The 57,687-nt window shown below is 39.7% G+C and overlaps 1 protein-coding gene across 1 annotated transcript; it reads right to left on the bottom strand.

Annotated features, from left to right (window-relative positions):
- Positions 1-4,975: 4,975 nt before the first annotated feature.
- wars2 (tryptophanyl tRNA synthetase 2, mitochondrial) lies at positions 4,976-34,288 on the bottom strand. The gene is given in 7 exon segments (XM_037790623.1): positions 4,976-5,716; positions 5,719-5,982; positions 11,660-11,778; positions 12,539-12,621; positions 14,147-14,227; positions 17,503-17,763; positions 34,139-34,288. Coding segments are annotated over 7 exon segments (1,104 nt in total). The 5' UTR covers positions 34,253-34,288; the 3' UTR covers positions 4,976-5,534.
- Positions 34,289-57,687: the final 23,399 nt, after the last annotated feature.

Raw genomic sequence — 57,687 nt, 5'->3', positions numbered from 1 at the left:
TACTCCAACTTGTACTACTACTACTATTAATAATTTTAGTGTAATAAATAATAATAATACTGGCAGGTAATATTGTTGCAGCAGCTTTCAAAGATAATCGGTTCCCAAAGATCAAACTCTTTAAAAACAGACTCTTTGCTGAGACTTTATTAGTTCTGGGCTGCAGAAAGAGACGAGCTGATCATTCTCACCTCCAGACAGACAACAGCTCTTATATTCTTATTTAACAGCAAAACGAAAAAGAAGCTTCATCTGCAAAACAAACAGATATATCCGATTTTATTTCTCCTCCTAAACCACGTTTTTATTTTTGTGTTTTTTGTGTGAACTCAGTGGAATATCATCGACCACACTGCTGTAAAGTTATTAATCTTAAAGAATGGTGTTTATCTGTTTTTGAGGCCTGAAGTTCAACATGAGGAACCTCCAGAAAACCTCCAGAAAACCTCCAGAGCACGAAGCTCTCCAAAGGTCACCGCTAAGCATTTAATCATCTTAATAGGACATATTAAAGTGTGCAAAATATGCATAAACTGTGATATTAAAGTAAAAAAAAAAAAGTCTCAATAAATTTAGAGACAGCGAACAAAAATAGAATTAAGTGTGCTGTGCATGGCTGCATATTGTTGCATATTTCACCACTGCACAACACTATGCAGCCATGCACAGCACACCTGCATATTGTTGCATATTGTTGCATATTGTTGTACAGTGGCATAATATACAACAACATGCAACAATATGCAACAATATGCAACAATATGCCAGTGTGCTGCGCATGGCTGCATAGTGTTGTGCAGTATGCAGCCATGCGAACGAAACAAATTATCACGGAAATAACGTCGGAATATTTTACTTAACGTCATTACGGGAATATTAACCTGTACTGTAATATTTCACCAGCTTCTGCAGGTTGACTAAACTGACGTAACCTGACGTTATTCTGCAGAAATCGACGGAGTAAAATGCGCATTTCTGACGCTTTAATAGAAAATACGCGCGCTAAGAATATTTGATTTGTGCGTAAAACTAATTATTAAAAACCCAATCAGATAATCAGAGAGGAATAATGAGATTGAAATTATATGAATATAATTCTGACTCCTTTACACAACTATTAACTTCGGATACTTATTTATGTTTTTATGATTTTGTGCGTAAACAAGTAAATATTGTGTGTGCCACACGTTGGTGTGTTTGGATCTCTGTTGGAGGAAACTCGTTAAACTCGAGCAGTAAAAACTCAAACCAACTGTTTGCTGTTTGGATCCCAATTATAACCTCGATGGCATCTCACCCAAGCAGAGAGACTCGACTCATTTAAACCAGATAAATATGTGGGATACATATTTATCCGGGACGTTTTTATGAGCTTCGATTCTTTCAAAGATTTTCTCTCAAACACATTATTTATTTATTTATTGCTCAAAGTCTTTTTATTGGTATTCTGTACAAAATCCAATAAATAATTGTATAAACAAATGACATCCCTATAACAATATTATTGCACCATTAAATAAGCAGAGTTATTTAATAAACAATTACATTTATACATATAAATGAATTAAATCCGATAGCAACATAAATGAAACATATACCAAACAAATAAAAAAAAGAATAAAAAAAAAGGAAAGGACCAAAAAAACCCCAGAAAAATAAGTAAATTAAAAATAATAATAATAATAAATACACTTTCGAACACTTTCTAATTTATCTTGCGATCATTTTTTACATTATGAGCCTCTAAAACACGCTATTCTTGTGTTTGTTTTCACTAAACTGGTTCCTTTACGCACAGACAGACACGTTGTTTTCTGTCTTCATCCAGACGGACACGTGGAAGGTTCGGCGGAAACACACCGTTAATATTCAATTAGTGGAAGAAAGCGTTTTGACCTTGGCTGACCTTGAGGATAAAGACTGCAGTAAAGCTCCAAAGTGACAGCAGCTCTCCAGCCAGAGCCAAGGACTAAGAATCAACCATGCAGGACTCTAAATATAGTGAATGTGGAGAGAAACAACATGCAGGAGGAGCTGAGGAGATGAAGATGAGTGGCCTTTGCGCGCAAACAGCTTTACATTTACCTGACGCTCATTTTTTTACGCGTAAAATCCTAAATCAGCAGCAGCCGGTTGCTCCATAAGTTGATGGTTAAATAGTGCATTTACAACCCAGAGGTCAGAGTTCACTCTCTGAAGCCTCACACAAGAGGATGCATGACAGATACAGCTTTGTTTTAAAGGTTTAAGTGACTGAGACAACGACAAAACATCAGAGCAGGAAATATAAACAGTGTGATGATGATTTTTTTAATGAAGTCAAATACCATAATAAATCTTAAATGGATGTTTTGCAGAAGTAATAATAAAATGAAAAATATAAAGCTGCAGCTAATATGGGTCCACTTTAATATTATTAGTATTATTTTAGAAATTGTTTTAGTATTATTAGAATTTATAATTTTTTAATTCTTCCGACAGAAAACTACCTGAATAAATAAATAAAATAATATTATTTGACACTGGGATCATAGATCATATAAAGTACTTTATGAATATTACAGATTATCACAGAGACATTATAGGCACGAATAGCAGAAAATGGTTTATATATAAAATAATATTATTATATTAAATTAGATTGATATAATGCCATTTGGTACAGGAATACCTCACCTTCAGTCACCTTAGTAAAAAATAAATAAATATTTCTTTTGTCGGATTGGTGTTCTTGTTTTTAATTCTTTATTTACTTAATTTTTATTTATTTATTTTGTGTGTGTATGTGCATATTGTACGTGTTATATTATTTCATGTGCGTAATTTTGATGTCACTGCTCCTTTAAGTCTTGCTGTAACTGTTTCCATTAGTGTGATATTGGTTATTTCCTTTATTTTCCTTACTGTTGCAGGTGGGAGGGAAAAATTAATAAAAAAATAGAATTTGCTCTGTGATTTATATGCCTTGCAATTAAAAAAAAATATACTATTTATTCATGAAAATGCGTATAATTACATCTTAAATTAGGATGTAAAATTACACTATAAAAACACTGACATGCTTTTAGATTAATTAGTAATAATAGTGATGAATGTGCCTTTATTGATGAGTGAATAGTGAAGGTTAAGAGTCTTTAGCTCTCTGCATGGACACAGTTCAACATGTCGGTTTTTATGTGTATTTGTTCTCTATATATCCGGACTGACTTGTCGCTGTTTCCATTTACCAGCATCTCTTTAAAACAAGTTATACATTTATTAGGACTCTATTAAAGTTTTTACCTCTGCGCATAAAACGGGTCAGTTACTGGTGTCGCTTTCATATTAAAGCTCCATATTACAGCACACTGATATCACCACATGTCTCACATGGATTAGTCATAATGCTGCAGCTCCTAACAGCTCTGCAGTGATTTACAGCCTGCTGCTGTGTCTATATGTACTCTATATATTCTTATTTATACTCTGTCAGCTGCACATGCCAACAGGAAGAAAAAAAAGAGGACCAAAGGGAAATAAACTGCTCTGTTCCAGGTAAACACACCAGGATGGAAAAACCACAGCAGCAGCAGCAGCAGCAGCAGCAGCAGCAGCAGCAGCAGCAGCAGCAGCAGCAGCAGCAGCAGCAGTACAGTCCACATCCACAGTGTGTGAGTGAGTCCCTGCAGGAATATTAAAGACTACAGAAGTGCATTTTCAATTAGAGAAAGTGTGATGGCAGAGAGAAGGAGGAGGAGCTGTGGGGAGAAGGATGGAGGGATGAGAGGGAGGAAGAGGGGGAGACATGGTATAAAATAAAGCTAGGAAAGAAGAGGAAATAGTCAGAGAAAGAAGAGAAAAACAAAGAAAGAAAATGGAGAAAGAATCACAACAAAGAAGAAGAAATGAAAGAAGAAAGAGGGGAAGACACAAGACATTCAAAAATACCATAAAGTCACTTGTGTATTTTTACTTTTAACTGTGCATGACCTTAACTTGTTTGCTTTTTCTTGAGTTTTGTTTATTTTTATTTTCATAGTTCTCTCCTTTCATCCATTTCTTTCTGCTTTGTAAACACTTGTGATGAATTGTGTTTTGTTTACAGAAATCTGGATCGAGTGGTCACGCTAACAAAAAAATGATGTTCAAATTAGATGTTAACCCACCAATGAATCTGGTTTCAATCTTATTTACACAAATATGTTTTAATTATTTCTCTTGTTGTCTTTTCTTCTTTGTCGGTCCAGATCTCATGAATCTAATCTCATTCCAATCTAGATTTACAACAGAACCATGAAAATGTGCTACAACATCAGAGCTCAATACCTGGGACCCAAATTCAAATTACACTTAAACACTGTATAATCCAACAAGTAAATGTTACCTCTTTGAATAAGAGAAGTTTTCCTTATTTTGTTTGCATGGCAGTCTGGCTGAGAACTGTTACTACTGAGGACACGAAGACAACATAATGGAAAGAATATCAAAAAGATCACTTTGGAGAACACATACAGCTAAAACTCAAAGGCAAGATAAAGATAAATAAGATGCAATGTCTTCAGAACGAGTGTGTAGTAGATGTACTTGTTTGGCTGCGTTCAGACCAACATTACTGCATCAAAAGTGGCTCCCCCTCCTCATTCATTTCAATGAGACGAACGTAGAGGGCAACGAAAAGGTCGTCAGCCAATCAGTTTATAGTCTGAACACGACGTTACTCTGCAGCAACGGAGTCTTTTGCTTTCAACACATTTTGCTGTCACATGAGTTACATCCTGGAGATGTAAACAGTCACTGGAATAACATTTGATACCAGCAGCTGAAGAGCAGGTCCATTATTTTCTTTTTTTATATCATCCTGTATCTTCAAAGTGTTGCTCCTTATGTATTCAAATTCAACATTCAAAGTATGTATGTTTTAGCGTCAAAATGCTATTTTCCCACGTGACCTGCTGAGGTTTCTGCATGATGACGCTGCTACATGTACAGTATATAAACATCCATATGGTCAGTGTATTAATACAGTAACTTAGATAGCGATCGGCGTGTTCCCAGTTTGGAGAAGCAGACAGGAGTAAAGGCAGGAAGCTGAGCAATGTACTGCTGTAGACGCTACGTTAGTTTGGATCCAAAAGGGCAGAGGTAAACCAGCAACTCCCGTGTTCTCAGAGGTAAAATTACTGTTTTTCTGAATGGAGTCTGGTGGCTTTGAAGAGAGCGATCTAACGGCTTCAGTTCCCCGTCAGAAAGGGCTGTCGGACGGCGAGGTAAAGCGGCTGGGGACGGGAGCAGCAGTCCCCAGCTTATATCGTTATATTGCTCTCTTCAAAGCCACCAGACTCCATTCACAAAAACAGTAATGTTACCTTGCAGAACATGGGAATATTCATACAACCCAATTTCAAAAAATCCAAACTAACTCTTTCAGTTATGTCCAGCACAGCTACCGTTGACTCAGCTAGTGCTAGCATTCACATTATTCATAACTTTATTGATTAGCTAACCTATGGACCCGCCCTTTAAGAGCTGAGGACAGCCTGTATGAATGTGTCCTCTCAGCAGAACCCCACTTTCTGTCGGACCTCTCTGAGGACCGGTGCTGCCAGCTCCCGGGCCCTGCAGGTCCCCCGGGCCAGCACCCCCTCCAGGTGACCGCGGTCCGCCCTCAGCCTCTCGATCTCCTCCCTGATGGGCGTCAACCTCTGGATCACAGCCTCGGTGACCAGCTGCTTATAGACTCCATGTCCATCCCTCGGGCCTGGGACACCGCCTCCTCCACGCTGATCATCGCCATGGCGGCGTGGATCGTCACCAGGTTGGACACGCCCGGCCGCTTCTCCGGGTCAAAAGTGACCTCGGAAGTGAAGTCAGTGATGGCGCGGCGGACCTTGAGGGCGATGTCATCGGGGGAGTCCGTGATGGTAATCGTCGCCATCGCTTGGGGGTCGGATTTGGACATTTTGGCGGAAGGGTCACGGAGGGATTTGACCTTTCGTGTAGAGCCTGAGGGAGGAAATCACATTGAGATACTTATTAGTATGATAAGAAAACAAAACCACTTAGTTAGGTTTAGTAAAGAAGTTGAGCTTCAAATTACTACGTCTGTACAGTGAAAATGACGCTGAACGTCGTGAACACGGGACACAAACGAAGAGCTGATTGTAACGTAAAAGGGAAACTTAACAGACGTGACATGAACGGCGTTCTCCTGATGAAAGCCTCGTGTTGTTGGACCCATCCACCTCCCCTCCCACCCGCCTGGTGTGTGTCTTTTTGCTCTTTAAACCACGTCACCACTCTCCCGGCGCACTTTCGCTAAGTGTTTATTGTTGCCACGGATGGATTTACATTTAAAAAATGATTTAAATATTGATATTTTTAAAGGTAAACTAAAAACCCATCTATTTAGTCTGGCTTTTATGTACTGTTTTATAGTTTTATAATCTTTTATTGTATCTGTTATTTATTTTTTATCTGTTATCTTTTATTTTATTTAATCAACATTTTATTGCTGGTACTTGGAAACACGGCTAATCTACACAAGGTACATGTGGGAGTAAAATGATGAAACGAGAGTCTTTGTGCGGCAATGAATGAAGTATTATAGTTTCATTACAGCTGCCTGGCGTGTGTGTGTGTGTGTGTGTGGGTGTGTGTGTGTGTGGGTGTGTGTGGGTGTGGGTGTGGGTGTGGGTGTGTGTGTGTGTGTGTGTGTGTGTGTGTGTCTAAACGTCAGTGTGAAGCAGACGTATCTCGGTGTGAAGTGATGAGCAGACTGCAGAAGCCGGGATTTCCTTTCCTTTCTTATTTATCATCCCCCGTCCTTCCGCCATCTTGCCATCTCCGACTCTTTCTCTCTCTCTCTCTCTCCCGTACTACGAGTCCACATCCGTCCCACGTGCCACATCCTGTCTCTCAGCCGCGAGACGTTCCTTATTTCAGGCAAATTAAAAGAAGTCTTTTGTTTCAAAGGGAAGGTGGTGACTGACAGAGACAAGAAACGAAGACGAGATCCGCCGGTCGGAGCCAAAAACTGCTCGCTGAAGTCATCCCGAGGACACCCCCGCCCCCCCCCCTAACCTATTATCACTCTATTATTCTGATACAAGAGGAGGAAGATATTTCTTTAATCAAAGCTGCGTTGCACACATGACTGACTCCATCTCGTGCTTTTATGAAACTGATAATCAAGGAGGATGAACCAGGGAGAGGGGAGGGACCTCTGAACATGTCAGCCATCTGGGAGAACACTGGAAATCACAGAGGCTGCGTCTAAATCACATCCTACGCCCTGCATACCTGCCCATATGTGGAATATCGTTCAACGTACTTCTGTGTGAATAAACAGTAGTACGTATCTTCTCAGACGCACTGAGCAGTAGTTCGTCGTCACTTGAGAGCCTACTTGCCGGCTGGAGACGTGTAATCATAAAAGTGTGGTTGGAAAGAACGGATTTTGCCACGAAGTGAAAGTCAATTGTTCGTTCCATTGCAACATTGGCGCCCAGCAGCAGAACTACGCTTCCGCCATTTTGGACTGAAAGCGTCTACCGGACGCCAGTAAAACGCCCGCCTACAAAGTAAAACAAACTTATCTCTCTTCTATTGTCATATTCTACCGAAACGGCCTGTTGAACAATAAAACAGAGTGTCGTCTCTTTGCTTCTACACTCTCTGGTGGAATCTCATACTTACAGTTAGATTGAAGCGTTATTGATGTTACAGAGCTGTCCGTCAATGTCTATTATGAACGTTGTCGTCACTTTCACGTTGCATTGTGGGATATTTATGCCGCTGTAATGTCCAGTGTTGCTTACTGTAATATTTCACCAGAAATAGTATGCAATTCCCGTACTGTTGGTTTCATACTAAGATTTTGGACATACTAAAATATCTCTGTTTTTAAATAGCATGTTAGTGTGGAATTACAGACGCAATAAGAGTAATTGTTTCAAAATAAAACTGTATTAATGTTATATTGAATGTTAAATCAGCCTGCTTGTCAATATTCTTTATAATTTCACCTGGAAGAAGACCTCTTTTGCAGGGAAACCGAAATGACAGCATACAAAGTTGAAGTCAAAACAATAAAAAAAACATCAAACACACAAAAAGACGAGGCCAGAAAGAGCCAATTACAAAATGAATCATTTAACACAGAACTTAAAATAGTCTTTGATCTGTCCAGCAATATCAGTTTCCTGCGTTTAATTTCCTTCTACAGATTATCTCCAGTGACTGCATCATAAAACATAAAGGCTTTCTGATTCATCACTATCCAAGAATTAGCGACGGACAGCAAACAGCAATAGCTACTCTGTTATTAAAACTCCATTTATACATTTCAGATATTCTTATTGAATTCTTATTTATACCATTCTGGCATTTACATTTAACACACTTAATAGATCCCACTTCTCAGTATTTTGCACTGTGGTTAGAGGTTATATATTGCACGTCTTAATGCAAATATTTGTACATATTTCATATTTCTTATATTCTTATTTCTTATTTTTATTTCTATTATTTATTTACTTATAGTTCTCTACATATATTGTGTTTACATTGTAGCATTATGTACATGTTACATGCTCCTTTATTTCTATTTTCTTACATTTCTTTATGTTTACAGTTGCTATTATAGTATAAGAGCAACTGATTCTGTTTGCATTCTTAAGTTTGCGAAGAGGCGTTTCTGTGGCTCGAGAGATAAAATGTCAACCGTGAACCGCCACGTCCCCGGTTCAACACTGTCAAATCTTTATTGCAATTCTCTCCCCTGTTTCCTGTCCTCTTTCTACTATTATCTCTATCTAATGAAGGCATAAAACAGAAATTCATCAGAATTGCTTTAACCTCTGAAAAAACACTTGTTGTTTTGCTCTTCGCTGTATTTTTCTCGTTCCAGTCATCTGCTGGACAACCGTTGATGACGTTACATCATCATCCAGATGTTTCCAGCAACTAAAACAGGGTTTGTTGAAAAATCAGTCTAAAATCAAAACACGGGGGCGTCTTTTGTTCGACAATCATTCAGGAAAAGAATCTACGGAGGGAACGACAAAGAGACGCACAGGAGCAGGAATATATGTTGTAATCTGCTCTGTAACAAAACTCTCATCAAGTTATTTCTGTCTGAAATTGAATTCTTAAAATGTTATTTCCAATGAAAATGAACAAATACTTTCTAAGTTTAGCAAAGCAAAGTGCTCAACTCTTTATTGATTCCAGATTCAGACACTGGTGGAAATATTCTGACTGCACTCACAGATTCTTTCACTGGTTTTGTTTTAAAGACTCAATACTGATAAACAAAAGATGGTTCAAATCATTTTGGGGAACGTTGTTGCATTTCTCTCCCTTGTTTCCTGTCGTCTCTCTACCATTATTGCTATCTAATAAAGGCATAAAATGTAAAAAAAAAAAAATAATAACTTTGCAAAGATAAAACAGAAGTTTATCAGAATTGATTTAAAAATGCACCTCTGAAAAAACACTTGTTGTTTTGCTCTTCGCTGTATTTTTCTCGTTCCAGTCGTCTGCTGGACAACCGTTGATGACGTTATATCATCATCCAGATGTTTCCAGCAACTAAAACAGGTTTGATATTAAAAATCACTCTAAAATCAAAACATGGGGGCTTCTTTTAAAGCTGCTGTTTTGTTCAACAGTCATTCAGGACAAAAGAATCCACGGAGGGAACGACAAAGAGAATTGAATTGAATTCTTAAAACGTTATTTCCAATGCAAATCAACGTGTTTCAAGCATTTTCTAATTATGTTTGGTTTTAATTCGAGCAAAGCAAAGTGCTCAACTCTTTATTGTTTCCAGATTCAGATACTCTGGTGGAAATATTCTGACTGCACTCACAGATTCCTTCACTTGTTTTGTTTTAAGGACTCAAAAATGATTAAGAAAAAGATGGTCAAATCCTTCTGGGGACGTTGTTTAATTTCTCTCCCTTGTTTCCTGTCATCTCTCTACTATTATTGCTATCTAATGAAGGCATAAATGTAAAAAAAGAAATAACTTTGCAAAGATTAAACAGACGTTTATCAGAATTGTTTTAAAAATGCACCTCTGACACTTGTTGTTTTGCTCTTCGCTGTATTTTTCTCGTTCCAGTCGTTTGCTGGACAACCGTTGATGACATTACATCATCATCCAGATGTTTCCAGCAACAAAAACAAGGTTTGATGATAGAAATCACTGGTGTTAGTCCCTTCGAAATCTAAACACGGGAGCTTCTTTTAAAGCTGTTGTTTTGTTCGACAATCATTCAGGAAAAAGAATCCACGGAGGGAACGACAAAGAGACGCAGAAATATACTGCATGTTGTAATCTGTTCTGCAAAAAGTCTCATCAAGTTATTTTTGTTTTGAATTGAACATTATCTAATGCAAATCAACTTGTTTCAAGTATTTTCTTAGTTTGTTTGGTTTTAAATCTAGCAAAGCAAAGTGCTCAACTCTTTATTGTTTCCAGATTCAGACACTGGTTGAAATATTCTGACTGTTCACTAAATGATAAAAATAAAAAGATGGTTCAAATCCTTCTGGGGAACGTTTGTTACATTTCTCTCCCTTGTTTCCTGACATCTCTCTACTACTCTCTCTATTTAATTAAGGCATGTAATGTCTTTTTAAAGCTGCCGTTTTGTTCAACAATCATTCAGGAAAAAGAATCCACAGAGGGAAAGACAAAGAGATGCACAGAAGCAGAAACTATAACCCGTTATGTTGCAATCCGCTCACCAAAAACTCTCATCAACAAGTTATTTTTGTCTGTAATTGAATTCTTAAAATGTTATTTTCTTAAAAACAAGTTCAGTAGGTACAATAGCCTCGTTTCTAATGCAAATCAACTTGTTTCAAGTATTTTCTATGTTTGTTAGGTTTTAATTCTAGCAAAGAAAAGCGCTCAACTGTTTATCGTTCCCAGATTCAGACGCTGGTTGAAATATTCTTACTGCATTAGCAGATTTTTTCACCTGTTTTAAGAAGTTTTAGGACTCTGTTACGGACAAAAAATATTTAAAAAAGAGGGTGATTTAATTCAGAAATCACAGCTTGAATGCAACAAGCTTTTGTCCCCGTATAAAAACAAAGTATTAGTTATGTATCTACAGTCTAAATGGGTTGATATCTCATTTAAACAGCTGCTAATACCAACACGATTTCTTTAGTGTGTTTTAAAGGAGTTTAATGAGCCGTGATGATTTACCGTAATGTTGTTTAAGAGGTTTTTCCACGTCTTCAAAAGGAGGAAACTGATGAAATCACTGATTATGAATAAGTGCAATATCAACATTTCATATTCATATGTGCAATAATGTGAACCCAACCACTCATTCAGTCTATTTGTATATCTTATTCTTTACCGTTTACTTATTTATTATATCTTTATTGTTTACTGGCTTATTTAGCATGTATTGTTTTGTTTTTTACTGATCCCTCTTGTTGTTGCACTCTCCTTTTTTGCTGCAAATTTCCCCGCTGCGGGACTAACAAAGGATTATCTTATCTTATCTTATCTTAATACATTTGGCAAATAAAAATAAAAACACAAAGCGACCAATCATTGGCTACCAGAGATCTATTTTATTACAGTTAACTTCCTTCAAAAGCTTGTATCTGATTAAAATCTAGTGTGTTTATGTGTGCCGGAGTGTGTTCTTACTGAGCAGGGCGGCGGGTTCAGGGAACAGGTCTCCGTAGCGGTTGTTGAAGACGCGAGCGAGATCCTGAGCCAGCTCCAAATGCTGGACCTGGTCCTCTCCGACGGGGACGTGAGTGGACCTGAGAGACGAACCGGGAACACAACGTGAAGCCTCCTCAACAACACAGGAGATAAAACACAAAAGGAAGACATCGGAGACACTGCTAGAGCTCTCATCAGGGTCGGTTTAGGATTTAACTTTGCAACTGTCACCCGGGAGGAAACGATCCATTAATTTCAACTTTTAATAAAATCCAGATTTGAAGAATTTTCTGCTTCGTCGCCCCTTTTTTTTTTTTTAAAACAGGAAATTGTCTGTTTGATGGTTCAAGTGGAAACTGCTGAGGAGATAACATCTTAATCTGTTCAGAAATATGAAGCTCTTCATTTTCACTGCAGACACACAGAGATACAATAATCCAACTACCGACGGATGTGATCACTGACTCATCTACTGACGCACCAGCAGCCAACATGTTGCATCAGACTGTTTCTCTGCACTAAAATATGATAATATGTCCTGTCAGAAACCCAAATAAAACAGCTTGATTTACTACATTTTAAATATATTAAGGAGCGTTAAAGGGCTGATTCACATAACTCATATAAAACATATTTTGGAGAGATAGTTTTGGTTTAATTTGTGCAGGTTTTGGTCATTTTGGTCTGGTTCACACTCAGATTTGGATGATTAAGAACATTTGATGCATCTGGATATAAGAGAAAATGAAGGGAATGTTGCTGCATGAGGCCCAGTGATTCTCAATCTTGCATTAAGAGATGTAATGGGAACATTTATCTGACAACACACACAACATCCTACATGGGTGGAGTTCTCACTTGTAGAGGAGAATATCGGCGGCCTGGAGGACGGGATACGTGTAGAGACCAACGCTGCCTTCATTCTTCAGTTTGCTCTTCATCTGAGGAGGGGACAATAAGCAAGTTGAGATGGAAGAAAAGCAAAGATAAAAGGTGGAAACACAGAGTCAAGTTTTTCTTTCCCTCAGAGAGCCATTTTCACTTTTACGACTCATCGATTCTCAGACAAACGTGGTGCGGATGAGTTCACGTCACATTTTCCAGCATGTTAGAGATCAACTCATCTGTTGGGTAAACAAAAGGTGTTTTCTATGAAGCAGCAGGGACCAACAACAGGGAGCAGCTGGGTCTCTCGCTCGGTCTCAGAGTGTATTAAAGCTGCATGAGGCCAGAAAATAACTGGAATTATAAGATAATAGAGAAACAAAACAATAAAAAAATCTGATTTTTAAACATTATACTCATAGTTTTATTCTATTGTTTTTTTAATCATCGTTTTATTGTTCCCTTAAGAAAATATGACAACAACAGCCTAAACCATAACAAATAAAGTAAGTATAAATGTACATATAATAGCAGATAGTAACTGTAAATTGAAAAACAAAGTATTGAAAAACAAGGGAGGAAAAAAAAAAATCATAATAAAATAAATAAATAATTAAATAAAAAAAAATATGTAAAAAAAAAAAAAAAATTATATATATATATAAAATAAATAAAAAGTAAAATAATATTAATAAAGAAATGTAAAAAAATACAAATAATTAAATTAATAAAATAAATTCAACCTACTTATATCCAGGTGGTTAATTCACCCACACAGGACCGATACACAGTACTAACTGTGTATTTAAGCACGTTTACAACGTTTTAGTGTTCAATAACTACATTTTTGGTCTTTTAACATCTTACTAAATAATATTGAATGGATATATTTATTTAAACATGCATTGAAGTGACTTTCTACTTTCTTTTTTTATTGATTATTTATTATCAATTTCTAAAGATATTTTTTATTATCTGGTGGATTATTGTGGTTAAAATAAAAATGCTACTGTAAGTATTGGCTGATCAACAACATGAACAATCAATTATTAAGTTTTAACAGATGTTTGCAGTGTGGCTTGTAAAACGTCAATAACCTGTTATTAGCCCACATATAAATAGTTAATACTATCGATCACATTTTAATACAGTCACAAATTAAGTCAGTGTGAACTTGTCATGCTCATATAATAACAAATAGACACAAATAATAATAATAAAAATAAATAATTGAATAAAAAAAATAAGAAATATGTAAAAAATAATAATAATCAATAAGTAAAATACAACAGCAATAATAATAATAATAATATTTCAGTTCAATAATATTTTAATCACATTTAAATACAGTCACAAATTAAGTCAGTGTGGACTTTAATAACTTGTCACACATGATTATAAAACATAGATATTTCTCACTAATATCATAATAATTGAAAAAAAAAATGTAACTTCACTATTTACCAAGTCCTGCAGAACTGCTCCACTGATCATAATTTGAGTTATGTGCATGTGTGAGTGTCTGCAGCTGCAGGAAATGATCTATTAATAACTATTATACAATAATTATCAGAGTCTCACCTTCCACTGCGGCAGGTGTCGGAGGCGGGGCATGCTGGTCAGACAGCCGAGGATCCAGGAGAGCTCAGCGTGCTCGGACACCTGCAGGGTCGAGAGAGGAGGGAGGTGAGGTAAGGTGAGGACACAATAAATGTCACCGTCAGGGAAAAATGATCTGTTATAATCAGCATATCTCCATACATACACATGTATTCTATGTGTGTCTGTGTGTTCTTTATTCCAGTTAAAAAAATTAAATAAACACTGGCAGCCTCAGAGAAGCATTCAAGAGATAAATAGAGGAAATCAATTAAGCAGCCAGATTAAACGAACACAGGTGAATGGATGAGAGAGGTCTGATATGGGACAGGTGGAGGGTGACTCCATAACGCCTCCAAGTGGCAGAGAAGAGTACTGCCTCTCCCCATCTGTCCTCTACCTACACAGACAGGTGCACCTGGTCACACCTGTGTTTACTGTTAGACAAGTTTACACTACAAATCAGAGATGTGTGGTCAAATAAATGATTAATAATATCATGTTGTTGTGAAGCAATGAAGGGGTGAATGTTGACGTAGTGTAGCATCTGGCAGTGGTACATTGACTCCAACATATCAGCTTTCATGGAGGCTGTCCTGAATGTGTGTGGATGCAGGAAATATCCTACAAATTCAAGTTTATGGACGCCGGCTGTATCGCCATCCTGTCTTTCTCTTGTTGCTTGAAAAGCATTCTGGTCAGCGTGACGTCAACACCAGACAGCAGGGACATAAAGGAGGATTTCAGGCCAACATGTGGGGCGCTGGTGGTATTAGTTTCACACTGCAGACAGACAAGAGATGGGACAGATGTTGATGACGGCGCAGAGAGGGATGGAGATGGTTTGAAGTGCAATAAAACTGTGATATTTAAAAGCTCGGGTAGAACAAGGCCTCCATTCATGCTGCGTGGTTAGAATGCACTGAGATATGATAACGTTACGGATCATACACTGATAGTGATGTTATCATGCAGCGAAGGCAACAACTCCTGTAAAGATGGGATTCTAGAGAACAGTTGGTCCAGCACAGTAAATCTCTCCTTCTATAAAACCCAGAGGATGCATGGGTCTGCTGATTCAGGGGTTCCCAACCTGGGGTCTGGGCTCCTCTTAGGGGGCTTCAAAGACAACAGAGGGTGCGTAAGGATTTGTCTGCACTGAGGTTGTCAAAATTAGTTGCGCTGTCAATCGATTAAAATATTTAATTGTGATTAATCGCATAATTGTCCATAGTTAATCGCAAATTTTTTATCTATTCAAAATGTACCGTAAAGGGGGATTTGTCAAGTATTTAATACTCTTATCAACATGGGAGTGGGCAAATATGCTGCTTTATGCAAATGTATGTATATATTTATTATTGTAAATCAATTAACAACACAAAACAATGACAGATATTGTCCAGAAACCCTCACAGGTACTGCATTTAGCATAAAACAATATGCTCCCATCATAACATGGCAAACTGCAGCCCAACAGGCAACAACAGCTGTCAGTGTGTCAGTGTGCTGACTTGACTATGACTTGCCCCAAACTGCATGTGATTATCATAAAGTGGGCATGTCTGTAAAGGGGAGACTGGTGGGTACCCATAGAACCCATTTTCATTCACACATCTGGAGGTCAGAGGTCAAGGGACCCCTTTGGAAATGGCCATGACAGTTTTTCCTCGCCAAAATTCAGCGTAAGTTTGGAGCGTTATTTCAAGTTCTTCCTGACAAGCTAGTATGACGTAGTTGGTACCAATGGATTCTTTAGGTTTCTAGTTTCATATGATACCAGTATCTTCACTCTAGCTTTAAAACTGAGCCGCTACAACCTAAAAATCTTAAGTTGCATTAAAGAAAATTAGTGGCGTTAAAACAAATTTCAATCACGAAGATATTTTTGATTCTTGGTTGGCCACATTATGTTTAAATTTATGTTTTGTGCACAGTTGCAGATGAAGATCAGGATATTAGTATTATACTATTAGATTCCAGTGGTGGCTGCGTAGGATTGTTTCCAACTCGTGTGATCCAAACATTTCCAATAACTTGACATATTCTGCTTCAGTTCATATTTGTTGGCGTTCAGCCTTTAAAAAACAACATTTTCACTGCGGTCAAAATACTGTTTGCTCTCCCGCTCGCTGCACACAAAGGGAGGCATGATTTTGTTGGAGGATTTGTAGTTTTTTTAAGAGCTTCAAAGAAAATAGTTTGGGAACCACTGTGCTGATTCATTCACTTCCGTTTTGATACCGCTGACTTCAACTCGTCTCAAGATCTGTTCTCTTTTTTTCTTCAATGAAGTCGAGTATTTTCTTTGGGCAGTCGTCGTATTTTTACATGTGGAGCAGGCGTGTTCAACGGGAGGGTCGCCTCGCTGCCAAGTTATGTGGCATGAAGCTAAACGGGAATAAAAATAGGACTGTGTGTGTGTAGAGGAGGGGAGGGGGAGGGGGCAGAGAAACACAGATGGGCTGAACTCTCACACTCTTTCTCTCAAACACTTTACTTCAAACTTGTGAGTAAGAATAGAAAAGACAGAAACAAACAGCTGTTGTGATTCCTCTCCCAATCTTCACTGCAATCGTTATCTTAATGCTGCTTTATAGCTGCTTGTGTTTTTATAGTGAACTTGCAGAGCGTACAGCGAAGCCGGAGATAAGAAGCAGGAGCGATCAAATAAGTGTTTTGTGGGCCGGCCGGCCGGTCGGCGTGTCAGCAGGTAAACATTACAGCAGTAAAATAAACAGTCAAAGATGTCCGACTGGCTGGATGACAAACTAGAAAAGAGACTAAAAGCTGCCTTTTAAAAGCACATAAACATATATTCATAAGCAAAACGCAAGTCCTCTGCAGCATTGATCATGTTAAGGCTGCAACTAGCAATTATTTTTTACTGTCGATTAATCTGTTGATTATTTTCTCTATTAATCGATTAGTTGTTTGATCTATAAGATGTCAGAAAATGGTTAAAAAATGTTGATCTGTGTTTCCCAAAGCCCAAGATGACGTCCTCAAATGTCTCGTTTTGTCCACAACTCAAAGATATTCAGTTTACTGTCATAGAGGAGTAAAGAAACCAGAAAATATTCACATTTAAGAAGCTGGAATCAGAGAAATTAGACTTTTTTTTCTTAAAAATTACTCAAACCGACCGACAGTTGGCAATTAATTTAATAGTTGACAACAAATCGATTAATCGTTGCAGCTCTAGATCATGTTGATGTTTTGCACAGCAAACGTGTGAAATAAATGTGCAGACATGAGCTTAATATGTGCACAAGCTTGTAATGAAACACACCATCCATTCATCCATCCATCCATCCATCCATCCGTCTCCTGCCCACCTGAGACTGCTGGAAGAGGATGGCCCTCTCCGGGTCGATGCCGCAGGCCAGCAGGCTGGCTGCCATGTCCAGGATGTTGCTCCGGAGCTGCGCCGGGTCCTGAGGCTGTGTGATGGAGTGCAGGTCCACGATGCTGTAGAGCACTGAAGGATACTGGTTCTGCAGAGCCACCCAGTTCTCCAGGGCGCCCAGGTAGTTGCCCAGGTGGGGCACGCCGGTCGGCTGGATCCCCGAGAATACGCGTCCACCTCCTGGAGGCTCCTGGAGAACAAAAAGGAGAATATGATCAGGGTTGCTTCATCTGCACTTCGTAGGTTAAAGGAGAACTTTGGTATTTTTCAACCTGGACCATATCGTCCCAGGTTTTTGTGTCTAAGTGACTAACGGGGACAACAATTTATGAAATTGGGCCAGTATTGAGGGAGACGCCAGCCGCTAAATGAGTTGTAATGTCATCATCACCATCAGTGTGGGAGAGGAACCTCTGTAGGGTCCTTTCAATAATGTTGTCAGACACTTCTAATAACAATCTGAGCCTGCAGTGGGAAAAACAAGAACTTTTAGTGGACGTATATTGACGGTGAGGAGTTGCTCCGAGCGATTACATTACAGCTTGTTTAGAGGCGTTCTCCCTCAATACTGGACCAATTTCAATAATTATAGTCCCCATTAGTCACTTAGAAACACAAACATGGGATAATAAGGTCCAGGTGGAAAAATACCAAAGTTATTCTTTAAAGATGCTTTCTGATTTGCCGTACATAAACAAGATGATTCAAGATGTTTCACAGCCTCACATGCCTGTTATTAGTGCTAGTGTGACTGTACACAAGTAATGGTTTCCATGATATCAATGTCTCTAAATGAATGCAGTAACGATTTGTTGATTTAAAATTCTAAACTAAGAAGAAGGACAGAAGAGAAACTCGTGTTTGTAGAGAGAGAGGGTGAAGGTGAAAAGGTGAGAAGGCCTGCAGAGACTGAAGTGTCAGTGTTAAACTATTGGCAGGTTGGAGGCCAGCAGCGGTCATGCTTGTGTTACCGAGATGCTAACTCCATGGCTAGCACCTCTGTTCTCTCCCAAACACATCAGCACAAAGAATGCATCACCTCACCGGCCAACAATAATAATTAACATCCGTCCAAGCCGACTTCAAGGCCTCTGTTACCACAACGGGGAAGGACACTGGAGGAGGAGGAGAAGGGGGAGGCAGAACCACAGAAATACCTCACAACACGCAGCCCACCGTATCACCAACATCAGAACCTTATTCTACTGGAGCTGGAACAGCAGCGGGCTCTTCACTCGTTGTGTTTGTATCGCTGGGCAAACATTGTGTTTCTCTTTATGCACAGCCGGGTCGGGCCAGACCGCCTCGTTTCTCCTGGCAGCGGCCCGCTACCACTGAACCTTGGCTTTCAAATGGCCCTGCTGGAAGAGAGTCGTAACCGCCGCTTGTGGCACCGAGCACCACATGATGCAATTAGAGGGCAAGCAGAGCGGCACCTGTCATGAGACGTGAAACCGCGACGGCGTCCAAAATCTAGGGCTTCTTCACCACAGTAGATTAGAGCTTTGATGGAGCAGAAACACACAGAGACGCAGGCCGGGTCTGGGTGTTTATGTTGGGCAGTTTGAAAGACAAAGTGTTTGGGGTCGGGGTGACGCACGTTTTGCCTGCCCGCCGTGGAGGCCGGGGATTCGGTTCCCGGTAGAGGTGCGGCGCTGTGGCTTGGCCGGGTGCTCTGACTCACAGGTGAGGAGGTGGTGAGGGATCATGTCCGTGTTCGGGTGGGGAGGTGGAAGAGATATCACGAACCTCCATGTGCACAAGGGTTAAAATAACACAATGTTCCACATGAGGTTTAAAAAATCCAGGTTAACAGAGGTCAACAATGATAGAGACTCAAACAAACCTTGCACACTGAGTCTGATGTGTTTTATTATTCTATTCCAACCTGATCTCATGTGCAGGCGTATAAATAGAACGACATTATAAGGACACTCCGCGTGTCATGAGAACGCATTTTAGCCTTTTCACGTGTCATTTTTACGCCACAACAAAACCATCTAGTTTGGTTTAGGAAAAACGTCACGATTTGGCTTGAAATAAGTACATAAACTAAGTAAAATACATACAGAAACAACGTAACAGCAGTACGGAAAATATGTCACAAACATAACTTCTAAATAACTCAAAAACACTTTGGGACTTGTACACCGGTCTCCTGGTGGAAAGTCCTGTGTTTGTTGGACCCATCCACCTCCCTTCCCTCCCGCCCCGCCCATCATAAGCGTCTTTCTCACTTTTTATTCTACGTCACTAGCTCTGAGCGTACCATATTTACGTGGATAAGTTTACATTGCAGTCAGCACAGACTACATGACGTATACACGACATGCCAAAAGCAAGAACGGCATTCTTATTGCACGCAAAATTGACTTACACTTCTTAGCAATATACGTTCTTTGGCCATGCAAGCGGCTCTATGGGGCTATAGGCACAGCGGTGTTTGAGCTAACATCAGCATGCCAACATGCATACAATGACAATACTAAAATGCTGATGTTAAGCATTTTCACTTCCTAAGAATTACTAATTAGCACAAAACACAAAGTACAGCTTTAGTTTTGCAGGTATTTGACCTGATAAAGGCGCTAGATGAAAAGTCAGGTGTGTAATAGGTTTCATCCTGAAGGGAACAAGAATGTCTGAACCAGATTTCATGGCAATCCATCCAACAGTTGTTGAGACTTCACTGAGGTTGATATTGTAATACTCGTTTAATCACTTTCAAAAGAAAATGACCCACCATTGTGACGAGGTTAAGTTTGTTTCAGCTTGACGCGGGATGTGCTGATGGGGTGTAAACAGCAACAGCTGGACGGAGAGGAGCCCGGTTTGAAACGCTCCCCCTACAGAACCCATGGGATCTCTGTGTTATCACCTCAGATCTGACTGGCGATCGTATATGTTCCCCGGCTGCACTCCTCAAGGTTATCATAACTAATCATTAAAACCTGAAGCTTTCAGGGGATATCCTCTTCAGTCTGCTGCTGAGGAGTCGGTTATCTTGACAGCTAGCCGAGCTACATCACATTCAATCTGACTGAGGGACAGGCTCGGCGCAGCCTCGGAGATCAGATAACAGCTGCTCTCTCGCCAGCGTGGCCCACAGCTTCCCCATCTCTCAGCCCAGAGGGATCGAATAACAACTGTTCTGGGGCCAGCGTGGTCCACAAAGTCTCCGTCGACTGGCCTGAGGGAGCTGGTCGCTGCCCGGCAAGAGAGAGGCAGGAAGGAACTGGGTGCTTATGTCATTACCGACGGGGTAATTGCACTGGAGTGCCATTGATGCTGAGAGCCTCTTAAGAGGTGTCAGGATTGATTTGGGTGCGGACGGGGCCCCGAGTCTGGCTCATGTGTGTTCTCACCTCGAGCTGACACGCCAAACGCATGTTCCCCCTCTGCTGCAGCCCCCGGGGGAAGCCATTAGCCATGCAGACATGGTAATGGTGTCATTTGAGCCAATCGAGTGTCAAATGAGAGTCAACGCCGCGGCTAACTAGCCACTGGGCAATCGCGCTATCACGCATAGCGTTACCGCCGTGGTACCGTTGGTCAGAGGAAAGTCTCTCTAAACATGCGCCTCTGAGTGAAAGTAGGTTACATATAGAAGTAAATCAACAACTGCACGATGACAGCGAATGTTGTAAAGCGATTAATGTTTGTAATGAATACGGCGCTGTGAAGCCAAGAGTAATAAAATATTATCATCTAGCATGCTTAGACCACGGATCATATTAAACCTGCGCAAGTGAATTCATTTCAGCCTTCAAATACCTGTAGAGTGATTCACTTCTTATGTTGGAGAAACATTTAGAACCAGATTTAAACACCCTCATAAAGACCTGGAAACATCGCTAAATAAGGGGTTACAATTTGGCATACAAAAAAGAACACTGGAAATCAATAGTACTTTTATTTTCTTATTTTATTTAGGGCTGTCAATCGATTAAAATATTTAATCATGATTATTCGTGTTCAAGTGCAAAGTAATCATTTTTTATCTGTTTAAAATGTACCTTAAAGGGAGATCTGTCAAGTATTTAATACTCTTATCAACATGGGAGTGGGCAAATATGCTGCTTTATGCAAATGTATGTATATATTTATTATTGTAAATCAATTAACAACACAAAACAATGACAGATATTGTCCAGAAACCCTCACAGGTACTGCATTTAGCATAAAACAATATGCTCAAATCATAACATGGCAAACTGCAGCCCAACAGGCAACAACAGCTGTCAGTGTGTCAGTGTGCTGACTTGACTATGACTTGCCCCAAACTGCATGTGATTATCATAAAGTGGGCATGTCTGCAAAGTGGAGACTCGTGGGTACCCATAGAACCCATTTACATTCACACATCTGGAGGTCAGAGGTCAAGGGACCCCTTTGAAAATGGCTATTACAGTTTTTCCTCACCAAAATTTAGTGATAAGCTGGAATGACATGGTTGGTACCAAAGGATTCTTTAGGTTTTCTAGTTTCATATGATACCAGAATCTTTAAAACTGAGCCCGCTAAAACCTCAAATCAAAAGTAGCGTTAAAGAAATTAGTGATATTATTGACAGGAAATAGAAAAATATGACAAATCTAATATGCAATGTTAGTCTTTTAGGATGTTTATGAGTTTGTCTGAGTGTGTGTGATTTACAGTTACACACCTAGCAATGTAGATGATGCTACTTGAAGGCGCATACATATTTTATTCAACTAGAAGGTGTCTGTTTTTGCCCTGATGGAATGCTGTTAATTCAGCATAAGATTAGTATAATTTAAAGATGAAATCATTTTAATGCACGGCTTTAAAAATCTGGCAAGAAGACTTTATATGATTCAAGAAACAAACTCTGTGTTTTATGCATCTGGTCCCAGTACGATTTGTCATTGTTACACATTATTCTGTAAGGATGTTGCGCTGACTAAAATGATGAATCCAACATTTGTCATTCAGCTCCCAAAATGAAGTGGTTCCAGGACTCTGGAAGACTTTGGGGAGAAAAGGGAACTGTTGTTTCCATGGAACTAGGTTTTCTCCGGACTTGTGGGAACGCCAGCGTTGACTCCAAAAGAAGAAGACCATCTATTAGCTCTTAAATGAAGTGAATGAAGTTTTCCATTTAATAATGCAGCTCGTGTGAAGGATCTGGTCCCGTTACTGCTCGTTTGATGGACTCTTTTCTTTCCACCGGTGTTGATCCTTAATGTGAGCTGTCAAATTCATACGGACAGACACCTTCACCGCTTAGCTGATGTTGATGTAGGCAAAAGACCACGACACGTGCGGACATACGTCTGTGTTTGCATACGACCTGCGTCCCTACGGAGATTACCACACACAGACAAATGAACACATATTCCCGGAAAGGTGCCGCTAGTGTGAAAACATGGGCTTTTTTTTAGTGTATGTAACCTTCTAGCTGTTGGCGTTAATGTCACACACACATGGTGCGTAATGCGTACAGCATATGGCAGACGTGGATGAGGAAAGCTTTCGTCACCGTGGCGACGATGTAATACAACAGCGTCGGGTCTGTCAAGAGTTAAATATGAGGAGAGAACGACCAGCGTTTCTCCAGTCTGCTGCGCGTCATCAACACAGAGGGAGGTGACGAAGACAACAGGGATCACCGGGGATTTACTCTTTTATTTTACTGTAATTTTGTCCAATTAAAATCCAATCATATGTTGTTTGCATTGAGCTTGGTGTTCCTGTTAGTTGAGGACAGATTCCTGCCTGCTGTTGCTTTAATTTGTGCCTCAAAAATGTTTCTTAAGGTCAGAAAACTTGACCTTTTTTTGTACCACGCTATCCGCCTAGCTCTGGGGATGATAATGTTTATCCTGTCAGCTGGTTGGTCCTCTATTATTGGATGGATTACCACTAAACATTCATGTTTCCCAGATGATGAATCCTAATTTCCTTTAGTGCCACAGGAAGGTTGACATTTGTGGATTAGAGTGAAATGTCTCGATTACTGTCGGATGGATTGCCATGACATTAGGTACTAACTTTAGTGAACTAGTTTTTCATCTTTATCCATCATCAGGTCAATATGTTTGAACATATTGTTTTATGTTAAATGCAGTCCCTGTGAGGGTTTCTGGACAATATCTGTCATTGTTTTGTGTTGTTAATTAATTTACAATAATAAATATATACATACATTTGCATAAAGCAGCATATTTGTCCACTCCCATGTTGATAAGAGTATTAAATACTTGACAAATCTCCCTTTAAGGTACATTTTGAACAGATAAAAAATGTGATCAATTTGTGATTAATCACGATTAACTATGGCAATTAATTGTGATTAAATATTTTAATTGATTGACAGTCCTAAAAAGAACACAAACATGAAAGATAATGTGTATATGTATCTTTCAGGACCTTCACCTCGCTCAGAGACCATCCTTACCATAATAATAATACTTTAGGAGCAACGAAATTCAGACGGTGACTGACGTTACCGCGGTTTTGCACTCCCCTCTTTTTCCGAGTATTTTTCTTGTACATTTTCCTCTTTCATCTCGGAAATCCTGAGTTTTCCCCCGGCTCCGTATTTATTTTACCTAAATATCACTAATACGCCGTCGTACAATTTTAATATCTTAGATTCTATACTCAAATTTTACATCATTCTTTTATACATATTTTTATGCACATTGTTGGAGGGAGCCTGAAAACTAAGAATTTCCTCGCCGACGACTGCTTCGCTGTAATGTTTTTAGTATTTGACAATAAAGAACTTGAACTTGAGATTCACCATTAATATTACTGAGCCGTTGCAGCTTCCAGCGTGTCCAGGCCGACAGTCTCGCTCCGCTCACGGTTATTAATCACAGCCAGAGCTTCGGTCGAGCTTGGACTCTCAGAACAGTGGATTTCTCTTCTCAGATCTGTTCTGGGCTGCTTTTCAGGCCTCATACATCATATCAGAGCCCGGGGAGTCCCGGAGTGGCCCACTGACATCTCTCTCACCACGGGGCTGACGAGCGAGGCCCCGACGGTCACCGCCGTTTTACCGCGCCAATTTCAACACATCTCGAAAAAAAAAACCACCTCCGGAGGGCATCGCCGTTCGGCCCCGCTGTGAATTACCATCAGCTCTTTGTGGGCCGCGGCTGCACCGAGATGGGTCGACAGATGGAGGGGTTTTCACGGCTCTCCCGCCGGGTCGTCCGACACACAGGATCCAGTGTTCTTCTTCGGTCGCGGGCGCCCCACGTACCCCATTAACACCGGCATCATGCTGAAATGCACCTTGACACACCTCCGCCCCGCTCCTCGCTATCTTTCTTCATCTCTGTCTTTCTCTCACTGGTGGGACCTGTTAACGCTGGCGACCAACAGAGCGGCTCTTCAGTGAGGTATCAAGTAGGAAATGGGGTTTAGTGTATTACCCCCCCTTTATCCCTAAAAGCATGTGTGTGTGTGTGTTTAGCCAATGTGGGTGCACACCACAGCTTGAAACAAAGTGCATACGACCACAAAGAAAACATGCACATACAACATGAACGTATATAAAACACAGAGAGGCAACCAAACTAAAACGTGGAGCGGTGGATAAAGCAGGAGAAATAAAAAAAGAAAGTGATGGAGGAGTTAATGTGAAAAAATAAATAAGAATAAAAGTGGGACTATAGCCGAGTCCAGACTTTTTCTTTTTTCCCTCGCAGTGTTGGAGGGGGGAGCGGAGGGGACGGCCCAAAAGGAGCGTTTGATTAAATCTGCGGTTGACGTGTGGGACAGGTGAGATTGATGAGGTTCCTCTGAGTTTCACACTGTGCGGAGAGCGGGGGTACAGGAACAGAACGCTGCAGTGTGGCGGGCCAGGGCTCGGGGCCCGCTCGCGCCGTGGGGTCCCTCGGCTGATTAATGGGACTGGAGGCCCTTCAAAAACAGCACTCCCCGCAGACAGGGCCCGACGGTGCTCCAAAAATAACCAGGCAGGGGAGGCGGCCCCGGCCTCCAGCCTCCAGCCCCTAACAGGCTGCAGCTTCTGAAGGAACCAGACTTCAATACGGCCGGGGGGGAGATAGCCGAGAGGGGCAGTGCCTACTCAAGACAGGAAGCTTTAATGACCCTTCTGCTTTATGGGAAGTGACAAACACAGACAACTGATACTGTATCAACGACGGCGTCATATTACCTGCTGATGTAACTGTAAGGGTAAGAATGTGCACGACGTTAAACCCAAAGAAAACTTTACTCAATGTTACAATAAAACCCTTAAAACATGTTACTAAAACTGATTTAGAAGCTAGTTCTCTGAGAACCTCAAGGACTAAAGGTCCTGACACACCAAGCCGACGGTCATCCGTTGGCGTTCGTCGGCCTAGTTTCTGCGGTGTGTCCTGCACCGTCCACTCTAGTCTGTCCGTGTCAACGTTTTTTCAGCCGATTCAGCATGTTGAATTGGCTGCGGAGCTCGTCAGTGAGAGAAACTCCAGGAAACTCCTGGTGGACTCCAGGAAGAATGGAGATCCGAATAAAAGATCAAGATAAATCACTCTGATTGGCTGTTCAGCTTAAACGAATCAGTGCACAAGAAGAGAACCGGAAGTGAGGAAAGCAAACCAACGAGTAAAGTCAAGAGGAAAAACACAGAAGGCTCTTCTCATGTTTCATCTTCATCTCATCTGATTGTTCCAACATACGGATATTTTCACAGCGACATGAACATCTGGAATGAAGCTAAGTGGTGAGTGAGGGTGGTGTGAAAATGGTCGGCCAACGCCGTTTTGATTTCCCTTTTTGAATGATGAATACAGACTACCGCCGCCTACTGGTGGGGAGAGTTATTTCAGCTGACGCAGGCGCAGAGCGTACGCGCTAACTGGTCGTCGGCTGTTGTCTTTGCGGCATGTTCGGGTACAACTTTCTGGCCAAGAAAGTGTTCTTTGATTCCGTGCGGCGGGTTTTCACCTGTCCGTGCCAAACAGCAACATCCAGTGCTGAGAAATGAAGCCAACGCAGAAGTGACAAAAACTGTCCGAGCCCTGTACGCTGGGACCCCGGCCCTGCCAACAAAGTGGTCTCACTAAACAACCCTGTCTTCTTCAGCCTCCACCAGTCACGCAGAGACGTACATCACCGTTCTGCATGAAGGCTCCAAACATAAAGTCAAGGTAGAATCTAACATATAACACAACACTATCAGCTCTTTGTCCCAGATACAAGACAGGCAGACAGGGAGGAAAATAAATCATTCACTCTTACTTTAACTTGCTTACTGTACCGATTTGGTGCTCTCTCTTCCAAATAATCCAGCCACGTAACCATCCATTCATGACATGAAATCACACACTTTAGGATCCTCTTTACTCTGGGAATATGCACAACAATGAATGGTTTGTAAGAAGAGAATTAACAACGCGCAACAGCATTAATCCTGGCCAGTCATACTGTAAGCCACAGAACAGCACATCGCCCACTGCAAAGAAATAAAACATTTTCCAAAGATGTAATCCACCAAATCACACTTCAGGATATTCTCTTATGAATTATTAAATTTGGACCGACAAAAAACTGATTTATTAAAAACGGCGTATGCAAAGTAGCCGACTAGGCTGCTGCAGAAGCATGAAAAAAGCATAAAAAATGACTGATCGACTAAAGAAATCTTAGATGACTAAGACCAAAACGACCGATTAGTCGACTAATGGACTGAAAGTGGTCAGCTCTAAACTGTACTGTAAGTTCAGACCCTGTTAAAACCACAATATCCCCGTGATCACACGTAAAGCAGCTGTGTGCAGCTGGAGAAGCCAACCTTAATTCGTATATTTTTTCACCGTTAGATAAACACGTTCATGCCAGAGCTACTTGTTTCCTTCCAAATAGTTTCAAATAGTTTCATTAAACCACTTCCTCCTCCTTCTGTGCTGACAATGGACTTGTGTGATTTTTATTTCGCTTGCAGGAAACAAATGACGGACAGGAGGGTTAATAATACCCAGAAAACACATAAAAGTCACAACACAGCAAAAAATAAAACGGCACACACTTCATAAATTTATCAATATGTAATTATGATAACACTCGTGGCGAACCTCCACCAGCAGCTCCTCTCTGAAGAGTCCAGTCATTTCCTTCTGTTGACTCGAGTGCAGCTCAAAAGGCACGACACCAGATACGTGGTATGCTTTAATTAAAAGTGTCGGCCGCTCAGTGAAAAGGCGCTGGATGAGGCAGCGACTACAACACAGGAAAACTAGAGAGACTCCCCAGTCACCGCCGTGGCCGCACAGCTACAGACTGATTCTGTAGTTCCACTTAGCTAGATATGAATGTCTGAAAAAAAGGATGTTGACATATGGGATAGTTTTAAGAAATGTGCAGAGCGTCTGAGCGAGGCTGGAGAATGACTACGACAGACCTAATTACACAGAGGGGACTGCTGAGAATTAGCGGGCTTTTCTGACAGTTGAAAATAAATAGGGCAGTTAATGAACATCCTCAAAGGGGAGGCCATGTTTCCTCGCTCTCGCCGGTCTCTCCCATGTGGTGCGGGAGCAACTCTAATGGTTTTAGCTGACACCCGAGTAAGTGAATTTGGAGCCGAGGAGAACAGAGAGGCAAATTAGAAGTCACTTCCTCTTTCCTAGAGCCCGGGGGCTGACATGACTGATATCAGTCAATAACGGGACCACAGGCGAGGGACGGCGGGACAGCGGGACGGGCTGACGCGAAGCTGGAGGTTAGCGTGAGATGGGAGGGTTGTAGAGAGTACACACCTTTCAACACAACAGCTAAACTCAGGTTGAATTAATATATGCAACGCCTTAAATATTAAGACATTAACGATGGCGTATTAATGCCTTTGTAGGTAAAACAAATAAATAATTACAGAGCAGGGGAAGGGGTAATATTCCGAGAAAAAACTTGCAAATTTCTGAGATAAAAGTCGTAAGCATAAAACGTGGATATTCTCTAAGATTAAAGTGGCAAATTTATGTGAAAAAAAACTCATACATTTGCGAGATTATAAATTCGTAAAATTCCCAAGAAAACAACTATTCTCAAAGATTAAAGTTGCAAATTTATGAGAAAAAAACTTACAAATTTGCAAAATTATGAAGTCATAAATTTACAAGAAAAAAACTTGAATATTCTCTGAGATTAAAGTGGAAAATTTATGAGAATAAAAACCCACAAATTTGCGTGATTATAAAGTCAGAAATTTACAAGAAAAAAACTTGGATATTCTCTAAGATTTAAGTGGCAAATTTACGAGATTCTAAAATCGTAGATTTATGAGGAAAGAAACTTAAAAATTTGCAAGATTATGAAGTCGCAATTTTACGAGAAAGAAATTTGGCTATTGTCTGAGATTAATATGGCAAATTTACAAGAGAAAAACATGCAAATTTGAAAGATTATAAAGTCATAAATTTACCAAAAAATCTCAGATATTCTCTGACATTTAAGTGGCAAATTTACGAGAAAAAAAACTAACAAATTTGCAAGATTATAAAGTTGTAAATTTAGTTTATTTTCTCAAAAAATTATGACTTCATAATCTTGCAAGTTTGTGTTTTTTCTTGTAAATTTGCCACTTTAATGTCAGAGAATATCTAAGTTATTTTCTCCTCAATTTACGACTTTAATCTCTAAAATTAGTAGTATATTAATCAAATATTTGATCAAGATGCCAAATACTTGTTGCTTGTTTTTCAATGATTTTGTTTTTGCCTTCTGATGCCAGACTTTTTGAGAGGTTTTCTGAGGACAAATTTCAGGAGAGAAACATAACTAGACTGACATAACAGACGAACAGACATCAATGCATTTGTAGGAAGTTAATTTAAGACGACAGACATTCAAAACCACTGCAGACCCTGATTATAGTTAACTGCATTTAGAAAATATAATTCAAGACATGCCACTTCCCCCTTGATTTGCAGACATTCAGTTGTGGTTCATGTAAAGGAATATGTTTTTCAGCCGCGGGTTGTAACTGACTCAGGTCGCTTGCGATGGGGATTATGTTTGGCACTTTATAAACTTAAATATGAAATCCAGCAATTTAGTATTTGTTTTACAATAAAGCTTGGGAACTCAAAAGAGAAAAGTAAAACAAAAAATGATTCCTACATTTCCCAAAATGCAACTCAATGGTGTCTTTCATTTGAACTTTCCTGCCTTGGTCTCTCTCTCTGAAAAACAACTGGAATAATCCACTTTATAAACAAAGTTGAGTCACAAAGAACACACTGAAATACTGAACGACTCATCTCACTGATATTTGTTATTAACAGAATTTAACCAATTTTAACCACAAGTGAAGAGATTTTAAAAAGCCATTTCACAAACATTTCTCCCAAAACTCAAAGCATGTGACAAAGGTCGCACTTCATCTTTGTGTCGGTCCGTTGAGATTCGGTGACTTTTTAAACATTTTCCAGTGAAGAAAAACCTCCAAAAAAGCGTCTTGTTTGACGCACATCACACCTCAGGGCATTGTGAGCGCGCTGGTGTTTTGCACTCACATTTGGAGAAAATTAAAACAAATGAAAACCAACACTTCATTTCTGATGTTATTGCTGGTAATGAAGCACTGCTGTGATGCTTTTCGAGTACTTCTTCCACCCCCCTTCCTCCCCTCTCGTCGCACACCTCTCCGGCCTCTCCGGAGACTTTACCCTAACAAAATACAGACGGGACGGCGGTGAACGCGTATACTGTGTTACAGCTCGTACATCAACCAGCAACAGGGCTTTGGGCAGATGGTTGAGGTTTTTAACTGCACCGTAATGCAAGAAACGGCTCAATAATTAGCATCGTTGTTGTACCGAAACACACCGGTTATTCTTACACGTGCCAGGGGACTCGTTGTTTGCCTTAACACCCCATTTGCTTCTCCGAGGCAGCCGGGCAATGATAGGAAACTCTCAGCTGAGTTATAGGCGTGTTTAAAAAGGTGCACTCAAGGAGTGCTACTGAGGATATGATGTCACATGCCAGACTAGGAAAGGAGACCGAATAAACTCGAGATAGACGAGGAAAAAAGTCACAAATGAAAGCTGCTACAGTCGAGAAGGAACGATTAATGACGTGATGCGTCACATGGTGAGAAGCGAATGTCCCCAAAACAGAATAATCCAAAAAGGTGTGATTTAAATTCATGCAGGAAACATAAAGCCATAAAAAATCCTTGATAACAAATAATTCTGTGGTTTTGTAAAGGCCAAAAAGAATCAATGTATCATATTTAATTCATGTGATGACATGCTGTAATTGTTTTTTATGGAGAACCATATTTTGCTTCAGCTTAGTTCAACTTCAGCTTATGATTTCCTCTATTTCCCAGAATGCCCTTCCCCCAGGGATCGGGGCGTAACCATGTTTGCTTTCATCTGCACTCTAGGAAGAAAAAAAAAACCTTCCCTCTTTGATTCTGACACCAAAGCTGCCTGTTGCTGTTTCTCTGAAAACACGTCCAACTAAATGCAGCTGCTCTAAATACCAAAACTTCCTGCTACAGTTCAGCCCGCATTCTCTACATATGTAACAGCAACAGTTTGAAGAGACACTTACACTTGAAAGCAATGGACTGACCCTAAAAATAAGACTTTTTGCACTACAAGAAGTGCTGCACTTTGGCTCCCGGCCCAGAAGAAATGAAAAAGATGCCTGAAATCTTGCACTCAGCTGCTGCTGCTGGTCAACTCCACTGAATAAACAGCAAAAAGGTGAATAATCTGCACATCCAACCCCAGCAGGGTACAGGTGAAGGAAAAGGAGAGGCTGTCTGTACACTGACATTTCCAATCTCCCAAGTTTTTATTAGAGCAATGCTTCAACAAAAAAGGAGGAGGGCGTTCACATGGACTCTTCTCGTGAACACGGTAAACACGACCCCATTTGAAGGCAGCGTTAATCACTCAATGCACCACTAATAATGACTGCAACTACAAGTCACAGCAGATCTTTCCCTCACCACAATAACATGATTTTCCTCTCTTATTAGAAAAACGTCTTCTGCAAATGAATGGTTATTATTTTAAATTGTTCGATACTGGTGCCAATATGAGAGTCTGTAATGATGATACCAAACAATACTTCTAAAGTATTAAAACAATTCTATAAAACTATTTCTTAATATAGCAAAATATGACAAACTTCTCAATGTATTAGTGTTTCATTTTGTCTTAACACAAGCAGACATTCAAGAACTTTACCTAAATATAATACCGTCTAAAATGAACAAAGTATCCTGATTTATATCAGCAATAATCTGATAAAATAAATAAATAAACAGGACTAAGGATCAATGCCAGATTTTCATATGTGACATGCAGTTTTCAATGATCAATGCTATAGACAACTACTGTGCTTTAGTTTAGTTTAAAGGTGCTAAATTCGAGATTGGGAGCATTTCTATTGCCTCCACACGACTCAACATGGTGACAGCTGAGCCGGCGCTAACAGTGAAAACAACTGCAACACGGCGTTACCAGCTGTAACAGCTGTATGAGAGCAGTGTAGAGCAGAAGCTGCGAGCTGGCCAGCGGGGCACGTTCACATGCACGAACATGCACTAAAAGTACACGCGTGTCCGGCCCGGCTATGTCAACAAAGCATGGAGAAGCTCTGATTACAACCAAGCGGCCGGTGCTGAGAAATGAAGCCAACGCAGAAGTGCCAAAAACTGCAGTTCATGGAATGGCCACATGAAGCCGGCTCCAAGCACCTGACAGATTGTGAATTCTTTAAAACACATATTAATTAGCCCAGCAGGAATTGTGCATGGTGTGCCCTATTAAGACCATTATTTATATAGAAAAGAAAGAAAGAAAGAAAGAAAGAAAGAAAGAAAGAAAGAAAGAAAGAAGGCTGGATGCAGCCTACATGTCAATCTAGTGACGGTACTTTCTCTCACGCCTTGGTGATGGGAGAGCTGGTTGGTGGAGCGCAGGCCGACTGGTGGGAGATGGGTTAGTATGCATGCTGGTGTGTGTGTGAGCCGTCAGCTCCTGTTTCCTGGCCACCCAGTAGAGGTTGGTCCTCCTGCCTCCTCCTCTTGTCTTCAGAAATGCCTTTCCTTGCTTTTTATTCATTTATTGTGTCGCCAGAGAAAATGTTGGCATTGTACGTTCCTGCAAACCGCGGGATACGCTGGATGTCGACGTTTTCTGAACCAAAAATATGTTTCATATCAGCCTCGTATCACACTTGCAGAAACACACAACGGCAACACGGCGTTATCAGCTGTAACAGCTGTATGAGAGCAGTGTAGAGCAGAAGCTGCGAGCTGGCCAGCGGGGCACGTTCACATGCACGAACATGCACTAAAGTACGTGTGGCCGGCCCGGCTATGTCAACAAAGCATGGAGAAGCTCTGATTACAACCAAGCGGCCGGTGCTGAGAAATGAAGCCAACGCGGAAGTGCCAAAAACTGCAGTTCATGGAATGGCCACATGAAGCCGGCTCCAAGCACCTGACAGTTTGTGAATTCTTTAAAACACATATTAATTAGCCCAGCAGGAATTGTGCATGGTGTGCCCTATTAAGACCATTATTTATATAGAAAAGAAAGAAAGAAAGAAAGAAAGAAAGAAAGAAAGAAAGAAGGCTGGATGCAGCCTACATGTCAATCTAGTGACGGTACTTTCTCTCACGCCTTGGTGATGGGAGAGCTGGTTGGTGGAGCGCAGGCCGACTGGTGGGAGATGGGTTAGTATGCATGCTGGTGTGTGTGTGAGCCGTCAGCTCCTGTTTCCTGGCCACCCAGTAGAGGTTGGTCCTCCTGCCTCCTCCTCTTGTCTTCAGAAATGCCTTTCCTTGCTTTTTATTCATTTATTGTGTCGCCAGAGAAAATGTTGGCGTTGTACGTTCCTGCAAACCGCGGGATACGCTGGATGTCGACGTTTTCTGAACCAAAAATATGTTTCATATCAGCCTTGTATCACACTTGCAGAAACACACAACAGCAACACGGCGTTATCAGCTGTAACAGCTGTATGAGAGCAGTGTAGAGCAGAAGCTGCGAGCTGGCCAGCGGGGCACGTTCACATGCACGAACATGCACTAAAGTACGCGTGGCCGGCCCGGCTATGTCAACAAAGCATGGAGAAGCTCTGATTACAACCAAGCGGCCGGTGCTGAGAAATGAAGCCAACGCGGAAGTGCCAAAAACTGCAGTTCATGGAATGGCCACATGAAGCCGGCTCCAAGCATCTGACAGTTTGTGAATTCTTTAAAACACATATTAATTAGCACAGCAGGAACTGTGCATGGTGTGCACTATTATGATCATTATTTATATAGAAAGAAAGACAGAAAGAAAGAAAGAAGGCTTGATGCAGCCTACATGTCATTCAAGTGGAATAATAATTCCTGCAGCACACACATTAAAAAAAGCATACTGATGTGATTTAGAAAGAGAAGTGATAATATAAACAGTAACATAAGGTATTAATCATTTCTACTTCATTCTCTCCCTGCACTACACTCAGCCTGAACAGTTCCTTCTGCACTATATTACCTTTTAAAAGTCCTGTATCACATTACATCACCGTTAACTACATGTGTATCACATCATTAATCTCTCTACCTTGTGTCCCGGACAGGATCTCTCTACCTTGTGTCCCGGACAGGACGCAGAGCAGGAGGATCTCTGAATGAACCTGAAGAGATGCTTCATGTTGCTCCTCACAGGCAGCGACATCTTGGACTGTGACGTCACACTACGGCGGCTCTGAGAGGACAAACAGGAAGAGAACCGCGTTTCAGCTGGTTCAAGTTCAGGTTCATGGTTGTATACAAAATTAAATTACAATGTTGATGCTGTTATTTACTGGAAAAAAAGATGGAAAATAAGATTTAACAATAACAAATAAATTAATAAATAAATGATTCGATAAATAAATATATATGTCATTAAATGTAGCAAAAATAATATTACAAATAAATGGTCATTAATTAATTGATAAACATTTGACATAAATTATATTTCTGTTTTAATTTGCTTCTTTATTTATTCATCTTTGTATTAATTCCTTTTTTATTCCTAATATTATTACTTATTTATTTACTGTTCTGTTTAATTTCCCTTTTTATTTAATATTTTTTATTTTCCACATTTATTTATACATTTTTGACATTTATTAATTGATTAATACATTTTTTACTTATCTATTTTTGCATTTCTTTTTTCTATAATTTAATTTATAAAATAATATTATATAATAATATAGCTTGTTATATGGTTTTGAAAAGAAACCTTCTGCATAATGAGTAATTTTACTTTTGATACTTTAAATACATTTTGCTTCTACTTTTAATTAAGTAACATATTGAATTTAGGATTTTATTTTTTTGTAATGGAGTATTTTCAAACTGTGGTATTTCTACTCTTATTTAAGTAAATATCCAAGTATTTCTTCCACCACTGCAGGAAACATATGTAATATAACCATGACATTTTTATGTTTATTTATTATTATTATGAAATGTTAATTTATGCTGCTTCATGTTGCAAACAGGTATTTCTTTTATTATTATTTAACTCCTGCTTTTTTCTAATTTAAAAATATCCTTTTTTCCATCATCTGGTCTGAATGAGCAATCACATCATAAAGATTTATTAATTTCAGAATATCTTAATTATTAATTTAATGGTGAACACTTTGGGTCTCCATACCAGGACGGTCCAGGAGAACAAGGAAATAGAGTATTAGGCCTATTTCTACTTTCTTCCTCTAAGAGAAACATTACCTGCCATGCAGAAAGTTAAATATTTCATTTTGAGTATCAATGTGTGAGAGTTTCTTTGGATAAAGATCAGATAAAATCCGGATCACTGATTGATTTAACAGTAATGGAAATTCCACCGAATCGGTTCCATTTGCATAAACTTAATTGTCTTTTTTCAGCTCTGTATCTAATAACACACATGTTTATTTATTAAAAATTTGTAATGGGAATATCCAGGCATTTTTATTTATTTTTAACAAGGTTTTTTTAAATGGCAGATGGTTCATATGAGTAACAGGACTGAAAGGACTACGTTTTTAACACAGCATTAGTAAAAACATGAAATGTAGCCACATGGCATCAACGTTAATAGCATGAGAACATTTAGCACCTTCAAGTGGTTTACCCAAATGGCCCAGAAACACCAGTCATCAGCCCTTAGCACCAATAAAATTATGCTAAATGGAATTAAAATAACACTAAAAGGGCAAAAATAAGAATCTTGCTTAAATTCATGTATAATATCTTTCCAGAAAACTCTTCTTCCATTTGAAAACTAACTCAGGAACGTCTACTCCGTCTGCTGAAGTGTCCAGCAGCTGCTCTGTATGCACGTCTGAGCCGTGTGCAGCCTATGGAAGAGGAAGATGTGCAATTACACGCGCTCCCACCCCCACATGTACAGTAGGCTATAGAAATGTGTCAGACATGTGCGGTTTCCTCATTGTCTGAGGTCTCTATGTTAATTGGGTGGTGTTGTGTCTAGGCCAACCCAACTTTCCCAGGGAGCCATGCAGCTGCACAATTATTCCATACCTCATTACAGAGTGGCGATATACATACTATAAGTGATTATGCTGCACGCTGGGTAGGGTTACAATATGTTTGCAGGGCACGCTGGACGCTCTCGTTTCTCAGACATCTGCTACTGATTTTTTTTTCCCCTTCACCTTTTGCATCTGGTTGCATTTGCAGCAACAAAATACAGACTATCATTCCATATTCATTATTATTTCCCGAGGCGCAGAGGCCGAGCTCTTTGGTGTTTCACATGGTCGAGACCTGAGACGGTATACGTTCTCTCACGCCTGGGTGATGGGAGAGCTGGTCGGTGGAGCGCAGGCCGACTGGTGGGAGATGGGTTAGTATGCATGCTGGTGTGTGTGTGTGTGTGTGTGTGTGTGTGTGTGTGTGTGTGAGCCGTCAGCTCCTGTTTCCTGGCCACCCAGTAGAGGTTGGTCCTCCTGCCTCCTCCTCTTGTCTTCAGAAATGCCTTTCCTTGCTTTTTATTCATTTATTGTGTCGCCAGAGAAAATGTTGGCGTTGTACGTTCCTGCAAACCGCGGGATACGCTGGATGTCGACGTTTTCTGAACCAAAAATATGTTTCATATCAGCCTTCTATCACGTTTGCAGAAACACACAATGCCACGTGGTTAACATTGTGAAACGATTGCTTAAGTTTTGGTTAAGGTTAGAAAAAAAAAATCATGGTTTGTGTTAAAACAATAACATAACAACCGTAACAACTAGGGCTGTCAAAGTTAACACGCTAATAACGCGTTAACACAAATTAGTTTTAACGCCATTCATTTCTTTAACCCAACTTGTCATTTTTAGGTTGTAGCGGCTCAGTTTTAAAGCTATAGTGAAGATACTGGTATCATATGAAACTAGAAAAACCTAATGAATCCATCGGTACCAACCATGTCATACCTACGTGTCGTGAAGGAGGTTAAATAACGCTCCAAACTCACGCTATATTTTGGCGAGGAAAAACTGTCATGGTCATTTTCAAAGGGGTCCCTTGACCTCTGACCTCCAGATCAGTGAATGTAAATGGGTTCTATGGGTACCCACGAGTCTCCCCTTTACAGACATGCCCACTTTATGATAATCACATGCAGTTTGGGGCAAGTCATAGTCAAGTCAGCACACTGACACACTGACAGCTGTTGTTGCCTGTTGGGCTGCAGTTTGCCATGTTATGATTTGAGCATATTGTTTTATGCTAAATGCAGTACCTGTGAGGGTTTCTGGACAATATCTGTCATTGTTTTGTGTTGTTAATTGATTTCCCAAAAAAAATATACACATATATTTGCATAAAGCAGCATATTTGTTCACGCCCATGTTGATAAGAGGATTAAATACTTGACAAATCTCCCTTTAAGGTACATTTTGAACAGATAAAAAATGTGCGATTCATTTACGATTAATCACAATTAAACATTTTAATTGATTAGCAGCCCTAGTAACAACCATAACAACGTAACTAGCGTAAATAAATAACAACTGCACTCAGCAGACTTTCTTACGTAACAAGTGTAAAGTCAATGATTGCTTCTGGTTTCACACGGGACATGAACAGCGTTCTCCTGGGTGATACTCCTGTGTTTGTTTGACACACCCTCCCTTAGTGGACTTTCTCACTTGTTATACTAGTTATTATACCAGGTAACAGTCGTGCGATATACTATATCACTTGCTCTGACCGAATGCAAAAACGTCGACATTCAACGTATCTGTGATTTGCAGAAACATACAATGCCAACATTGTTCCCTAGCGACTGGGCTGGGTGAGGAGGAGGATGGAGACTACTTGAATCAGTTGAAATGGAGTAACTAACTCACACAATTTAGGAGCCAAAAAAGAGTGCAAAAGTGTTGTGTTAACATGAATCTAAAACAGGACAAAGAATGTACCATTAAAGTTTCCCTGTGGAGTTTCCTTGTAAACAAATAAAAGTTCTGTTTACATTCAGTGTTGCTCACCACATTGTGTGCATACTTCAGCTCTAACAAATGTGTTGAATGCATTTCCTCCCTTATAAAACATGAAGTCATTTTTAAAGTATTTTCATCCTGCATTGTTTACCTGCTAGCAGTCTTCTTCTTCTGTGCTTTTGTTACTGTGTTTCCTGACGTATTACCTCAACACCACCACCACCACCACCACCACCACCACCACCTGTTGGTCAGTGGAGTAGTGTGAAACCACTGGATGGACTGAGCATATACACTGCAGTGTGTAGAAAAACCTGAAATCAGACCAACAAGGTTTAACTGCAGCATTTAAGTTAGTGACAAAGGGGGAAATTAATGCCAACTTCTGCAGCATGATGTGACAGTTGTACACTTGATTGGCTTACATGTTTACTCAGGAAGTGAAATGTGGTGAGGGTCTTTGTTTCTCTGGGAATGAAAGTGTTAAAAACTGTCCATCAGTCAGTTTGAAGCAGCAGCAGAAGAAGAAACAGAAACTCAGCGGTGTGATCTCCGGAGAGCAGCGAGAGGCCGTCCAGGTGATGAGTGAAGACGTTGTGCTTTCATCACAACTCCGCTCTCCTTTCACCATCACGGTGATTCATTTTTCATCCTCATCAGGCTCTCTGCACCACCACCGCCTCCTCCTCCTCCTCATCCTCCTCCTCCTCCTCCTCCACCCAAACCTCCACATATTAAATCCTTTTCTCACCTCCTTCTTCATCATCGACTTCTACCTTTATCTTGTCCTAAGTATAACTAAGTACATTTACTCAAGTTCTGTACTCAAGTACAATTTTGCGGTACTTGTACTTTACTTGAGTATTTCCATTTTCTGCTACTTTATACTTCATACTATATTATACTACCCCGCTATATTTATTTAAAGTTAGTTACTTTGCAAATGATTTAATGCAAAATATAATCAACAAAGAAATTATGATGTAATATTATAGATTAAGATAAAACCAGAGATGCACAGATACCGATACCGGATCGGATACCAGTGACAATGGGGCCGATCTATTTAATTCAATTCTATGTTTATATACTATAAACATTATATAATGGAATTTTAATTCCTGTTTAAGTTTTGACCAATTTGTTGCTGCAACGATTAACACTTAAATTATAATTCCTGTTAATTTTTCAAGATTTTTGCTGGTGTACAATTTATTATTTAAATACTAAATAACAATTCAGTAAATTTATATATATTTATATATATATTTATTTGGAAAATTTTGTTATACAAAGTTAAGAAAACAATGTTTAAGTCCAGCCTGATGTTGCCTTATAATGATCCCAGTCACTTCCACACAGTGAGACATACAGCTTATTGATTAATCACTGGTCGGTACTCGATATCAACTGATACCCAAAGCCTGTGTATCAGTATCGGGACTGAAAAGTCAGATCGGTGCATCCTGATATAAAACTTTATTGATCCTGGGGGGAAATTCACAAGCTACCTGGCAGATAAAGTAAATAAAGTAGTTGAAAGTAGCTCCACATTTACCAGCTGCAACATTAAAGTGATGAACACATTAATGCATCAATAATTATAATCCAATAATATAATATATATTATTCTGCATGATCAGTACTTTTACTTTTGGCACTCTATTGATGCTAATACTTTTGTACTTTTACCTCAATATATTTGAATACAATACTTTTACAGTACTTGTAACAGAGTATTTCTACACTGTAGTATTGTTACTTAAGCGGGCTGTTTTCATACATCGTTCGTAGTTATATCTATGAAAAGTAATGCACTATAATTCGTATATAATCCACCACGTGATCGTAGGCCAGGACAGGTGATGTAATATAAAGAGCGGTAAAGTCTGGGAGGAGGTCGGGGTCCCAAAAAAATCAACATTGACTTATTTGTCACATAAATTCCGTATTGTCACAATCTTATCCTGAACCTAACCAAGTAGTTTTGTTGTCTAACCCCTGCAGTTTGTGCAGACGCACTGATCACTAGTGTTGCCGGACATTCGTAGGAAAATGCACAAAGAATAACTTTCGTAAGATATCATACGAACCGTTGCATGAGGATACGTTGACTTATGTAGGATAAGTCTTCTTCTCCTCGTCTTTCCCTCAGTCTCCTCATCTCCTTCCTCTCTTTCTTCTCAGTGACGTTCTCCTCTTCACCTCCTCCAATCAGACCAGCCATAACACCACCGCCATCTAAAATACATGTACGTGTACATGTGAATATATACACAGTATACTGTTTACATTCATACAGAATATGTAGATATATACACACAACATTAGTCTAACATCTAAACACACATTTTAATACTTTCTCACACACATGCAAACTGTCTTCAGCAGCCCTCCTGAGTTTAGGTGGTAGGAACGTCTACTCCACCTGTCATAATACAGCCAGGCAAGGCATGATGGGAAGGTTGGGAGGGCTGCTGAGTGAGGGGCCAAAGATGTGTGTGTGTGTGTGTGTTTTCTAGACTCTGAATCCTGATGCTGAAAGACAGGATCTCCCCTCTGACACTGCAGGCATTCGGAGTCCACAGGACGTCCACCACCCAAGTGGATGGACGGATAGATGGATGGATGGATGGATGGATGGACAGCTAGCAGAATGACAGACATCTTGACAAACAGAAAATGTGTTGGCTGAGTAAGACGGACGAATGAATGAAGGATGAATCAGATGCACAAAAGTGCAGACGGACAGACGAAAGAACAAATGCCAGGATGGACGGATGGATGGATGGATGGACAATCAACCAGACAATGAGTCGATCACTGGAAGGATAGATTTGGCCAGAGGAATAAAAGAAATAATGAAGTGCAGAGCGGAGAAGGTGTCAGTGATTGAATCGCCGGGCCGACCGCACACAGCCTGCAGCGCCGCTCCCTCACCGGCCCGCTGCTCTCAGAGTGAAGCCTCGGCAAACATAATAAACATCCAGTAAAGTATTTTGTGTAAAGAAATGTTTGTTTCCCCAGAGGAGAGTCTGGATTTCATTACTAATCTGACTGTGACTGTGCAGGAGAGAAACTATGGAGGACGGAAAATGCCAAAATAAAAAAAATAAATGAATAAATGACTCGATAAATAAATAAATATGTCATTAAATGTAGCTTAAAATAATATTTAAAATAAAGGTAGTCATTAATTAATTGATAATACAGAGTCATGTCAATCGGGTTGAACTGTATGTGTGTGTGTGTGTGTGTGTGTGTGTGTGTGTGTGTGTGTGTGTGTGTGCGTGTGTGTGTGTGTGTGTGTGTGTGTGTGTGTAGCGGGGGCCGTGGGTCCCTCAGGGAGGCTGTCTGTTTCAGCACCTTGTCTCGCTGCCTGTTGTAGTGTTGACAGGACGGGAGTCGGGGGGGCAGACGGGGTGAAACGCTGAATTACAACAGAACAAGAGGACACTTCCTCAGCTTCAGGATGAATATTATCAATATTATTATTCATATAAGTATTGATTGGTTTTATTTCTTTGAGTTTTAAATCAATGTTCTGTACACACAGTTTGATAATTCACTTGTTTTTTACAGCTTTGTGCTTTTCACATCATCTCTATATTCCAGTAAGACAGAGCTGGAGGAATGGAGACATTATTAATTGTATTAGTTACACTGAATTCACACCAGAGCAGCGTCAAAGTGCAGCCTGCAGCGAGCTGCCCAAAGAGTACAGAAGCACAGAGACCGCTGCCGCCATTTTGGACTGAAAACGCTTATTATATTTATAATGTTTTATTGTTGAACACTTTTCTTATTGTGCTTTTAACAGTTGAAACTTGCAGAACACAACTCTAAACTCACAACTTATACATTTGTAATAAACATCTGTCATATAATACAAATGTACACTTCACAGAAGAGTGTATTGCCTTACCAACAGTCTTACCAACAGAAAAAAAAGAAATAATAATTAAATTAAATAAATAATAATATTAAAAATACAAAATATTAAATAAATGAATAAATAAATAAAAAGATAAAAAAAGGGGGTGGATGCCTATTACCCTTGTCAGCGAACCAATTGGTGTATCTGCAGAGGATCTGTCCGTCTGATTTTGGTAGAATATGACAATAAAACATAAATAATGTTGTTTTACTTTTTAACAGCACTCTTTAGGCGATCGTTTTAATGCAGTTCGATAGTCACTTTCAGCCCCAAATTGTTGCTGAGCGCTGATGTTGCAGTGGAACTTTCACTTCTTGGCAATTTTTGTTCTTTGAGCTGTTCTGCAACGTCTATGAAAAGCTGCGGCAGCCGCTCCCGAGCTCAGCAGGCTGCAGGCGGTTTATTCTGCGGTGAAGTGCGGCAAAATAAAAGTTGGGAAAAGTTTAACTTTTAACGGCTATAAGTGCAGCGACCCGCAGACCATCAGTAAACAGATCCTGTAACTCCTGAGACATGTTGACCTATACGTTACATAAGAATTTCTTCCCACCTGAAACACATGAACACGCCTCTCGGCCGCAGAACAATTGCGGCGAGTCGCACTTGACCTGTGTTTGTAACTTGAATTTGTGTTTTATGTGAGCAGCCTGTTAACCTTTATCATGTTTATTTATGAGTCTCATCTCTTTCTGCTCAACATAAACGTTTGCTGTTGACAACAGTCAGTTAGTTTTAATTTGAGAAGCTTTATTTGTCAAGTTAGAGGAAGATAAAATAAATTGCAGTGTGTTGAACCAACACGTTCTCATCCCAACTCATCACATACTGACACTTTGTCAGACCCTTCGGCGTCACTTTCGGTCGCAGTAAACACGAGTTTAAGGTTGTGAATTAAACAAAAACACTTGCTTAGGTTCAGGCAACAAAACCACTATAGATTTAGGAAAAAACAACAATATTTGTAAAGTGAAAATGTGACTTGATGTTGTGAACAGGGGACAAGAACGAACAGCTGATTGTAAACTGAGAGTAAAACTTAACGCAAGGGACACAAACAGCGGTATCCTGGATGAAAGCCCTGTGTTTGTTGGATCCATCCTATCCCTGAGCGTTTACTGTTGCAGCAGTTTACATTGATGAAAGCCTAATGCGTCGCATACCAGCGCTAAAGGGTGCCTTGTGCGGCGGTATCGAACGCCTACGGCCGCTACAAAGCGTTGGTATTTGACGCCCCGGGAATGAGAACGGGCTGATTGAACATTTGCAGTATTCAAAGAAATAAAAGCGTCAGGGTCTCATTTCAGAAACAGTCTTCCAGTAACTCTTAGAAATAGTCCGTATGAAAATATGCAGTTTTTTTATAATGAAAATGTTGCACAAATTATATTCTCTCCCATTGTATTAATGTGGAGCCAGAAATCTTTTGGCAGCAGATATCTCATAAAAACTAGCAGCATACTGCAGATAATAAGATACGTATTTTTGTATTTTTGACCACTACAGTGTAACTGATGTAAACAAACGAGTCCACTCGTAGTGTCTATCTCACACCAGAGCTCGTAAATGTTCCTCATAATTACAGCCACATGTCCCATATGCCTGATGCTTCCTGTCATGAGGAAGATGAGAGTGATCATAGCCGAGTAACACTACATAAAAGTCACAACAAAAGCAGACTGAATGCAGCAGTGAGCATTTCTGGAGGTAGAGGACACATACATGCATACTTTATGTCATTACTTCAAAGCCGTCATTAACCATGAAACAAAGAAGTGTAACTGAGATGTCTCTGGGAAGCAGACGAGCTGTGTGTTCGGAGCTCTGAGGAAAGTGTCAAAACTGATGAAGACTGCAGAGCGGGTGTGTATCTACATGTGTGTGTGAATGCATGCACGTCTGCTGTACTGTATGTGTGTTTATTACCCGTTTCCAAAATAACAAAGGGGTCGGGGGATGAGTGGATGCCAGTGCAGCGTGTAATCAGAGCCAGATCCTACAATCCATCAGCGCCGGGCTCCATCAGAAGATGACTGACGGACTTTCTCCTGATTCCACCACAGCAGAGAGCCGGTCATTAGTCAGCCTGACAGCTCTCATTTATTCCCTACGATGTGAAAAATAATGACTGTCTCTTTGGGTATGAACCCTTTCTCTCTCTCCCCCTCAAACAGCCCACCAAAGAAACTAGAAGTCACGCAGACAAACTCAATTTGGATGACAGTTTTTCCTTGTTATCCCTGCAGAGTAATTCCTCCAGACTGCACTGTTCCTTAACGTCAGAAGAAGCCTCTGGATCTGGTCATCTTTTCCTGCTTTCAAAAACATGAAGCTAAAAACATGAAGCAAAACTAATGTGTGTCACTTTTCAGTGCAATGACGAAATATTGGCATTGTACGTTTCTGTAAAACACGGGATGCGTTGAATACCACGTTAACATTGTGAAACACTTGATTAGGTTCAGGCAACAAAACTACTTGGTTAAAGTTAGAAAAAATATCATGGTTTGTGTTCAAATAATAACGTAATAACGCAACAATGTAATGCAACAACGTGACGCAACAACGTGACGCAACAACGTGACGCAACACAACGTGACGCAAAACAACGTGACGCAACAACGTGACGTAACAACAGTAACAAGGTAAAGTGACAACGTAACGTAACAGTGTAACGTAACAGCGGAACGTAACAGTGTAACGCAACAGCGGAACGTAACAGCGGAATGTATTCATAACAGAATTAACATTGCTATATTTTGTTGAGTAGCAACTGACAAAAATTATCACCAGTCCCGTGAGACACGTGAGTCGCTAGTCAGTGAAAAAATGTCAACCACGACCGTTTCCTAACCCTAACTATGTGATTGTGCTGCCCAAACCTAACTTCCTGTGCAAACAGAAGTTTATTTTGAAAGGGCTTTATGCATGTAAGTAAGTAAAGCTTTATTTATATAGCACCTTTTAAAACACACCGTTACAAAGTGCTTCACACACAAATGAAACATCAAACAATGATGAAAACAAGGAAAAAATACAATATGAAACGTAATAAAACGTAAATGTAATGAGCCTATATTGACACGCCGTCCCTGATCCGTCCAAAGTAACACTAGAGGAGTACCCCGTGCGTTAGTCTCCGATGCCGAGGGGCACTGACCAAGCGGTGGTATTTGATGAGTTGGGAGTGAGAATGTGTCAAACTTCATTTTTGCTCTTCAGAAACCTAAAGGTGACATCACGGAGACTACGTCCATATTTTATACATGCATTCAAATTATCCCTGGTTTGCAGAAACATACGATGGCAACATTTCTTCCTGGTGATGGCGTGAGGGGGATTTTTTATGCTAAGTTAGACTGATATTATGTACAGTATGCGCCCACTGAATGCATATTAAAGACCCCTTTACAGGCTTCTCATTTCCAAATAAGTCAACTAGACACATAAAAAAGTCAGAAATTAAGTTTTTAACCGACTTACGGCAAGTGGCATGTACAGTAAGCTACAGCTGATCAAATCTTACTATAAAAAACATGGTCACATTTATGTACCTGTACTCAATACACACTGGCCTCTATACGTGTGGTGAATATGTGCTAACACAGAGTAACGTAAACCTGAACCAATAAATGATTTAACCATTAAAGACCGGCAACACGGGCCAAAGTAAACCCCGATCTCCAAATGTGACCTTGTTATCCAGTTAGCTGTGTGTGTTTGCATATATCGCCTGCTTCCCCTTGAACCTGATGACTGATTAAGAGCTGGAACACTGAATAAACTGTCTGCCTGAATATCAGCAATATGTGTGTGTGTGTCCTCAGCAGCCACTAAAAACAGCCGCAACATTATAACACCTAATTTACTCTCATTTAAAAGCAGGAAAGAGTGAAGGAGAGGTCGGAGGTATTTGCTCTACATACAGATGTGAAACAGGAAGCTGCTTCAGCTTCTGAGAAAAATTACACCATAAACCGGCTTCGATATTATGATTTCTTTTTTTTTTTTTGGGAGGAGACGTTTTATATTTTTGACATTTGATGTTTTAATCCGGAGCGGCTTGCAGGGAGGTAACAGGCAGGAGCTGAAGGACACTCAAACAGGATGGATGGATGGATGGTGATGGTTATGAGACAGAATCTCTGCTCCATTTTTCCCACAGAAATCAGAAAAGTTTCATCTGGTTTTGTAACCACAATGCCAACAGCCACTTCCACAGAGCCGAGAGGAGTTTTAAGTGGAGAGAAAAAGGCTTCATGTCGTCTTCATTTGCTGCGACTTCAATGGGAGTCAAACCCCAAACCTCCCAGTATCAGAGCCCTAAAGCTCTCAGTTATTGCTATATTACAGTTATTGCCATTCAATTTTACTGCTGTGTACTTACTAAAGCAGCCCTCACAGCATGGGGGCTTCAGGCCTCCAGATGCTTCTGCAAAAATAATTCAATTCAGCAAAAAGAATATGAATTTGTTTAGCATTACTAGAAAAAATGTTTGCATTTTATTTTTTGATCAATTTGTCTGTGTTAATAGATATGGAATACATTTCTGCAAGGCTGAATTTTTTTTGGAAGTTCACCCTTAGCTCCTATAATAAGTCAATAATAAACTGTGTAGGTAAAATACAGACCCTTAAGGACAAAAAATGGCCCCATTGAAACCCATTAAAACTGCTATTTATTTTTTTTTATCTCACAGCAATTATGGCATAAAATCATGCATTCCATTATTCTGCTTACAATCTAGAGCCCTAGCTTCAAAACTGTAGTTTTTACTATTTTCCGTCAGACTGAGCCATTTTCTCATGTTTTGCCTACACTGTAAAAAAAAAGTGTCAAAAAGCAGATGCGCCAGAAAATGTTTGTTAAAAAACGGAAAAATACTCTCCGTTAATTCACATAAATAAACTGTAAAAAAAACAACAGTAATTATTTTTATTTATTACTTTATTACTGTAATATTACAAGAAATATTTTACTTTTAACATATATTTATTGTTAGAATAGAGTAATACACTGTAAATCTAAGACCAGTTACATATAAATCACAATGAAACATTTAATTTTACGTTGCAAAAGCCCAAATTTACATTAACTCAGAAGTTTTGCAAAGAAAATCTGTATTTTTACAAGAAATATTTTTAGAATTCATGAACATAAATTAATTGTTAAAATACAGTCATAAACATCTAAAAAAACAGAATAATTATTTTTTTAAATGATCAAGAAAAGCTTAAATACAGATAATTACGATTGTGATTACAAAAAAATACTGTAAATCTAAGACCATCTACATATAAATCACAAATTTCTATCATTTTGAAATAGACAAAAAATGTAAAAGTTCTTGAACAAAAATGTAAAATTTTTAAAGTGTATGGGGGAAAATACATGTTATTCTCCTGGTTTCCACTAGGGACAGCAATGCAGAGTTAGATGCAATGCATCAAAATCAATGTTGTTGCTAATCATCAATCACTGTTCCCTGGCATTTAGTATATTGAAAAAAAATAATCTCAAATGAATCATATATTTTTTAATCTGTTCAAAATGTACCTTAAAGGGAGATTTCTCAAGTATTTAATCCTCTTATCAACATGGGAGTGGACAAATATGCTGCTTAATGCAAATGTATGTATATATTTATTATTGTAAATCAATTAACAACACAAAACAATGACAGATATTGTCCAGAAACCCTCACAGGTACTGCATTTAGCATACAAAATATGCTCCAATCATAACATGGCAAACTGCAGCCCAACAGACAACAACAGCTGTCAGTGTGTCAGTGTGCTGACTTGACTATGACTTGCCCCCAAACTGCATGTGATTATCATAAAGTGGGCATGTCTGTAAAGGGGAGACTCGTGGGTACCCATAGAACCCATTCACTGATCTGGAGGTCAGAGGTCAAGGGACCCCTTTGAAAATGGACATGACAGTTTTTCCTTGCCAAAATATAGCGTAAGTTTAGAGCATTGTGTAGCCTCCTTCGTGACACGTAAGCATGACACTCTAGCTTTAAAACTGAGCCCACTACAACCTAGAAATCACTGGCCCACAAACCAACGGGTGACGTCATGGTGGCTACGTCCACTTCTTATGTACAGTCTATGATTTAAACACTACCTGTTGAGCCACTCGAAGGCTTTTAATGTGAAACATCTGTGCAGGAAGTGTGTGCATTCAATGACAGTGGCTTAACACTGAACATATAAACTGCAAAGTAGAAATGACTCTAATTAATTGGTGAGTGAGAACAGTATTTCTATCAAAAACAAGAGAGCAGCAGAGTGTTGTACTGATCAAATTAATGCTGTGGAAATGTACGTTATCCTGAAAAGTAAATTAAAAGATATTTAAAACAGGAGTTGATTAGAAAACAGGGAGGCAGCCAACTAAAATACACTTCTCTGATATTATGCAGTCTCAAATAAAGATTATGAAACTTTCAGAAGCACCCTATCTGTGTATTCTTTTCCCGTGTGTGTGTCTGTGTGTGCACATGTGAGGAAGAGACCAGCACACTGGTATGTGCACATATGTAAGTGTGTGTGTGTTTTAGTGCACATGTACGGGTCTGCTCACATGTGTAATAGATGTGTAATATCTGCTCCGAGGCCTCATCACTGCTGTCAGCACGTCAGATCTTCAGCGTGTGTGACGGAGGATTGTTTTTCATGCAGCTGAAACCGCCTGCCGCCTCTCCACCGAAACCCGCCGCTCATTTTCATTTTCATTCACTGTGGAAAACTGAAACACTGCAGCGAGACGGCAGTCGGTGTGTTTAGAGTGTGCATCTGACTGTCCCAGTGGTGCTTTTTCAGAATTGGGGAAAATCATACCTGCATATATATTTTTTATGCCACAGAGCAAATAAAACAGGGTCATCATGTGTCACTATTTCAATATAAAACCAGGAAATCAGTTACAAATGCATCATTTCCAATGCAGAAGTCCTCAAAGTTGTCACGTTAAAGGACCACTCCACAGATTTTACATGTAAAAGTCAGTTTCCTCATCAAGAGGAGCATTTTATAGCCTGTGAAAACAGTTGTAAACTGTCTTTGGTTTTTGGAGTTTGAGCTACACTTCGGACTAAAAGTCAGGATATCTCAACTTCTGCTGCTTTGACTTTAACCATCCCTTTTTAAAATCTGTCTCTTATAAGTCTCTAAACTTTATAAAAGTGTAATACTAAATAGCTTGAGGTGCCTAAAGATCTACAAGGTTTTAATTCAATATTTAATCTAAGATTGACTCAGGATTGAAGGCAGTATTGGGGTGATGTTATGATGTTGTTTGCAGGTGTCGGTGTGTGATATGGAAGTCAATTTCTGCCACTAAGAATGACCACCTAGTTATGTTTCTTTTTTTTTCTCATCATCTCGACATGTTAAAATTATAAGATGATAAGTGATATGAGAAAGGTCTCAAAGTGTGAAATATGACTTGTAAAAATGAGAAGAAAAAATGTCGACATAATAATAATTAGAAAAACAAAGTAAAAAAAAAAATAGATGCATATGAATTTTGATGTCAAAATTCTGAGAAGGTATGTCATAATTACAGGGAAAAAAACTGTATTAAATCTGTAAACTGTAAAAATATAATATTTCTTTGGCATAATAAGCCATTATTATTACAAATAAAAACTTCATAATAAAAGAAATGGTGGAATTTTATTTACAAGTAGTGGAACTATAAGCCTCCACATGTATGAATATGTGTGTCGTGTATTTATGTGTGTAAGTAAGCGTGTTTTTTTCTACTGTAAGTCTGTGTGTGTCTATAATCAGTAGTAGTGTGTGTCCACATTACATATGACTGTCTGATGTGTGTGTGTGTGTGTGTGTGTGTGTGTGTGTGTGTGTTTGTGTGTGCTCCCCAGCTGCAGCCCCGGCCGAGAGGATCTGGTCCCAGTTGGACGTTGGGTCGAGTGCTGCTGGAGCAGCAAACACACTAACGAGCGTGACGAGCTTCAGTCGGGATCAGGTTCACGAGACGGCGAGCCAACGAGCCACCGCACAGAGGAAGGCAGAGCAGAGCGACCGCTGTTTACACACTGAAAACAACATGGAGGACTGTAACGGTGACGTGCAACGTGTCAGTTTGGTTCGTAGCTTTTGAGCTCATTTCAACGGGGAAATTTGAATATTTAAAGTAAAAATTTGCCCCAAAACTCCATCGTGCAACTTTTGCTTTGCTTATTCTGACCTGGCAAGACTCAACCAGGTACCCACAATGGTGTATTAGGAACATAGTATTCTCTGAGATTGAAGTGACAAATTTATGAGAAAAAAACTCAGTGCAAAATCGTGGTAACGCCAGCCACCACCACCAGCCAATATAATGTATTTTGGACTCAGCGGCTCACGTTACCGCGGTGTTTAGTGGTGGCATATGATGAGGTTGATCCAACCTTGCAAAGTGAAGCGATGTGGCTCCCTGACAAAAAAACAAAAAACACTATTTTTCATTACTCCAGTTTTGCGCAGTTTGTTTCTCATTAATTTACGATATTATAGTCTCACAAATGTGTGAGTTTTTTCTCGTAAATTTGCCGCTTTAATCTCAAAGAATATCAAAAAAAAATTCTCGTACATGTATTACTTAATTTTTCGCGTAAATGTGCCATTTTATATTTTCGAAAATATCCATTTTTTTTTCTCAGAGAATATACACGTTTTTTTCTTGTTAATTTATGACCTTCTCATCCCGCAAATTTGTGAGTCTTTTTTCGTAAATTTATGACTTTAATCTGGGAAATTCTGTGTTTTTTCTTTTCCCATCGGCTCCTTAATTGGTGTTTTTTTTTTTATATATGTGTTTTTTTTTTAAATTCAATGGCCCTATTATCTTTTATTTTGAAATGCATAGCATTGGCAGGAAAATTGTATATTTGATGCACTGTTTTTAGTTTTTTTATCCATGTATGTAAGAAGCACAGCGATGTGTAGATCTGGGGGGCCAACAAGCTCTCAAAGAAGTTAAATGATGAAGTTATTTTTGAGTCCAGCAGTGTGGCACTCTCCATGTGGTTCCATGTGGAAACAACATCCGACGACATGAAAAGACCTGAGTAATGCTCGGCTGCCACGAGAGGAGACACCAGTGCTTCCCAGCAGACATGTTTACGAGCAGATACATGATTAAGACGAGATGGTGTGACACAAAGATGCTCCTCGTCTGTGAAATTATAGGTCATCCATTCCCAGCGGGAACTTCCTCTCATTTGTGTCCCTCCTCTCCCGCACTCCCACTGCAGACCTTTGAACTCTTTTTGATTTCCTCTGAATGATTGTTGTATGGCAACTATTTTAGGATCTAACCAAAAACCAATGATTAATGTCTGACAATGACTGCTTCTATGTGTAACGACACACAGGAGAGTTCAAATACAAGTTGCATGTGTCCTGAAATTATTCTGTATAGAGTGCATACAGTATTCATTAAGAACAAATTAGTTTTTTATTGATTAAAAACACATCTGTGGACAATATTTCATATATCAAACACTTTAAGCTGCGGTATGACAGCAGCCATCTGTTTGATCCCCACCTGACTTCCTCCTTAATACTGTGCTAAGGACACATGCGAGCACAGTTTGTTTTGGTTCAGGAGGCTCACTGAAGCCTCTAGTGGCTGTAGCTAAAAATACATGTAGAGATTTAAATACTACTGTTTATAAGAAGAGGACGGAGTCACCGTGACATCACCCGGTGGTTTGTGGACTGCCATTTTGAAGCCTCGATTTCGGCATTTTGGCCATCACCATCTTGGTTTTTGTTAATACAATAACAATAACACAAATTAATTTATTGAAATGATGAATAATATCCTTGTTGTGTCGTCATATTGACAGAATAAGAAACCAAAAAGATAACTTTTTGTGGTCTTTTTATGTACTTATAATAACATGGGGCGCTCTCTGTCCACATTAAATCCGTTAAAAATGCACCTCTGTGACGTCATGTAAACAAGACGTACCTATCTCCTGTGCGCTCGTCGCTCGAGATCTGACTGGAGACGTAACCACTAATAAGATGGGTGATACTTGCTATCTTCCTACGTTTGCACTTTTTATACAGAAAACACACGTTTAATATTGTGATATTTACTGGAAATGACACACAAGCGAGTATAGGAAACTTTCAGCTCCCTGGCGATCTCCCTGCTGCAAAAAAATTACGTTCCCATACAACTAAATTGTATGCATTCTCAATTATGTTTAGAGGGAAACATATTTTCTCCTGGAGTACTGTCGCAATTTAACATGTATTAAAAACATGGTTAACGTTGTAAATGGAAACAAAACAAAACAAAAAAGCAACAAATGTTAGGTTTAGTAAAAAAAAAAAAAACGTCATGATGAAAATAATTGAACGTTGATATTTAGTTTCACACATAAACAGCGATCTCCTGTCCTGTGTTTGTTTGACCTCACTGATCTCCATACGCGGAGGACGTTTTGTTTTTGTTTTGATACGTCAAAAACAAACATAATCTGCAACAAAAAACATTTTTTTCCTCGAAACACAATTCACAATGCAGTTTTGTTGTATGGAACGTCATTTTTAACAGGACTGCCATCCTTATTTATTTTTTTTAGTGAAATCAGGAGGTATCGTATCTCCTCATTCCAACTTCTATGGTAATTCTCTCTGGTTTTATTAACCTTAAAGTTCAACAGTGCCGACGGCTAAAGGTTCTGTATGTGAACCTGCAGCTGTCCTCATGACTGATTCTTCATACTCTTCATACCAAATAATTAGAAGCTCCTCCGTTCAGACAAAGACCGTCAGAGCAAAAACAGAAACTCCAACATCAGCGTATAATTACATTAGGAATAATTAGAGCAGACACACTGGACGACTCGGAGTCTGTCAACACCTGCTGTTTCACTTGTTTTTCTCTTTTCATTTCTGGTGCTAAAAGACCATTACTTATTCATAATAATAATAATTAATAAAAAGTATTCTTTGGTGTGTACAGGTTGCATTCTATGCTGAATGATGATATTTATCTGTTAGATTCAGTCTATTTCCTTTGTGTTTGTGTTATTTAAATTGTATAAATTGTTATTTTTCTTTTATTATATTTAGTGGACGTGCATTGAGATGTGTTATGTTAATGTATTGTGATGAGTAATGTGAATGTGTATTTCTGTATTGTCACTATATAAACTGTATGGATCCCACGAAAAATAGCTGCTGCGATGCAAAAGCTAACGGGAATCTTAATAAACAAACTAATGTATGGTCAATTTCAACTTATCATGTTTACATTGAAGATTAGTGTCTATTCTCTACCTCTTGATTGCAAAAACTTGCAAAAAAATAATTTGTAAAAAGAATATCTTTCCTACTATATTATGAAAAATAACTATATTTATAATTTTATATACTATAATTTTAAATTTGGCAATTAGATTTTATTCTATTTTCAAATTAGTCATTTTAATTTTATTTGTATTTTATTGTTTATTGATAGCATATTATTATTATTATTATTATTATTATTATTATTATTATCATTATTATTATTATTATCAGCATTAATAATATTAATATGAATAATTAATGATAATAATAACAATAATTGTTATAGAAATTATAAAAACATTATTCTATTTATTTGTAATTTAATTGCTATAAATAATATTGTTAAATTGGTTATACAACTGTTCATTAAATTTGTTGTTGAATCAATATATTTTATAATAATGTAATATATTTTCAAATTTAGAGATAATTCATTATTGTTAGCTACTAAAAATGTAACTGATAACACATATTAAATAACAGGGAGCTGGTCGATGCCTTATATCTGTCCTTCCTCACATAATCCCACATCCTCTAAATTACAGCGTTTTCTTCTAATGAGTTTCTCTGCTGCGAGTCTCCAGCCTCGACATTCCTCTGCTGCGTTTATTCAGCTGCCTTCACCGGCCTCAGCAACAAGGGATTCGCACCCGCAACCATCCGGGGGCAGACCGACGACGCTCTGCTTACTGTCCGAACTCACCGGCCTCCATCCCACCCACCCACCCACATTAATTATAATTACATTTCCAGCTTCCTCCTCCTCCTCCTCCTCCTCCTCTTCTTCTTCAGCTTACATCTGTTCAAAACAGCTCACTGTCACTTCATATATTTGTCTGAATCGAGCACCGATCTGTCATTAAAGGGGATGATTTATCCCTGTCAGGGAGCTACAGCGTGAATAATGTGCAGTAACTGCTCATTGTTTGGTTTTAATTGAGCTTTTTGGAAAGGGGACGGTGGGCAGCCACTTCTCGGCAGTGTTTTATTAGTTTTTATCGCCCCAAAGACAGGAACGTGTGGAGTGAGAGAATTATGACAGCGCAGGTCGAGCCAGGAATCGAACACACACAGTCGGAGTACATTTTTCCAGGCGAGAGGAGGAGGAAGAGGAAGAGGAGGAAGAGGAGGAGGAGGGGGGAGCGACACTTGTGCGGTCGATTTTGGACTGACTGAGCGACCGGGGAATTCAACACCGGCTCATCGGTGTGTTCTTTGTCAAAGGTTGCACAATTCCAGCTGAAAGGTCGCCAGTGATGCACATTTGGTCTCACAACTGGACTGTAAATTTGTGTATCTGAAAACACATGTTCTTCTGTAAATCTGTCAATAGTCAACACGGGGAGACTGTTCAGAGCCCACAGGAGCTCTAAACCTCCATGACGAGGACAAATTATCCTGAAATTTCTCTTTAACGATTTCCTCTTCAGGGATCAATACTCATCTCAACTCATGTTGAATATACTCGTGTCCCACGATTGACCTTTTATTAAATACTTAATGTTGTCTAGTCGTTGCCTCAGAGCTGTCAAAGTTAACGCATTAACACAAAATGCTATTTCTAGGTGGTAGCAGGCTCAGTTTTAAAGTTAGAGTGAAGATACTGGTATCATATGAAACTCCAAAACCTGATGAATCCATCGGTACCTACCATGTCATACTAGCTGGTCATGAAGGAGGTTAAATAACGCTCCAAACTTACTCTAAATTTTGGCGAGGAAAAACTTGCATGGCCATTTTCAAAGGGGTCCCTTGACCTCTGACCTCCAGATGTGTGAATGTAAATGGGTTCTATGGGTACCCACGAGGCTCCCCTTTACAGACATGCCCACTTTATGATAATCACATGCAGTTTTGGGGGCAAGTCATAGTCAAGTCAGCACACTGACACACTGACAGCTGTTGTTGCCTGTTGGGCTGCAGTTTGCCATGTTATGATTTGAGCATATTGTTTTATGCTAAATGCAGTACCTGTGAGGGTTTCTGGACAATATCTGTCATTGTTTTGTGTTGTTAATTAATTAACAATAATAAATATATACATACATTTGCATAAAGTAGCATATTTGCCCACTCCCATGTTGATAAGAGGATTAAATACTTGACAACTGCAGATAAAAAAGGTGTGATCTCTATCTGCTCTCCACTACCTTCTGTCTGTCTCTTTAGCTGCTAAATGCTCCACTATGTTCACCGGCTAGTCGCTAACCGTGTCAGTCTGTCGTTTGGTGCTGAGCAGCGAGACTGAACCAAAACAGTGAAGTTGCGCACCAGAAAACCAACCAATGAGCTGAAAGACGCTTTAAATGTCTGTAGAGCTGAGGGGAACTGCAAAGTAAGGCTCCTTTAACATTTCTTTTTACAGTTAACACTTGAAATGATGAAGGCACTTGCAAATGACAAGGTAGTATGAAATGTAAACCAAACTTTGATGTTTCATTTTCACCTTTTTACTCTCACTACTTCTAAATCAAGGTTCAAGATTTTTCTGTTTGCAGCTGCCTTTTATTAAACCATTTCTTACACTGCACTGTAACATTTATTCTTGTATTTTATACCTGTAATATTCTATTTTAGCTTGTTTTTATTTTCTATTCTCCTAGCTCCTTAATGACTGTTTCAATTGTATTTAAATGTCCTTTTATAATGTCTGTCTTTTGCACTTTGTCTCGATGCTTTTGATGTTTTATGTAAAGTGTTTGTTACTGAAATTTGCTATATAAAGAAACTTGCCTTGCCTTTTACATACACATTGTCATGTGATCCATAGTTAATACGGTTATAGTAATAGCTGCTTTAAGAATTAAGGGAATATTTTAAGGCAGTAATGTCCATATCCAGTAACGCCCTCTACTAGTTTTTGTGCATGTTGTTGTTGTTGTTGTTGATGATTTGTTGCATGTTCCTTTGTTAACTCTGTCATTTCATTTGATTTTTACAGTGTCTGCTGTCCAAATTATCAATAAAATCCAAATTATAATCCAAATTAGTGTGGGATACGGTCCGATCTTTAAGAGCTGCAGTCTAAAAAATCCTGATTCAGCTAGACCTATTTTAGTGACCCAATTTGGTATAAATTCCACAGAACTGCACAGGCCCTCTGATAGGAAGAACAGTTTTTAGAATAATCTCATTTTTAGAGTACTCCTACAAAATAATTGGCCAAAGACCATGGGGGGATCTTGGCCTTCACAAACCGGTATCAGTCAAATCCTGCACACACACTCAGAAAACTCAGGCTTTCTGGGGAGCTATCAGGTCTTAACATCCCCCGACCTCTCTGTTTTCTCTTTTCTGCTCTCCTCCGTCATGTCAGGAACCGACGCCAGCCTCCTCCGTCTCCCTCGCCGCTAGAAGTGGAAAGACGCATGAGGCAAACAGCCTGACGGGTTTGACTCCCGGCCAGGAAGAAGAAGAAGAAGACAGTGGGATTTGGCAGAGGCAGAGAGATCTCCACAACTCGACTACTACAGTACTGTACTTTTCCAGGAAAAATGTGACAGCTTTGAACCGCTCTCTTGAGGCTGAACGACCTTACGTGCTGTTTTTGAAGGTTTCAGAGATTCTGCGTCCAGACTCCACAGCTGACTGACCTTTGATAAACAAGCAAGAGATGCTTCTGGCAGCTGAAATCCTCACAGGAATCCCCTCCCTGCTACCAGCAATGCGAACGTATCTGTCCATCGTGTGACCCCAGCATCACCCTGATCTCTTGAAACACTGTTACTGTGATTATACAGAGTGGATGTTAACTCACAAACACTCACAAACCGCTGCAGATTTCTCATGTAGAGGTCTCCGCCTGCCGGAGAGATTCTGCAGCGTACATCCTCGTCCACCCGGCTGCTCATCTCTGAGCAGAAAAGACAAGGAGAAACAATTAAGGGTCATGAACGCAGCTAACTACCCGTAACCGCACTGAGAGCAGAGGGGTAATGAGTCCCAAAGATCGGACCGCAGGTCACGGGTGAACGAAGGGGAGCGAGCTACGCTAATGGAAACGATGCCGCTGATCAGTGCATAATGCACGCCCAGCCCGGGGATTGAATATCATAAGGAAACCCATATGGGGGGGGGGGGGGGGGGGAGGTGGGAGGTGTATCTTCTGGAGAAGGTGCGTTGGAGTGACACCACATCTGTGCATCAGTAGCGTGCTGTTCCACGAAGGAGATCCATCTTCTTCGGATTCTGCGCTAATCAAGGCCCGGGTAAGAAAGAACAGAAGAGATTCGGGTCATTGAACCAGCGATTGTACAACAGAGCAGCGTTGCCTTGGGAACCCGAACACAGCCGATGTAAATAATGTGATCTATTGGTGCCATCTGGAAAAGATTGGGCCGAAGGGTGCCTCATTCTTTGCCTCTTCTCTTTGCCGTACGTGAGGGGGATCCATTACCGTGTTTATTTGTGCAGCTAAGC

This window comes from Sebastes umbrosus, chromosome 13 (assembly GCF_015220745.1).
Source record: "Sebastes umbrosus isolate fSebUmb1 chromosome 13, fSebUmb1.pri, whole genome shotgun sequence".
Taxonomy (NCBI): Eukaryota; Metazoa; Chordata; class Actinopteri; order Perciformes; family Sebastidae; genus Sebastes; species Sebastes umbrosus.
This window is presented reverse-complemented; position numbering and strand designations above follow the sequence as displayed.